We start from the raw sequence: 71,063 nt of genomic DNA, 5'->3' as shown, positions 1-71,063 counted from the left end.
AGTTGGCATACTTTTAAAATAATGATGGTATTACCGGTATTTGAAATGTCTTATTATGGTTGTTATTTTTTATCATTACAAGGCCATTATATACATATAGTTTTTGTTTGAAAGAATTGTGAATAAGCTTTATAGTCTACTGTATTTCTCCTGTCCTTGTCCTATGCAAACATCCTTTGTTTATCCTTGAATTCAATGAAAGCCTGTCTAGAGGCCTTTTGCCTATCACCAGGTGTGAAATGTTAATGTGGGTAGACACAGTGAGGGGCCAGGCGTCCGAGGAACTTCCCAGGAAAGGGGGTAGTTTTAATTAAAAGACAATAGAAGCTGAGACTTGATGTCCCCCCCCCCCCACACACCACACCTTTACGTTGCATATTCATTCTAGAGGTCACTCCTTCTCTTTGTGTGTAACTTTAAATATGTAGACTGTTTCTGTATAGTCAGAGAATACTGAGAATACTGGTGGAACCCATGATGGGGTGACACAAACATGTACCTCTCTCCCTTGAGGGCCACTGGCCCCTCATTGAAAAGAATAAAGCCTGGATCCTGATTTTCCTTCGTCCTGACTGAGTCTTAAGAGAAATATGGTAGTAAAAATATACTATCATGTTTTACTGTAAGCACAATTCTTGTAAAGGTAGTACATTGTTTACTACTATCTTGAATTGTTATTATGATGTTGTAAGTTGATTTGGACAAAAAGCGTATAATGCTACATTTTAAAACACATCAAATCACTGATGTTTAACAACTGTGCTTGAATCTACACTAGAAATGCTGCTCATCACCAGCAACCCCTATGACTATGCCTACATCTCCCAAGGAGAGACGACCGTAGCCTCCATCAATGATGCGGAGGAGCTAATGGCAACTGATGTAAGAAAACATAGGAAACTCTACAGGCCATATGAGCAGTTTACAGTAACAGTTTGTGACAAAAACAGCAATGGTCTGTTTCCTTACAGGAAGCTTTTGATGTCCTGGGCTTCACTGTGGAAGAGAAGAACAGCATTTACAAGCTGACTGGTGCCATAATGCACTATGGCAACATGAAGTTCAAGCAGAAGCAGCGTGAGGAGCAGGCAGAGGCCGATGGCACTGAGGGTGAGTTTGACTCACTGACTGGTACCTCATGAGTTTAAAGGTTCCAATCAGTTCCAAAGACGTTAAAGGTTCACGGTCTATAAAAGTTTCCTTTTCAAATCCACAGATTGCGACAAATCAGCATACCTGATGGGCCTGAACTCTGCTGACCTCATCAAGGGTTTGTGTCACCCGAGGGTCAAAGTAGGCAACGAGTGGGTCACTAAGGGCCAGAATGTCCAACAGGTGAGCAGAATGACCTTAAAGGCACCCTTAACACCATTTTCCCTCTATATTATATTGGAGTTATGTTCATACTTTGTTGCAAAAGATGCATATTTAGTTTGCTTATTATTGCGCTTCTCAACCAGAGGGGGACTCCAAGAGCAAACCTTGTTAAGGGTCTCTTTAAATGAATGATGAACATTGGTCTAAAGGGAAATTCCATGCCCCTCCCTTCTATGCAGGTGAACTACGGCATTGGTGCACTGGCTAAGTCAGTGTATGAAAAGATGTTCCTATGGATGGTGGTGAGAATCAATCAGTCCCTGGACACCAAACAACCTCGCCAGCATTTCATAGGAGTGCTGGACATAGCCGGTTTTGAGATCTTTGATGTGAGTGTGTACATAAGAATACCCACACTTTATCTTTAAAATGTGCTGTATACATCTTTCTGATTATTGTTAAATTGACCAAGCTATTTATTTTCCAGTTCAACACTTTTGAGCAACTATGCATCAACTTCACCAATGAGAAGCTGCAACAGTTTTTCAATCATCACATGTTTGTGCTGGAGCAAGAAGAGTATAAGAAAGAAGGAATTGAGTGGACATTTATAGATTTTGGAATGGACTTGCAAGCTTGCATTGACCTCATTGAAAAGGTTTGTGCCAACAATAGATCAACACATCAAAAAGTCAATTCTCACTGTAATAAGACCAACTTTGGGATCTGGTTATACTTAACTGTCAGGGACGTAAAGTTAACTTACTAATACTGTTTTCTTTTCAGCCTATGGGTATCATGTCCATCCTTGAAGAGGAGTGCATGTTCCCTAAGGCCAGTGATGCTACATTTAAAGCAAAGCTTTATGACAACCATCTGGGGAAATCCAACAACTTCCAGAAGCCACGAGTAGTGAAAGGAAAACCAGAGGCCCATTTCTCCCTGGTTCACTATGCTGGCACTGTGGACTACAACATCTGCAACTGGCTGGTGAAGAACAAGGACCCTCTGAATGAGACGGTTGTTGGACTTTACCAAAAGTCTACCGTGAAACTCCTGTCAATGCTCTTTGCAAACTATGCTGGAGCTGAGTCAGGTAATATTGAAAGTGTAATGGCCTTAGTCCAAACTTTACAACAGTATGTAGACTGGAACAGAGATAGTTAAAGCAAAGCTTTTTTTTTAGTAATCAAGGATCTTTGACTGTAATACAGGTTTTTGTTAATATTTTTCTCTGTATTACATTTCAGATTCTGGTGGAAAGGGCAAAAGTGGTGGAGGAGCAAAGAAGAAGGGCTCCTCTTTCCAAACGGTGTCTGCTTTGCACAGGGTACGAAAGCTATCCATAATCAAACAACATTTGCTGGCTTTCAAATGTGATAATCTTAGATTCAGTTTGACATGGAGTCTAATCTGTTACAGGAAAACCTGAACAAGTTGATGACGAACCTGAGGTCCACTCACCCCCACTTTGTGCGCTGCCTCATCCCCAATGAGACCAAGACTCCTGGGGCGATGGACAACCCCTTGGTGATGCACCAGCTGCGCTGTAACGGTGTGCTGGAAGGCATCAGGATCTGCAGGAAGGGCTTCCCCAACAGGATTCTGTACGGGGACTTCAAACAGAGGTGACAATATTAAGTCTATTATAAACCATAAATCTTTCCATAAAACTTACTTCCATACTCTCTTTTGGGGACATAATTGTGTTTACATAGTGCATGAAACTGTGCTTTATTAATAATGAAATAACTTGTCACCACATTCCTGTTTCGGGAATTTGTATAAGATGGAAATGTATAATTGTGTACACATTACAGATACCGGATTCTAAATCCATCTTCAATCCCAGAGGGGCAATTCATAGACAGCAAAAAGGCTGCAGAGAAACTACTGGGTTCTCTGGAAATTGACCATAACCAGTATAAATTAGGCCATACCAAGGTAAGATATCGTGATACAAATGGTTTATTATTTGGTTACTGAAACAGCTGACAAATTTGCTCATTTTGACATACAGGTGTTTTTTAAAGCTGGCTTGCTTGGTCAGCTTGAGGAGATGCGAGATGACAGGCTGGCTCTGATCATCACAGCAATACAGGCCAGATCCAGAGGTTTTCTGGCAAGAGCTGAATTCCAAAAGATCCTTGAGCGCAGGTTGGAGAAATCAAAAAGTTTAAGTTTTAAAATGTTCATGTTAAATATATCTTCAGTGTTAACTTTCATATGCTAATAACAGGGATTCTCTATTGGTGATTCAATGGAATGTCCGTGCCTTTATGGGTGTGAAGAACTGGCTTTGGATGAGGCTTTATTTCAAGATCAAGCCTCTCTTAAAATCAGCAGAAACTGAGAAGGAGATGGCAAACATGAAAGAAGAGTTTACAAAGCTCAAAGAGGCCTTTGCTAAATCTGAAGCTCGCAAAAAGGAGTTGGAGGAAAAAATGGTCTCACTTCTCCAAGAGAAGAATGACCTTCAGCTACACATTCAGGCTGTGAGTTTGTAATCACCTATCAAATGTGTTCAATCAATTATATAATCAATGTACTTAAAGGAGAATTCCGGCGATTTTTCACATAGATCTCTGTTTCCGAAGGTCACCAAGTACTGTCAGTTGGGAAAAAATTAAAACAATCAGTTCTACCCAGCTGGAGTTGCTGCAGCCAAATGGCTAGAGCTGCCAGATACAGTGCTACACTCTGGGGGCATGTTTATGAGCCTCCGTATTCATGCCCCGAGAGTGTAGCACTGTAGCTGCCTGGCAGCTCTAGCTTGAGAAACAGAGAGCTGTGTGAAAAATCACCGGAATTCCCCTTTAATAGAGTGGAGATAGCTGCCAAGATAAATTGTTTCTTTGACTCACTGACAGGAGCAAGACAATCTCTCAGATGCTGAGGAGAGGTGTGAGGGGCTGATCAAGAGCAAGATCCAGATTGAGGCCAAAATCAAAGAGCTGACTGAGAGGCTGGAGGACGAGGAGGAGATGAATGCTGAGCTGACTGCTAAGAAGAGGAAGCTGGAGGATGAGTCCTCTGAGCTCAAGAAGGACATTGATGACCTAGAACTCACCTTGGCTAAAGTGGAGAAAGAAAAGCATGCCACTGAGAACAAGGTTTGTTTGTCTGTTTGTGTGTGTTTTTGGTGGAAGGGTGTGTGGGCATAGCTGTTTTTTTTTAATCACAATGTCTGGTATCATTTTCTAATTTCTGGCACTAAATACGCTTTAACCTTCAGGTGAAAAATCTAACTGAAGAAATGGCAGGCCTCGATGAAATCGTTGCCAAGCTTACCAAGGAAAAGAAAGCTCTGCAAGAGGCACATCAGCAGACTTTAGATGATCTGCAAAGTGAGGAGGACAAAGTCAACACCCTCACCAAGGCCAAAACCAAGCTGGAGCAGCAAGTGGAGGATGTAAATACACCAATATAGTCATACATTTTGTTTTGTTTTTGTTGTGGGGGTGTAAGACATTGTTTTGATGTTTTGTTTTTCCCCAACAGCTTGAAGGCTCTCTAGAACAAGAAAAGAAGCTGAGGATGGACCTTGAAAGAGTCAAGAGGAAGTTGGAGGGTGACTTAAAGTTGACCCAGGAGAGTGTCATGGACTTGGAGAATGACAAACAACAACTGGAAGAGCGGCTGAGGAAGTAACCATAGAAATGGAATAACTATTCAGCTGATTTATTTAAAGATTGTTTTTGTTTTTACTGAGAAGTTGTCCTCACTGACACATGCACATTTGCTCTCCACAGAAAAGACTTTGAAATGAGTCAACTCAACAGCAAGATTGAGGATGAACAGACAATGGTCATTCAGATCCAGAAAAAAATGAAGGAGCTACAGGTAATATTTTCAATTTACAAACTTATAAGAATGATTCAAAGCCATTTAATCCAAACAAACTCTAGGTTCTGAGACCATCATATAATGTATCTCAAACATAGGCCCGTATAGAGGAGCTGGAGGAAGAGCTTGAGGCAGAGCGAGCTGCCAGGGCTAAAGTGGAGAAACAGAGAGCAGACCTGGCCAGAGAGCTGGAGGAGATCAGTGAGAGGCTGGAGGAGGCTGGAGGTGCCACTGCTGCCCAGATTGAGATGAACAAGAAGAGGGAGGCTGAGTTCCAGAAGCTCCGCAGAGACCTTGAAGAGGCCACTCTGCATCACGAAGCTACGGCCGCCACCCTGAGGAAGAAACAAGCCGACAGCGTAGCTGACCTGGGAGAGCAGATAGACAACCTACAGAGAGTCAAGCAGAAACTGGAGAAGGAGAAGAGTGAACTCAGGCTGGAGCTGGATGATGTGGTCTCCAACATGGAACAGGTTGTGAAGGCCAAGGTAAGTCTAAAACGAGTCTAAACATAACGTTTATAAAGTGCAGGAATGCATTAAATGCATGTGCAGAATATATTAAAAACACTGAACTAAATAAAACAAAGGCAAATCACTTCCACACCTCAGGCAAACCTAGAAAAGATGAGCAGAACCTTAGAGGACCAGATGAATGAATACCGAACCAAGGCAGAAGAAGGCCAGCGCAGCATCAGTGATTTTACAATGCAAAGAGCCAAGCTTCAGACTGAAAATGGTACTGTGTTATACATATTACTTCATGTCTTCTAAATTATCTGGATCATCCTGTGGTCGTCCTCTAAAAAATGTTTCTCTTTGATTTGACTTAGCTGAGTTTTCCAGGCGACTTGAGGAGAAAGACTCTTTAGTCTCTCAGCTGACCAGAGGCAAGCAGTCCTACACCCAACAAATTGAGGATCTAAAAAGACAGCTGGAGGAAGAAGTGAAGGTATGAAAAAGAGTTTGACACATCCGGGAATTAATGTTATAACAGTTTGTTATAGCTTATTTAGATACAGCAATAAATGTCTGGATAATAAACAACGCAGAAGCATAGGCTAAAGTAATAAAATAAAATTATACTTATAAAAATACGCTAACAATGTAAGCTTGGCTGCTGATTGTGTAAAGTTTTTTTTGTTTTTTTTTTATTTCAAGGCCAAGAATGCTCTTGCTCATGCAGTGCAGTCTGCTCGCCATGACTGTGACCTGCTCAGAGAGCAGTATGAGGAGGAGCAGGAGGCCAAGGCAGAGCTGCAGAGATCCATGTCCAAGGCCAACTCTGAAGTGGCTCAGTGGAGAACCAAGTACGAAACTGATGCCATCCAGAGAACTGAGGAACTGGAGGAGGCAAAGTAAGGATTTTAAGTTTTTCTTACACACATGCATCTGATAAGTAGCCTAAGTCAACAACCTTAGTGGCACACTTAATATTTAAATATTTACTTAATATTTGATGCTGACTGTAACACAGGAAGAAACTGGCTCAGCGCTTGCAAGATGCTGAGGAAGCTGTGGAGGCTATGAATGCTAAATGCTCTTCCCTGGAGAAGACCAAACACAGGCTCCAGAACGAGATTGAAGATCTCATGGTGGATGTTGAACGATCCAATGCTGCAGCTGCTGCCTTAGACAAAAAGCAAAGGAACTTTGACAAGGTACATAGGACACAGCCTTTTGTAAGCTGAACATGAACTTAAGGAGGGTAGACTATGGCAAGTATTACAAAGGGCTATTTCCAATTTAGGTCTTGTCAGAGTGGAAGCAGAAGTATGAGGAGTCCCAGACAGAGCTGGAGAGCTCCCAGAAGGAGGCCAGGGCTTTGAGCACGGAACTCTTCAAACTGAAAAACTCCTATGAAGAATCTCTGGATCACTTGGAGACAATGAAGAGAGAGAACAAGAACCTCCAAGGTAGGCTAGGCTAGGCCTACCAAGAATTGTTAGCCTAACAACAGGAACATCACGTGAATCATCCTAGCACAACCTAACATACTTCATGAACTTGGCATTTTTCTAATTCTGCAAACAAAATGTAACATGTTAATAGGCTATTTTAAATCTTTATCTTCGATTTTTAGTTAGCCTAGGGGTAGAGGGAATTCATGCTATGCATGATAATTAGCCTACTATAGTTTTTTAGTTCATTGTATTTTATTGTAGTCTACATACATTTCGGAATACCCCTGCTTGTTGAATCCACTCATCCACTCATAGTAGTGATCCGGCTCTCCGTAAACGGGCTCTGACTCAACTGCTATAACGAAAGTGCCGGTCGGGTCCTTCTAATGCATTTATTACAGACGGGAAACCCTTTTGAAATTAGAATAATTAACTCAGAGCCGTATAGAATAACGCCCCCCTGATGGCATGGCTGCCTGCACTGAACAACTCAACTGTCTGTCTGGCACCTTCCAACCGTCAACCGTTTCCACAGGCAGGTCCAAATGTATTGAAGCCCTGTCAAATCCAAAGGCCAAATCCCACCGGTAAAAGAAAGAAATAAAGAAGATAATAGGATATAGGCTATAGGCTATGTTTTTTTAAGGCATTTATAATGAAATTGAATTGGCGCAATAGAGAAAAACCTTTTTACATTTACTAAATTAAACCATGCACAGGCCAGGAGATGGCATAAACCTTATCTTATAATCTTCTGTTTGTTCACTCTATCCACAAAACATCTGAAGGAACAAATTCAGTGTAGAAATATTCATGTTGTGTAAAGCTTATTTGATAAACATCCTTATCCCTGATAATATTAGGCTGCTCAATGTGATCAAACTATTTCTAATTGATATTTCTTTCAGAGGAGATTTCTGATATCAGTGAACAACTTGGTGAGAGTGGCAAGAGCATCCATGAGTTGGAAAAGATTCGTAAACAGCTGGATCAAGAGAAATCTGAGATTCAAGGGGCTTTGGAAGAAGCAGAGGTACAGTATTTTATCCCCAGCAATATGATTGGAAGATGGTTGGATGGATGGATTGTTTGATTAATTGATTGATTGATTGATTGACTGATTGATTACCATCTTTGAAAAAATCTCACCAGGCTTCCTTGGAGCATGAGGAAGGTAAGATTCTAAGGGCCCAGCTTGAGTTCAACCAAGTGAAGGCTGAAATTGAGCGCAAACTTACTGAGAAAGAGGAAGAGATGGAGCAGGCCAGGAGAAATCAGCAGAGAGTCGTAGACACTCTGCAGAGTTCTCTGGAGTCTGAGACCCGCAGCAGGAACGAGGCCCTCAGGATTAAGAAGAAGATGGAGGGCGACCTCAATGAGATGGAGATCCAGCTGAGTCAGGCCAACAGACAGGCAGCAGAGGCCCAGAAGCAACTTCGAGGTCTCCACATGAGTCTGAAGGTAAACCCCTTCTGGATAGACACACCTGTTTACATTCAGGGTGACACAAAACACGACAATAAGGGCAAAAGACAACAGCAAACTCTTAACTTTTGTCTTTCAGGATGCCCAGCTGCAGTTGGATGAGTCTTTTCGTACCAATGATGATCTGAAGGAGAACATTGCTATCGTGGAGAGACGCAACAACCTCCAGCAGGTCGAGCTGGAGGAGCTGAGGGGTGTGGTGGAGCAGACTGAGAGAGGCCGCAAGCTGGCAGAGCAGGAGCTGATGGATGTCAGTGAGAGGGTGCAGCTGCTCCACTCACAGGTAAACCAAGCGCTCGAATTCCTGAACTTTAACAACATTATGTTATTTGTCAGTCTTTTCATCCAAATTCATCTTTTCAAAGAACACCAGTCTCCTGAACCAGAAGAAGAAGCTGGAGAATGATACAACCCAGCTTCAGACCGAGGTGGAAGAGGCTGTTCAGGAGTGCATGAATGCTGAGGAGAAAGCCAAGAAGGCCATCACTGATGCTGCCATGATGGCAGATGAGCTAAAGAAGGAGCAGGACACGAGTGCTCACCTGGAGCGCATGAAGAAGAACATGGAGCAGACCATTAAGGACCTGCAGCACCGCCTTGATGAGGCAGAACAAATCGCCATGAAGGGGGGCAAGAAGCAAGTGCAGAAGCTGGAGGCTAGGGTAAGTTTTGATGCAACAAAATCATTCAAACTATATTAGGTTTTGCTTCATAATTTAATGTGAACTTTTTTCTTGTCTGATATAGGTGAGAGAACTGGAGAATGAAGTTGAGTTGGAGCAAAGGAAGAGTAGCGATGCTGTAAAGGGTATTCGGAAATATGAACGCCGCATAAAAGAGCTTACTTACCAGGTATAAGGATTTTTGTTCTCCACTGAATAATTGAAAGTTCTTTCAAACCACCAAGCAATCTCCATTCAATTGTATACATTGAAGTGCATTTATCTTTACTTCTAGACTGAAGAGGACAAGAAGAATCTCACCCGGCTGCAAGACCTGGTGGACAAGCTGCAGTTGAAGGTCAAAGCCTACAAGAGAACAGCAGAGGAGGCTGTAAGTATCATCCCCATCCACTTTCAGACTCTCTCTGTGTGTACCAGAATACTGTCTTCAGGTCAGCAGTCAATGTTAATTCATTACTGATGTTATGTGGCACATCACAGGAGGAACAGGCCAACACCAACATGGGCAAGTTCCGGAAGCTGCAGCATGAGCTGGATGAGGCTGAGGAGAGAGCCGACATCGCTGAATCTCAGGTCAACAAGCTGCGTGCCAAGAGCCGAGATGTTGGTCCCAAGGTTAGGAGCGCCCGCATAGAATACCTATTTCATTTTTATTCTCTTACTTATATGTTGAAATATTTTTTTTTTCATTTACATTTTTCTGTTACAGATAGGACACGATGAAGAATGAAAACATGACGCATATTACTTTGTGTACACCGTCTATTTAACAAACTTTGTGTAAAGTCGGTTGACTTAACTCTTCATTATGGTGGGATAACAAAACATTTACCTCTCTAATGTTAATGTCTTCAACTCTTATCCAGTGTTACTCCTCCCTGCATGCATTTCAGTAGAATAAAAGACTGGAGAGAAATACAGTTTGATACCTTTCTTTGCATTTAGCTCTGTCCTCTGAAGTGTTGCATTTCAGTAGCTGCAGAGCTGCTCTGTTTTGGTTGTAAGTTGCTCATAATAAACAACCAGAGTTAGAGTCATAAAATGCAAATGTCAAGACTTTGCATAACGTTTTTGTTATAAGACACATATCACAAAGATCAGCATCAACATTGCGACTATTACCGACTAAGAAGAGAAACTGCCAAGATATCTCACAGGATAAGGCATCAGCCATGATATATTATCATATAAGTATTATACAGTATGTGGGGAGTTTCAGTCTGTTTAGCCTGTGCATATTGGCCAAATTAACTGAATGGAATGAAAGGGTAATACTATTAGTGACTGCAACAGCTAAAAATTGGCTCCCCTCACCATTACACTGCTATGGTTATTGTATGAGCCAGACACATGCAATTTCTAAAAATCTGTTGATGTTCAATTCATGCAAATAACCCCCTAATATTTTAGGTATCCTTTTAAAGTTAATGCACACCATCACTTGCAATACACCATTCGGCCACACAGAGGCAGCACATATCTGCACTGAAGCACAGCCCCTAGCAACTGCCCAAATGTGATGTAGGAAACACAAGAAAGAATATCTCTTTGAAATAGCACATTATGAAAGGTGCATACTGTATTTTGGAGGATGAGAAAACTCAGCACAAGCACAAATCTTGGCTACTCTCTCTCTCTCTCTGCCTCTCTGTTTAATTTACTGATTTGTTAATAAAATACAAATGTCTAACCTGTTATTTCAGATGTTTTAACTTTTAAGGTCAACTTCTCCACTAATAAACATTTGTCAGATTCTCAACTGCTATTATACTTTGCTGCATACATTTTCATTATCTTATCTTAAATAACACACCATGCATATCGCATCATCAAGGCTCATCCCAGGTTTTATCATGAAATATAATATCTTTATCATGTGGCAGTGGTCTGAGTGATAGAAATGTTCATTAGACTTTAGTGAAATTATGAGATCTAGTGAATACCAATAACCATTACAAAGACACGTAGCTACAGTAGCAGTTGTTGGCTTTCAGTTGTACATTAATATGTAATCATTTTGTGTTATTCTTGTGTTATTCAATGTAGACTTACTTAAACATTACTCACAGTGGTTAAATGAATAATTAAATCAACAATGGAAGGGGTTGAGTTCATTTTAGCATGATAAGATAAACAACCCTTACCTCTTGATATCCTGAAAAGCAAGCTGACTCTGTGGGAGCTGTGCCATGCAGCTCATTTCTGTCCCATCCCATCATCCCGTCTTCAGTGAGGTACAGGACTAGGAGTGCCCTCAGAAATGGGATGTCTATTACAGATAGCTGATGATGTAAATCCTTACAGCCTCTTGTATGTCATAGCCCCTTGGGATGTGTCTGGCTTCATTTCCGTCTTTCATTGACACTATACATATGTCGGGATGATGAGAATGTAGATTTAAATATGTATATACGCAGAGCTTGATGGTAGACCAGACAAGACTTTGCTCTGGCGTGTGGAGTCCATAGTCAGCCTCAGTCCCAAGTACAGTGGGGGTGTGTGCATCTTCTCTTGAAAACATAAGCTAAGGGCTGGGAATGAAGACTTCAAGAGATTCAGAATAGAACTTTTAACTATTGGAGGAAAAGTTCTCATGGCCTGTCACTCAGGTGACCCCCAGCCTATTCTAATCTGTTATAGATACTGATGTATGTACACTACAGAAAACAGGAATTGTATAGAGCTATGTCGTTTTGGCATGTGGGTTAAATGTCACAAAGAAAACAAAAACAATATTATAAAATTGTTTTAAAGTAATATTATTTTTTTTCTTTTGCCAACTAAAAAAATTAATGTTATGTTTGATATATAAAGTACAGTCTATGGATTTATGTATACACAACAGGTAAGTTATCAGTATGTATGTCCACCTTTGTCTCCTCCCACCTGTTGCTGTTACTCTTAAGAGTGTAGCAACCATTGCCCTTCCTACTGAATGAGAGACATCAGGAATTTCACAGGGTTATCTTTATCGTCAAGCATGAAAGGAAGGAGCTTGTGTTGCATCAGGGAGCTGTAATGGAGAGCACACATGGCACATAAGCATGACTTCCTTATAGTAGAGAACAGTGAATCAAGTAGCCCTCTTGGAAGCTTCACTCATCAGCTTTCCCCCAGCACCAGGGTGTTGCCCATAGTGGAAATGCTACATACATTTGTCCCTTGCTTTTCTCTTTGGTCTTCCTAACACAAATCTACATGCAATGAATTAACAGTGCTACACAGATTTTGTACTGTGATTTCTGTATGTATTTGACCAATCCACTGATTGCTCTATTTTATGTAATAACAATGAAACAAATACCATTTTTGTTTGATTTTTATTTTATGATTAATATTCACATCACTAGTTAACAATTAAACACAATGAACATCTCTCAGAAAGAAAAATACATCTCAAAATAAAAGGGGAGACAATGAATCCAGTCTACCTAGACTGATGTCTACAGTCCATTGTCCACTGCATGCTCTTATGGTGTGTTAAATAGCAAGTACACACTTATTGTGCCTTTCGAGTAGATGCACAACTAGAGGGGCTCCTTGCTGGTTTCCAGGAGCAGGCTACCTACTGTAACACATGCCACAAGACAACTATAATTAGTCTCATATAGAGGTGGGGAATGGACATCTCAGCATTCACATTCACTGACTGTGAGTGTCGGGTGCAGCAGGTGCGGAATCACTGTTCCAGGGGGTTACTGATGACCTTTAACCTCTCTCGTGCACTTCCTGAATGCTGTCTGTTCCGCACGTCCAGTTACAGGTGTTGTGACGTTTAAAAGCTCTCTCTACATACTGTAACACACAAAAGAGTCAGGAATGCTTGTGGTGTTTATACGGTTAAAAACGTTTGAACTTGAAGTAGAATTTGACTACACTTATGCGCAGTTGTTTGAGAAGTAGTTACTCTTCATGCAAATTTAATTTGAAACCCTAAGTAGGATGGGGTATATAAAAGAGCAATGTGCACAAGGCAGATTGTTAGCAAGGTGGTAACCCTGAAAGTCAGCACCTTTAAATCAGCTGTCCCTTAACTAAAGAAAAGGATACCTCTAGCTATCTAGTAATTTATTTAGTGAGTGACTCATTGTTATCTTAATAACAGACTGAAAAAAATCCTGTATACATATACTGTATATTCCTTGCATCTTACTTAATACATTGCATTTTTAAAAACATTCTTGTTCATCAGCCCTTTTTAACAAAAAAGGCAGACACGCTTAAGAATAAAACACTGTCCAGAGAAAGTTATGTAAGAATCCACAGCTTTTCTTTCATCACATAAGTTAACATCCAATCAAGATTAGATTTTTTACCCTCTTTCCCTGTCGTGATTACTGTAACACTGTGTGTGTTGTCTATTTAACAGTGGGGACCTGTTGGAAGGGTGCAAGCAGTGACTGAGCATCCGAAAGGTGAAACACCCGGCAGACACGGAGAGAGAGAGAGAAGAACTGACTGACCGTCTGCCTAACTGACCGACCGACTGACTGACTGACTAACTGACTGGCTGGCTGGCTGGCTGATGAGTGAGTGAGTGACTGAGTGATCAAAGCAGATAGAAGGTACTTTAAGCACAACAACCAAAGACAGATGCAAGCACTGCTAGGTGCACACTCACCACCAAAGGGACAAAAGACAGGTCAGCGGAGCACACTCACTCACTACTACACTCACAGGCAAACAACCTGGAGTTCTCACAGCTATCACACACACGCCACCTACGCACTACTCCATGGCTATACCGTTGCTGTGACTCCTTTCGATCATTTCACTTTTTTTTTGTAAAATCGATTCAAATCTAAAGAGAAGTCTGGGGTATTTTCTCTACCTCACTGAATACACGAATTATAATAAGGTGCTTTTCAAATGATTGCTTTACTCCTACTGAAGTGGTTACTGAAAGCTTTCTACTTGGCCAACATACAGTATGCTACATTTGTTTCACTGATAAATAAATTACCACAATGGAATTGACCAGAGGAAAGTTTCAAAGTACTTTCTGTTGAATAGTAATACTTTTTGAGGGGTATAATATACCTAATGCTGGAATGCTAGCGTACTTGACAAGCATTACTGGTACACGGTCAGCAGCACTGTTACAAGAGGGCTCCTCGTCATCCAACCCTCCAAAACTTGGATCACTAGAGGATTTTAAAGTGTACAAAGCGCTCACACTGTGCCATATAAATTTCCATACTCATCACAAATAAAACACAAGAAAAGCTCAATAAAATACTGTCCAGTACAATAGTAATTGCAAATATTTAAAGTCAAAATAAAAATTCACAATCTTATATCTTGACATTTTGGGATAGGAATTGGTCTTACATCCTGTGTAGACCATGGTTCCCAATATTACCCTTTAGCACTTGACAAAAAACTGGTTGTCACCAGTCAGGCAAATATTATCTAATTTCTCATTTTGGTGATGCTTGTCAACATGTCTCCACCAACGAACTTACAAGTTAAACAGTGATTTTTGAGAACACTAGCTCCCAAACCATGTCATTCCAGAGACAGGTAACATAGGTGGTTTATCTATTACACTGTGTGCCATTTTTAGAATATGCCTCCATCATTTGTGGTGTAAACAAAACCCCCTGCTCACTACCAGCAGGTTTGCTCTTCTTCCTCCTTACATCTTCCCCCTCTCTCCTCCTACCTCATCCTGCCTGTACACCCTAAGTGGGGATGCATGTGTTGATCTTGCTGTACCATGGTGTAGCTTTTTATGTACCTGTGCACTTGAGCTTTTTTTTTGTGCCCCATCAGCCAAGACCACAATATTGCTTCGAGAGAAACGGTACAATGAGAGAAAGAAGTAGGCTGATGATGAAACAACATATGATACAGCTCATTTGTTACAGTAAATTCTTACGCAAACACGATACAGAGAAGTAAATATCCTACTGTTCAAAGAGCCTACAAGTTTCTAATAGTTCAGAGTGCTGTTTAGAGGGCGACCACGGGGTTATAATCTAAGTGAAGAATCAAGACATGGGAAGAGGACAATGGGGAGAGACTGAGTGAATGTTGGCTGGTTAGTCCTATTTTATTAGGATTCAAAGACAGCCCCACATGCTCACGATAAAGGGTGCTTCACTAATTGCCATAGTATGATGTAAGAAGCTACATCTCAAGTGAATTCTGGGGTTTCATTGGGGGAAGGGGGGGGCGTGCTCAGATACGGCAGTAGCTGGTGTGTAGCATGTGCTTGGGTCAGTCAAAGGGAAAGCACTGGCTCACACCAGTCAAAAGGACAGCAGTGAGAAGACACTAAATGCCCACAGGAAATCAGGGATAAGTGGTCTTAAGAAAGCAGCATGGACACAGGAAGTTCTGTGCCAGGACTTGTAGGAGAAGGTAGGATAACTACACTCGTTTCACTGACTAACCTAGCGTGACCTCATCCAGAAGGGCTCGATCTCAAACTTTTACCAAACACCTTATCCCGTAGATTTGAGAAAAAAAGCCTGCACAATCCCAGAGGAGACCGAAACCCATGTGTTTGAAACCGTTGTCTTTTCAGAGCTCCAATCTGTGCTGAGCTTCAGCAAGACATCAGAGCTTATGGAGATAAGTCCTAGAGGACAGAGAGAATGACAGTGATGGTAGAGGATAAATAAAGCTGAGTAAAAGGTGTATGTGTGTGTGTTCTTTTCTGTAAATGCCTGGAGTGTGTGGTAAAAAAATAAACAGTTCCTGTCCTGCTAGTGTGTGTTTTCTGTGTGTGTCTGTGTGCGGTAGTGCCCGTCTGTCTCCGTGGAGAGAGGTGACGGGTCAGGCGGACTCGGGTGAGGGTGGGGGGAAGATGGCGGACCCCAGAGAGACACTGAGAGAGGTGCTGCAATGTGGGTAGGGGAGGGGGTCGGGGGTCGGGGCGGCTGCCACTCGGGAGGGGGAGGGCCAGGAGATGATGACGGCGCTGTGGTCCGTGCGAGCTCGTGCGCTCCCGCCAAAGCTCCGCTGGTAAGACTCAATCTGAGAGAGAAAGAGAGAGAAAAGAGAGGGATGAGCAGTGGAGAAAGAGAGAGAAAAGAGAGGGATGAGCAGTGGATAAAGGAAAGGCATGGATTGTTAAAGACCCCCTCCGGTGAAAATCAAGTTTTAACCTTGTTAACATGTCCGTTTGATGTCAGCTATTTTTACAAGATGTATGAGCGTAATAAGCAGTCAGTGTCATGGCTGAGGATTTCTGTTTTGGATGTACATTTCGACCAATCACAGCCAAGGTGGGCCAATTCAGGCATCAGTCCATGAGTGCGTCATAAGAATAGAACCAATCCTGAGTACCTGAGGGTGGGACAATTCTTCATGAAGACACAAACAAGCTAACTAATGTGTCAGCTGCAGCAGCCACTAGCAGGTGAACAGTGTAAAGCCATTTAAGGCCATGAGGGGATTTTTTCATGAAAACAACTTCTGAATATACACTTTGGAGGAATAGATGAGTGATTTAGGGGTGTAATGAACTGCTGGAGTATAATAAATGATGTACAGATGTCTACAGAAGTCTACACCCTGTTCTTTTTAGCAGTGATATCTGTAAGGTAGATTTAAATATATTCTCACACCACTGACAGCCACAGTTCTCAAAAGTGTGTGGGTAGAGACAGAGCTCATGCTGTAGCTGTGGGCCACCTACTTGTCCCAGTGATGTGCTTGTCCATCCCCTGTGGAGGGTCTCGGAGCCCCTCGCCCACAGATGGCACTGGCATGGGCATGGCGGCGCTGTCCTTCACCCCATTCTCCTTTGCCATGCTGGCTGACGCAGCTGTCTGGTTGGTACCAGGGGGGGATGGGCTCTCTCCTGCCTTCTCTTTAGCCCCTTCAGCCTGAGGACAGACGACATGCAGACGGATGAGCAGCTCAGTCAGTAGTAACCAGATAGAAACCAGGATGTGGAAATTTAGAGAGGGGCTCTGACTGGAAAATATGGGGACTATTTTCCTAACATTGTTTTATATGAATCACTCTGGTTAAAAAAAAAAACTGGATAATGTAGGTAAAACATGACGAAAATGCAAGAAAAGGTCTGAAATGTAATTTGGCAAATCACATCTATGACTGGCCTCTGACTCACACCTATACAAAGGCCCCAAGCACCTCTGTGTTCAGCTTGCAATTTTGCTGAATCACTGAGGCCTTGTGTATTTAAAACAAGAGATGTCTGCCCTCTTGTGGCCAAAAATATGGCAAATGTAGAACAGACAGCAGGGTCCTAGTAAGATCCTCTTCTGGCTTATGCAAAGCATGTTATAATATTGCATTTGTGGCAAAGAAGACTATAGCCTATTCCACAAGCAAAATTAGCGGAAATCTGAAAGAATACAGTAGGTCAGACCTTCATCTACAGTATGTCCCAACATGAAAGAAAGATTCTGTCACAGGCCTGCCATCATTTCATTTTATGTGTGTGCCATGGGTGCATCTTTGTGACAGCATCTTTGTGACAACATCTTTGTTTGCATCCACCAAATTTTCTCTTTTGTCAGAGGGATTTATTTGTACAGTTGAGATTCACCCTTTGAGGCTAATTTTATGAGGACTTATTTCAGAGTATACTGTCTGTATGCTGGTATGCTGGTATATTATGCGAGTGGGGAAAATTATGGTTTTTACCTTGCCATTGTCAACTCCTGATTCATGGCCAAGATTGTCCATGGATCCTATTTTAGACTTGGCCTTGATGTTCACCTTGTGGGATTCTATCTTCACATCACCACCTCCTGCCATGTGCAAAGCATTGCAGTTACAAGAGGAAAGTAATCTCCCATGCTATCCTCTAACCATACCATGCATCCATGCTTTCCCACCTGGTTTGTACTTAATATTGTCCTTGGAGCCACACTTGGCTGTCACTTTGCTTACATCCACCTTTTTAGTGAGAATCTGAACCTGTAGATAAAGATCACAAAAGGAAATGCTGATGACTTACAGTATATCATGTCTGTACTGGTGGCTCAGCCACTTCCTGAATGCCCACAGATATTACTGTAAAAGCTTGCCATGATTTTGCACATTTCAGCGTTCAATTTCAACAACAATTCTAGTACTGTATGTGTAAAAAAATACAAATTAGTTTAAGAAACATTAGTATACAGTGGTGTATAAAGCATGCACATGCTAGGGGTTAAAATAGTGTTTCTTTTGTTTCATGCAACACACACACACACACACACACACACACCCACATCCAGAACCCAAATGCAGTGCACACAGCTGCAATCTGTTGCTATGTATTTAAAAGGGGTATATGCTGTACCCGACATCTGGGTCTGGGCAGTGAGACACAGTGCACTTACATTCCCTCCACCAGGGACATGCTTGATATTGTCCTTGGAGCCACAGCGGGAGGTGACGTGGCTGAAGTCCAGCTTTTTGTGAACTATCTGAACCTAAACACAGTACAACACCACAGAGGACACAGGGTCATTGGGGGCAGCCCGGCAGGAGCAAGGACATGAGGAAGGTGGTCGTGGAGGTCAAGGGCTCTACATACATAAGCCATAGTCATCCTCACTACGGAGGGATTCACTCATAATCATCATGTAATGGAATCATCATGTCACTGTCAGGGGGAGACGCAAATGGACTGAGAAGTATGTTGATGGAGATGCACAGCCAGTGGGGAGGTCATTTAAGCAAGGCACTCTGAAGACTAAGATGTGCCTACAGTAGGTGTGCGCCACAGGGATGAATTTATACTCATGACTACCTGTGCATGTCGGCAGATAGGGTTGTCAATGTGCCACTGCTTTGAATTCTACAGGAATGTGTGACGATTACATGTTAATGGTTATAAAAGGATTCAATGATTCAAGGATTTTTTTATTTGTCACATACATAAAGATATAGTTGTAAAACATGTAGTGAACTTTAATGTGCAGAGGTGTCTATTTATAAGGGTAAAGAAAAAGATTTAGAAGAATTTAATAAATAGATTGAGAGAGAAGGGGGTAAAAGTGCAGTGTGTGTAAGTGCAGTATGGCAAGTCCATATACTAATGTAGCTTAAAGAGTTTTATGTGTTAAGTCCATATACTAATGTAGCTTAAAGAGTTTTATGTGTTAAAGTCCATATACTAATGTAGCTTAAAGAGTTTTATGTGTTAAGTCCATATACTAATGTAGCTTAAAGAGTTTTATGTGTTAAGTCCATATACTAGTCTAGCTTAAAGAGTTTTGTGTTAAGTCCATATACTAATGTAGCTTAAAGAGTTTTATGTGTTAAGGATGCAGAAGGTTTGAGGAAAGAGACTCCTCCTCAGTCTTTCTGCTTTAGCCCTATGGGAACATACTGTATGCCTGCCTGTTATTTTCCTTTAAAATATTCTGTATGGTTTGTAAACAGCATAATAATCCATCTTTGAGAAAATGATACTAATAGGGAGACTGAATGGTATGATTGTTTGTCTCAGGGAAGGGAGTCCGTTCAAAAATAAGCAGTTGCATTTTCTTCCCAACATGGCTAAACTCCTCTTGGACACTAGGTTTCACACCCTCAATGAAGGTGTGTGTTGTGTGCTCAATAGTCACAAGTGTCGTGTTTCAGATTACTAAGAGTCATCTTCTTGAAAGGTACCTCTTAAGAAAGATATTACTGTCTACTACAGCTGGTGCTCTCAGCACGGAGGTTAGAGAAACTCAGTGGAGTGAGCGCACAGGTCTTCAACACACAGTGTGTTTCACCATGAGCGTGAGAGCTGAACAGGGGCAAAAGGGCACCATCATGATGATTATCCCACCATGGCTACTCTGACAGTGGCGGAGCACTGCTAAAGTATCTCCGCAGGCTGAAGCAGTGGAGTTAGGTGTAGCACCACAGTGAGACGTGCATATATAAAACCCACAACATCAGAGCAATCAAAACATCCTGGGTCAACATGAGGAAGGGTTCCTATTGAGATATATAACCACATATACAGCCACACATGCACACAACACACACACACATATATACATCAAAACATATCTTAAAATATACAGTAAAAAGGATAATCTATAGTATAGTATTGTTAAGGCTGCGAGGCTGTATGTGTGATCCTGGGAATGTATGAACAGTGATTTCATTTTGATTTATTGGTTAAATCCAATCCAATTTCTATGTCAACAAATGTATTCTACAACAAGTTATTGATTGTGAATGGTAAAAATGTGAATCAGCTGATGTGAAATAAATCCATGTGAGATAACTATTCACCAGTTGTTCCCAGGGACAGTCACAGCCTCCTAACAGAGTGCAAGAGTTAAAGAGAGAAGACCAGCAGAGGAAATGTCTATAGAAATGAATTGATTATAAATCAAGCATTTTAAGTTAATCGCTTTAGATAAGGATAATTTCAAATTGAAAAGTCATCACAATTGAGCACAGCTGTGTCAAGGCACACAGCTTTCACTTACACATAAAAGGTATCACATCATCTACTTACTTTGTGTTTGTTGATGAACCACAGTGAGTATTTTGGTGTGTGTAAATCAATATATTTTTCAGTTTAAATTCTATATCCGGAAGATCACTGAAAGTGACACAATGTCTAGAATTTTGATAGCAAACGTGAAATAAATAGCATGAGAATCAAGCCATCACCCCTTGCTTAACCAGGCAGTGAGAGAAATTGCTTTCTTCATAGCACACTGCACTAAGTAATGATTGTCTGGTAAAATGCTCATATAACATTATTGGTAATGTTGTCTGTATATCTATGTAAGTGTGTGTAACATCAGGGAGACAAAGCAGGGAGGTAACGGACAGTGCAGGCTAAGTGAACAAGTTAGAGAATGTGTGTGAGAGTGAGTGAGTATATTGCGAGTGTTAGTGATTGGGCAAGTGAACAATAAGCCAATCCAGGGGTGAAAGTTAGTGAGAGGGTGAATAGATGTGTGAGACGGAGTGAGTGAGTGAGTGAGTGAGTGAGTGAGCAAGAGAGAATATGAGAGTGTATTTGTGAGAGAGTCAGTCAGTGATTGAGGGAAGAAAGTGAATGACAGATTGTCTGAGTGAGAGAGTGAAGAATTGAGTGAATGTGTACATCTATGAGTGAGAGAGTGAGTAAGTGAGAGAGAGAAAGAGAGAGAGAGAGAGGGAGTGAAAGGGCGAATGATAGAGTGAATGCAGAAGGGAGATGGCAATGGGCGGAACTCACTTTGCTCTGGCTGGTCTCTTTGGAGAGGGAGCCCTTTGCCAGAGCATCGCTCCTGCCCTGGGATGCGGACACCTGGGGAGACAACCACCCACGGGTCAGAAGGAAATGCCCAGCGGCCCCAGGATGGTGAACAGCAGGTGTGCATGGAGAAGAAGTGGGGAGGGCTGCCCCGTGCCAAGGCCGCTGGTAGAGCAAACTGCCAGCTTTCATTATTTATTCTTTTTTTTTGGCACGCGGACATCCGCCACCGTACAGGTCATCACACAGGACTCAGGTGTTTTTTGAGAGAACATGAGGAGCAGGTATGTCAGCTGTATGGAGCCCCTGAATTCCATGGAGGGCAAAGTCAGTGCGGCAAGGAAAGGGTCAAAAACACACAGACGACAGAGCAGCCATTTTGGAGAGGGCAGGACAAACATGGAGGAGGTGTAGCCTGAGCCGAGATGCCCTCCCTGGCTGTCACCAGAGATGGGCTCTCTCTCCGTCGGAGTGGTGGCACTGCCAGTGACCTTTCTTACTCGCGAAGCCTCATGAACTCTGAATGCTGCGCTAGCGCATCCGAGCACACTGCATGCAACACGGTCTTGTTGGCTTTGAGTGCAGATTTGTCGTCGGTCATTGAACAGCGAGGAGGAAAAGCGTGTGAGCTGAAATCCGCCCTGAGGGGTGAGACTGATTTACACATTAAAACTGCCACTGCTGTGCTTTGACAGTGATGGTGATTGATCAAGAAGAGAAAACAGCTTGTGGCAGGCTCTCTTATGGTGGCATAAACAACGCGGGTGAAATTTGGCATGATGCGCTCGAGTATAATAAACATGATCCTTACTGCTAATACAAACATGATATTCCTACAGAATAAGCTCATGGGCACGGGCTGTTATTGTATGTCAGACCAGCCGTAGAGACAGCTCACAGACAGACGAGTAAAAGCCCAAGCAATGTAAACATGATATTCCTACGTAATAAACTTATGGCCACAAGCTGTTATTGTACTGTATGTCAGATGAGCCGCTGAGGCAGCTCACAGCCAGACAGAAATAAAAGCCCAAGCAATGCAATTAATACAAGGTCATATTGAAAGTGGGATGAACCTTTATATACAACATGTGACAATTTTTGTATCGAAAACCAACTTTTGTCTTGGCGTACTCACCCTTCCACCACCAGGCTGGTATTTCATGTTGTCCGTCGAGCCGATTTTGGAGCGGACGTTCTTGAGGTCAGGCATGGGTGCGGAGAGGGGCTTCCTTGGGGCCCGTGGGACGGGCGGCTTCTTCTCGGGCACTGTCTGTTTGGGCACGGGGGGCTTGGTGATACGGGAGCGGCGAGGGGTGCCGTTGGTGGTTGCTGGTGTGGCAGAGTCAGGGGTCGGTGTCTGGCTCGTCTTGGGGCGAGCTGAGTTTAAGATGGAGAGAGAGAGGGGTAAGAAGAGGGGTAAGATAGAGAGGGAGTGAGAGAGAGAGAGAGAGAGTGAGCGAGTGAGAGAGAGAGAGGGAGAAAGGTGGATACAAACACAAAGAAATGAATGATGATATGTGTGCACAATCAATGATGAAAAATATAAAGCAGAAATAATCTGCCCAAATGCCTTATCTATATCTATTCCAGGGAAAAGAATAAATAATGAAAGTTGAGATGATTCCACCTGTTTCATTTAGTCATCAGCATCTAAACTGATGACTAACAAACAGCTCAGCAGCTAGCCCAGAGCTCCTGGCGGCTGGGTTCTATTTCCACTGCAGGGAGACATTCCCTTCTCCTCCTGACTCTTAACATCTGTCTCTGTCCTCGGCTTCTCTTAACCATGGACAATACTGCTACGCAGACTTCAAAATGCCTGAAGCTGGTACTGTGCTGAGGTCAACCTTCGAACGCAGGCCTGTCTCTGCGGTCTGGCTCTCAGACTAATGGTCTCTGAGGTTGCTAAGTGCTTTTTTTGGGTGATTCTGCTGTGGGCGCTGAGTCAGATGCGTGGCCATGCTTACCTGCTGTCGTCTTGGCTGTGCTGGGCTTCTTCGCCTCGCCTGGTTTACTCTCGGCCTTTGAGGCTGCAAGGCAGGGTACATTTGGATCACTTAGACTCAAATTCACCACCATCACATGCTAGTAAGGACTACAATGTGTGCGTGTGTGTGTGTGTGTGTGTGTGTGTGTGTGTGTGTGTGTGCAATTGTATATCACAAAGAATTCTATCATTGACCTCTGCAGATATTCCTGGCAGATAAATGGCCACAGCTATATTGGCACAAACTGTTAGGGCTTCAGAGAATGCGTTATACAGATCTGTTCAAATAGGATGTGACCTGTTTTTTTGTTGTAAAATGTCATGTCATCAAATTGCATACACATCTACAAACAGTTTGAATGTCTAGATTTCTTAAAGAATATATTTTGGGAAGTGTACAACAAATAGGCCATCTCAATGGCTAATTCTTATAGAGAAACCCTTTAGGCCAGTATCTTCTAGATCCGTGCTCTTGGAAGTATGGGAGCAGACTCATGACTACCTGAGGAGCGGCGGGCGGTGGGTGTGCCGGCTGGAGCCCCATTTTTGGGGGTGGTGGTGCGAGACGCAGGGGCACCATTGGCCTTGGACACTGAGGGTCGCTTCTGGGCAGTGCCATTTTCAGGTGTCTGATGAGATACACAGGCTATTACAGAGGGTCGAGGATATCCTTCAATCCTCATCACTCTTTCTCAACATCTTTCGACACTCACTCATTCACACACACACAAACTCATACACAATTATACAAGAATAAAACACTGGTTGAAAATGAGACAAAGAGGTATGTATGGCAGAAAGACACATTTCAACAGAGGAAAAAATAACAACAAAATCGACTGGCAATTAAGGACTGATCGACAAACTGGACAAAACTGTGCTGCAGTTCTGTGAAGGAAAAGATGGAGAAAACAGAGAACTGTGTAGAACCATTTCAGAGAGAGAGAGAGACTGCAAGAGAGAGAGAGAGAGAGAGAGAGAGTAGTATAGAAATAGTCAGGAGGCAGGTCAAGAGTGTCAATGGCCATTGCAGACCCTTGCTCCTGGACGCTGTCCCTGTAGATGAGACAGAGTCTGGCGTGGGACCACAAAGATGGAGTGGACCTGACTCACCTTCACCTTAGCCTCACTGGGAGTGGTTCGCTTCGGGCCACTAGACGGGGTGCTGGCCTTGGGGGCCGGGCTTTTTTTATCGGCAGCAGGCTTGGCCGCAGAGGACGTGCGATTTTGGGCGGCAGCGCTTTCTGCCGTAGACAGCGAGTTTGGTCTTGTTTTGGATGCACTTGTTTTGGTTGACCCTACAGTTATCTGTCAGTGTGACGTTTACACACGAGAGAAAGAAAACAAAAGAGTTGCAAAGATGGTGAAAATGAAATCATGGAAAGCAGAAAAGCCCCAGCATGAATCTAATCAAAGTAAACAATGATATTAACAAAAAAAAAACGCATAAATGATAAGCAGCCATTGTCAAAATCAACAGCGCTAAGTGAGATGAACTGGAGCAAGTGCATGACGTGTGCTCTGAGGTTTACCTTGGCCTTGTCTGGGCTGACCAGGTCTTTGCTGCCATTAGCGGTCGGAGACTTAGCGGTGCCCTTTCCAGCCTTTTCGTTCTTTTCTGCTTTGGCTGCCTTGTCTGTCTTCTCGGTGTTGGCCTTCTCCTCCTTCTCCTTGTTGGTCTTCTCAGGCTTGTCCACCTTCTCGCTCTTCTCGGCTTTGTTGTCGTGTTTCTCCATCTTGTCGTGTTTATCCTCGTCTTTGATGATCTTCTCACTCTTCTGAGTCTTGTCCACGTTTTCTATCTTTTTAGTTGCGTCCTCTTTCTCCTTCTTCTCAAAGGTATCCACCTTCTCTGGTTTGTCTGTCTTCTCGAACATGTTGAAATTGTCTCCCTTGCTAAAGGGATCTGCTTTCTCCTGCTTGAACATCTTCTCATCCTTTGCTGTAAAGGGACAGAGGAAACATCTTTCACTTCTTACAGCATATAAAATATCACTCTCTGAGCACCGCTGTCTTACAGGTCACATGAGAGGAGAGGATATATTCAGAGACAGCAGAATAACTCCTGGAAACATTTACATGCACTGTATTCACTTAGCTGACGCTGAATAACCACCTCATGCATTTCAGGACAGGTATAATGGACTGCTTGGTTGTTCAGCTATCCTCCCATAGCATCTTTGAAATGGTGCACACACCCCTACCTCTGAATAGTGTTTTACTGATTCCCATATGTTACTGACTTTACTGAAGTGGGAACTCTCAAACGTTTCATGACACTTCTGAAGCCCCTGGTTGGTTTTCGGTGCTGGGGCATCCGAGTGAGGTCACAGAGCGAGACTGAGAGGTTGGACTGACAGGAAACCAGAGTGTGGAGGAGCATAGAGTGCACAAAAAAGCACATTGTTGGCACGGGTGCCTTACATAACCTGGCACTGCTCACCCCACAGAGACAGAGAGAGAGTGAGGAAGAGAGGGAGAGATAGAGAAAGAGAAGAGGGGGAGAGAGGGAGAGAGAGATCAATGAGTGGCACAGACTAGAGGACAAAGTGGCACTAAGAGAGAAGAGAGGAAGAGAGCAGGATGAGAGATGACATGGAGTGTCTCTTGCATCTTGCATCGTGAATCCTGTGTTTGTCTTTGACATTTTAACAAATAGACAAGATGGCCTCAGCTATTTTATTTAAAACAACTATGCTGCAGATGTAGAATGAGACATGGAGGGGAATACACATTTGTCCCCATACTCTTTATTGAGCCTTTTAGGCAAATGGCAGTCAAATGAATCATTTCTGCTTTGATGACACATATGGTCTGCTTAGAGATGAAGCCAATCAAAATGAGAAAAATTAAAAAAAAAGACTGAGCATGATATTCCCATGGAAACACCATGAGACACTGATATGTTCTAATTGGAATTATTATTTTATTTTTTTTGATGGTATATTATTGAATGAAGTCCTTAAACACTGGGCGACAACTGGAGCTATCTCATTATTATCACCTCTAAACCATGATACAAACACAATGACAGGGACCAAATGACTTAAATTACCTTCTAAACCACAAAATATGACACACCCCCAGTCACACATAAAGATACAGTACAGTACACATAATCATCATCCCCAATCACACACACACTCACACATACACGCACACATTCACACCCACACACACGCCTGCACAAATATTAGGAAAGCCTTGGGGGTAGAGCCAGAGGTGTTGGCAGCTGCGCGACCCCATGCCTGCCCTGTCTCTCTGCTGGCTGAGCCGCAGCATCTGGGCACACAGCAGAGGGCACCTTGAGCACCATCTCGCCGCTTCACTTCACTCAAAGGGGCTGTCGTCCCCAGAGACGCTAGGTCTGCCCCAGCCATTTTACCACACAGATGCAAAAACAACACTCCATCTCTTCGTCACCCCTACACCACAATGCACACACACACACACACACACACACACACACACACACACACACACACACACACACACACACACAGCCTTCTACACACAACATCCAGCCAACCAGACAGTAAGCCACCTCGAGTCACCACCCGCTAGCCGCACACAGGTCAGGGCGCTTTCACAACAACAACAACAACAAAAATCCCCCCCTCCCCCTGACACCCTGGGTGGCGTCCGTTTGCTGAGTCATTCCCTGACCGGTACTGTGATTCATCGTAACAAGGTGGCTCTCGTTTCCTCTCTTCTCGTCTCATCTCATCTCCTGTCCAGTGGCCCCGGGTGCGTCACCTACCATTCATGGCTGCTTTGGCGTGATGGCTGCTGGTGGAGGCGTCGGGGGACGCAGCTGCCGCGGGCGCTGCCTGGCCTGGCTCAGGGGTGGCCGTGCTGCAGGTGGGCTGTGGCTGCGGAGAGCTGCAGGTGGTCCGGCCGGGGCTCAGCGACGGGGCAGCCGCGGGCAGGAAGGGCTTCTGCTCCACGGTGGGGGAGCGTTTGGGGGCAGACTGCTGCTGCTGCTGCTGCTCGTGCGTGGCGGCGGGTTTGCCGGGGTACTTGTCCGGCAGCTGGGGGCTGGTGGGCACGGCGAGGCGGGAGGAGTCCGAAGTGGTGCGTGTCACCGTGTGGCGCCGTTGTGGCACATCTCTCGCCGCGCCACCTGCTGGCCACGCCACGCTCCTATCGTCATCGTCGCCGCCATCGTCGCCGCTCACATCCACATGGCTGTCGGCCACCACATCAATAATGCAGTAGTTGGGGCCCAGAGGCGAAGGCACTAGAGAGGCAGCCGAGCCGCTCGTCACAGCCCCGGAGGACACGCCCCCGGGCTTGGGATGGCCGGAGGTTGGTGGGGTCAGGTGCAGGGCGGTCGGGTGGAGAGAGATGGAGGCTCCCGGGGCGAGGCCAGCGCTGCTGCTTCCGTTGCTCGGGTGCGGTCTCCCGGGTGACGCCGCCGGAGACAGCGAGGAGGACGACAGCGGGCTGGTGGGGCTCTCCCCCATGCTGCCCAGAGACGCCCTGTTTCCCTGACAACCCGACACCTTGATCTCCCCCTGCACTTTGCCATGGAGACCCTGTCCGTGCTGTTCCCCTGCCGGGGCGGTTGCCCGCGGGCTGCCAGCCTGCCCCTGGTGCCAATCCCAGCCCTGGGTAGAGGGCACTGGGCACAGCTCACTGTAGTCCGAGCGCTGAGAAGACATCCTCCCTCCTCTACGCACGTCTTCTGTCCTGATTTAGTTTTTTGGCTGCTGTCGTTACTGTTCCTAAAATCTATTTGTTTACCCTGTTTCTTAAGATGCAATTGTGAATGTGAGGTAAGCGTGTGTATGTGTGTGTGTGTGTGTGAATGTGTATGTGTATGTGTATGATATTTCCCTTTTCTGTACCTCCCTGCTCTGAACAACAGTGAGACTGGACTGCTCTCCTTGCGCTCTCACTCCCTCACACAAACACTCTCTCTCTCTCTCTCTCTCTCTCTCTCTCTCTCCCCTCTAATCTCTCTCGGCAGTCTCTCTCATTCTCTCTCTCATCCTGCTCTGACATCACGGCTCTGCCCGAGACTCATCACATGGCTGCCCTGATCTGGCTCTCATTGGCTGCCGAGGAGTTGCAAGCAATGCCAGCAGCCAGCAGCCCGCACACTCAGATACGCACACACACTCACTTACCACATCTTTCATTCAGGCATGGCTGATGATTTCTTCCAGAAGGATCTAAGCCCTCCAAACATATGCAAACACACACACACACATACACACACACTTACACACATAAAGTCATATTTGCAATGACACAGCAAAACAATCCTTCCTTCATATTCACAATTTCAGCCTTTGTTCATATGCAGTTGCATATTGAATGTGTAAGAAATTGCATGTACTGTATGTCTGTGTGTGAAAAGATTTGGAGTGTGTGTGTGTGTTTGTATGTTGTTTGTTTGTGTGTGTGTGTTTTTGTTGTTTTTTGTCTCAGAATTATTTTTTCAGTCTAATGTTGAGCTACAGTACCTTCAATACATAGCTTACAACCATACCAGAAACACATATCTCACACCCATGCTTTGATCTGTCACTGCCCTTATGATCTTTTCCCCTCCACCACATCTCTCCTCTGCCTCACCTTAATATCCTCAGTAGTCTCACCCTAATATCCTCAGTAGTCTCACCCTAATATCCTCAGTAGTCTCAGTAGTCTCACCCTAATATCCTCAGTAGTCTCACCCTAATATCCTCAGTAGTCTCAGTAGTCTCACCCTAATATCCTCAGTAGTCTCACCCTAATATCCTCAGTAGTCTCACCAAAACATGGCATTTTAAGCTGCAAAACCAAAATTATGACTATTTTCTGCTATATTTTTTGCTGCTTTTCACAAAAGGCACCTCTAAAAGGTATACTGAATTTGAATTGGAGCATGTTGTTATATGTCAAACATGTTAGATGAGAGTGAAAGTGACGACATCCGTGTGGACATCCATATCGCATGACTAGCAAGCTGGACTGTCAGACTGATTGACTGAACATAAACTATAAGGGCATTTGGAAAGAGCAGACCTTTGTCAATGCCTAATGCACTGTCTAACAATGCTTACAAAAGTGAACTACAAATTGTGGATCCATCCCATGATCCAGATCCACTCCAAAATGTAATGAACTCTTCCTGAGCCCACGCTACACCTTTCCGCCGAGTGCATTTTAAACAATCTTGATGACAGTTAGTTAGTCAGTCAGACGAACAAACCAACTGAACTGAAAACACCACCTCCTTGGCTGAGGAAAACTAACAGTTGTTCAACAAACTGGCTGACTTGGTAATTGATGTCTGTCACTGTCATTTACCATTGCCATCTTAATTCAACACAGAAATCCACTAGCACCAGTACAGAAACACAAACACACACACACACGCTGCAGTGCCACTCAGAAGCATCAGGGTCACATTACAGTAAGTAAAAAAGTAATTAACAGTGACATGATCGATAGATGCCAAGCTGAGTTATCTGCACACTGTTGAAGTTACAGTCAAAGCCACTAATGGATTTCTATTCTGCTTTAGCAATCAGTCATTAAATATAATCCTGCCATGATCCTTCCAAAATCTTCAAAACATGTCCTTGCACCAGTGCTCATCATTGCCAGTCATATTCCCACCTACACACGCGCACACACACACACACACACACACACACACACACACACACACACACACACACCAAACCAAGCAAAGCAAAGTATGACACAACTCTTTCATAGACCAAAGCCTATCCATCCAATTACCCCAACACACACATAACAGCTCTACCGCCGTCTCAGATGGATGCCTGCCTGCACTGGGGCTCCACCCTCTTCTACTGGTCCAACACTTCTACTGACCCTCCACCAGTCACAGCAACGCAATTACTGAGCGCATTCTCATCAAACATAAATGAGTGAGCATTATGTAATCTCTAAAATAGTCTGCCGTTTACAGTACAGGGGCTAAACAAAAGTGTGTGTGGGGGGGGGGGGGGGTGCATTATGCAAGTGGTACAAGTGGAGTGAAGCATTCTGGGATTCCACAGATTCTACGGCCCGCAGCTGACCTCCGGGATCTGGCAGGATCCCCTAGTTAGTTCTCATGCCGTCACAAATCATTTTTTTTCCCTTGGCCGAGCCAATAATTGCAATACGTAATGTGTCACTGCACTGACAAAACATCTCATTCAGTCACAATCAGCCACGGTCTTAGTCTCAGCCATTATAGGAACGTGAAGGCAAGCCATTTCCAACTGTTCCCAAGCAGCACTGCCTCAGAATCCAGTCAAGTTAACTAACGAGGCATTACATACAGTCTGCTGCCCATCTACAGTCACCCTCCAGGCAGAGTGTTTCTACATGAACCGCATGTGCAGCTGGTGTGAGGGGCAGACGCATGTGAGCACCATAATTGGGGTGCAACTCACATGTACTACAATGCATCTGCTACAAAGCAACCTCATTCCAGCTCGGTGACAGAGCTCCCCTCCCCCCAAAAAAGAGACTCTTCTGTCTGATTGTTTCATCACTATAATAGCTCTGACTCCTGTGAATGGACATTGTTACATAAGTTTGATGCCTGATGTATTCCTCTGTTTACATCCCCCAAAGACAGAACATTCCAGCGAGCCACATGGCCCAGGCCCTTCAGCTTCTCTCTTTTCTGTGTGCCGGATGGAGACTATGTGCATCATCCCATTTGGATAACATTTTCAGTCTCTCCTTTGATTATTGAGTTTCGCTCATTACAATGAAAATATCAGGATTTCGTCACTTTGCCGTCTTAAAGGTCAGTGGCATCATTCTCGGCTATGTGTCATTCGGGCAATAACGCACAAATGGATGCATAAGAGCCTTTGGATGAGGGATAAAAGGCTCAATAGTTTACAAACCGTTTAATGTTCCCAACCATGCATGCTATTAGCATTCTAAAGCCAAGCTCAAAACGATTTCGGAAAAGAATGGTTAAAAAAATACTTAAGCCGAGGGAATGTGTTAAGAGAATATGTTGGTGGTGAAGGAGGAGGTGGGGGAGGGGACTGGTGTCTGTCACTGAGTTTCTATTTCTGGACTCCATCCTCCAGTCACACCCCATTTCGTTCCTCAGCAGATCCTACCCACTGCATCTCCAAGGAAACCGCCTCCCATATCCATGGCAACAGGCTACCAGTCAAAGCAGTGTTAAAGATGGGGGGCTGTGTCATGACGGCAGTGCGGGAGAGGATGACATAGGAGGGGAGTGGGCATTAGGGAAGGGATGAAGGAGAACGCCAGGGAGTCGAGGTGACCCCCAGATGAGTAATTTATCATTACTATGTCGTCCCATGGATATCAAAAGATTCTGTCATTACCCGAGAGAAACAAAGCTAAAATAAAAAAGCAAAATCTCTTTTTCTCCAAAGTACTATTATGTTAGCTGATCATTTTAAGCTGTTTTGCTGCTATTATATACTGTACGTGGTATGTTTATATGCTAAGTGTTTATGTTTTTAGTTTGATTAGGAGCTGGCTTCAATTTGACATGTCCTTCTTAGTGGTGTGAGTTTAGCTGGAACAGGCCCAGGCATACGGAATTAAGCCCACTAAATCTCCCTGATGGCCTGATAAAGCTCCCCGTTTGGGTGATGGAGACTAGGCAAGGGGGAGAGTCAACCAATGTGTCAGATTTGATGAACTCACAGAGAGCCATATTTGGATACCAAAGGGTCCAGGGAACCATGAAAACCACACAGTCTTCTGCAGTGGGGGATTTAACCACCCAAAGAGACATAACATTTTCTTTGAAACAGCCAGAATTGGGATTGTGGTGAAACATTGAGGGATAAGTCTGAGTAGTAATCAATAAATTAAACTGACAAGTCTGATGTGAATAGGATGACATATCTCCTCCTCAAGGATTTGTGATATTACTGTCAGTCAGATGAGCATCCAAATGCATTTTTTTTCCTGACCGCCTGGAGCAGACATTCATCCATCAATAATTAAATCACATTTGCAAGTGCTGAACACCCACCCCCATCTTCCTACAGCAGCCATCCCCTGACAACACCATTCCACCAGCGGCATGTTGGGATGCATCCACTGACTTGCAGCCATGAAACACAGACACACACAGCTCTTCGACAGGCTCGAACAGTCTGGACACAGCCTGGCCAGAGGAACACGGAGCGCTGTGGGCCTGATCTGTGTCCGTCTTTGTTCTGGAAAGGTCACGAGGGGCTACTGAGGGGCTTTGTTGACCATACTGAGGAGGACCACAGTGCTGAGGGGGTTGTGGATACCAGGCACCAGGGCGGGTGGTCAGGTCACCACCCCCCTGCCAAGGCGCCACCCAGTGGGCATCTCGGCATGAGACGATGACGCCCCCGTCCAACACTTGGCGTGGCAACTAGCAGAGACTGCGGCAGCACACCCTCCGATCGGCTGCTATAAAAAGACTTGCGTGTCTTACGTAAGCGTGAAAAAGGCCCTGACATCAATATTGCATTAGGCACAGGAAGAGGGGAGCAGAGGAGCAAGATGATGGGGTGGAGAAACACGGAGAGTAGGGGGATGGAAACAGGCATCTACATTTCTCCATCTATACATCCCTGTCATTTCCCATATACACAATGCCTGTGCCATATACAGCAGCCCGCTATGCAATTATGATGTGTGATGTTGGGAGTAGGCGACAGACAGTGATGGATAAGGATCCTCCTCAGGCAAAGACAAACACTCGGCAATCCTCTGAAATGACCCTTACATTTCCTACGGCCAATTAACAAGAGTGGCTCTTCACTACAGAGAGTGTAAGAAACTACCGTATGTCATTAATTCCATACGAGTGAATGGAAGGGATGAATGAGAGACACAAAAGTCTCCTTCTTATTCAAAAGACTGCAAACAATATCTGGAGCAGTATTGTTATCATGCAGGCATTTACTTCAAGACCATTTTGCCATCATTTTACCACAACTATCATTTCTGCAAAGACCAACAAATATAGAATAGGATAAATGGCTTACCTACTCAATGTCCAGAGGTGCAGATTGTTGTGAACATTTGAGAGAAAACAGAAGAGAAAACAAAACAAACAAGAGATATTTAATGAGGACTGACATCTTTGGAAGTAATACACTGAATGCAAGAAATGAAATGGAATTTATGACAAATACTGCATACCATACTTTCATAAAAGATAACATACCATATCATAAAATAATTAAAGACATTCAGCATTAGGCCTAGTTTGTGCACACACACACACGCATCAGAAAGGGTTATGCAATGACAGTACAGAGCAAGGCCAGAGCTACAGCAGAGACAGAAGAAGATCATTTAGAATAGCAGGGGTTAAGGAAAATCACTCAGTACACCCATGATTAGTAAGCATTTTGCCCCACATAAACAGCTACTGTCAAAACTGGTGCATTCTGGGGGATTCTGCAACAGAGGGGTGAGTCTAGCAATATCCCAAAAGACAGTCAAGAGCGATCTTGAACTAACACACAGCCGGGCGAGTAAAACGCACAGAGATCAGTGTGTTGTGACAGCACTGACAGATTTGGCTATCACATCCTTGCTACAAACATGGCATGCAGGAATCAAAGGTCCAAGCTATTTAAGATGGAAACATGGTGAGAGAAAGAGAGGTAAAGAGACAGAGAGAGCGCAGCGGAGAATTTAGTGCATTATTACAAAGTAACTAGAGAGAGAGAGAGCGAGAGAGAGAGCTAGGCAGGATAGAGGGCCCACTCCATTGAGCCATGCACTACTTCAAGCATCCCACATACAATTACTGATTGTCCCCTCTTCTGTGTCACCAACCTTCCAGTAGGGGGGGCTCTGCCGGCAAGGGGTCCTGGTGCTCTGAGAAAGATGGGATGAAGGGTGGGGCCGCTGGGTTAAGGCTCGAGCTCACGGCGGGGCTGGGGGTGGCAGGCAGGGAGGGGTGACTAGGACCCGGGAGGACCTGGGACATGGAGCTGGAGCTGGAGCTGGAGCTGGGTGCTGGAGTGGCCTGGGAGCTAGTGCTAAACACCACGGTGGTGCGGGGGGAGGAGGGGCGAGCTGCTGTGAGCTCCAGTGTGGAGGTGCTGGAGGGGTAGGATGCTGTGAGCTCCAGTGTGGAGGTGCTGGAGGGGTCGGATGCTGTGAGCTCCAGTGTGGAGGTGCTGGAGGGGTAGGATGCTGTGAGCTCCAGTGTGGAGGTGCTGGAGGGGTAGGATGCTGTGGTGGTAGTGGTGCTGGTGCTGGTGGTCTGTAGAGAGGAGCTAGCAGCAGTGGAGGCCTGGGTGGTGGAGCTCAGCACGGCTGGGGCTTCGGGAGTGGAGCTACTGACCACAACGGTCTGCAGGGGGGCTATGCTGACGGGTGGTGTGGACATTGGGAAAGGGCTAACAGCTGAGGTGACCTGGGAAGGGGAGCTGAACTCCACAGTGACGTGGGAGGAGGTGCTTTGAGCTGCTGTGGACACTGCTGTGGCTGTGGGAGGGGGGGTCACTGCTGGGACAGATGGGAGTGTGGCGCTAACGCTTGAGGGGGTGGTGGTGAGGACAGCGCTAAGGGCCGGAGTCATCTGGGACGTGGGACATGTGACTGGGGTGGACTGGGAGGGGGTGCTGGTGTCGGAGGACGTCTGCAGGACAGAGTCCAGAAACATGACCGTCTGGGAAGTGGGGCTGAGGATTGGGCTGGCGTCTTGGTCAAACTGGGAAGGAGGAGGCTTTGAGGAGGAGGACAGAGGGCAAGGCTGCTCTTTGAACTCTTTAGCGGAGTCCACAGGCAATGCAGGGAATACTGTGAGGGCCGACGGGCGAAAACCGGGGAACATGGAGTCATGGATGTCTCGGTCAGTGTAAGGCTCACCCGTGGAGGGATCGGTGCCCTCATTACAGGGACCGGAGGTTTTAGACTTTAGGTCAGTGCTCAGGATGTCAGAGAAGGGAGAAGCCGACTCCGACTTGTAATCTACTGTCAAGGGGCACTGCAGGGGAGCACAGGCAGGGGACTCTTTGGAGAAGGGGGTCATGGGAACTACGCCTTCTGGGGGAGCCTCTCTACTACCACTGCTGTCGGGGAGGGCTTGTATGGGGGCAGTATGCTTGTCTTCTTTACCTGAGAAAGCATTTGTCCCGAGGAGACCAAAGGGTGCATGGTCCTTCTCCCCAGACCCCTCCTTCTTGCCAGCGGAGTCACCAGCGGAGAGGGCACTGGTGTCCTTCTGGTCAGAGAGTGCAGTGGTGTTTGCCTGACTGCCTGGCATGAGGGTGGATGTGGATGTGGATGGTGGTGGAGGTGGCACAGAGGCTGCTGCTGCTACAGAAGCAGGTTTGGGGCCGCTGTCCTGCTCTGCACCGAGGAAGCCCATGGCGGCCTGAGTCAGGGAGCCTGAGTCGGGGTCAGAGGGAGAGACGGCGCCCATGCCCTGCTTCACAGGTGCGCCCCACTCCTCGGGGAGCTTCTTCCTGCTTTTATTCCTCCTGGCCCTGATCCTGCCCCCGCCCCCCCCACCCCCACCCCCTCCCCTGCCCCGTATGTCACTCTCCCAGCTCTCCTCCTCCTCCACGCTGGGGGGCGAGGAGCAACCCTTCGGGGAGCCCTCGGCCGGGGCCTCCTCCGACTCGGGGGAACCCAGGCTCTCCAGGAGGTCATACACCTCCTCCCTATGCCTTCGCTTCTTCTTCTTCCTTTTCTGCTGTTTGCTGCCACTGCCCCCTTCGCTCCCCTTCTCCTCGCCAGAGGCGGGGTCTTGGGACAAAGACCCCTGGGGGGTGGAGGGCTCTGAGGGGCTCTGTTCCATCCTGTCGGCATGGTGACTGGTTCCCGTGGTGACGGAGGGGGCACTGGGCAGGGCCGTGTCATGCTTGTCCTCACCTGCCCAAGGGTTCCCCCAAACTTCTTGGTGTACAGAGAGGGAGAGGAAGTGTCACCACCAACATACACACACTATCTGTCAACAATCCCAGAGGACCTCCCACCATTAGAAAGGAAGACTATAAATCTGTCCAAACAACTGACCCCTGACAATTACCATACTAGCATAATTTAAGAATAAGCCTTTCAACTCCCCCCTCCCCTTTCATATCAACAATTCCATGAATGTAAAATCATCCAAAGAATGTCCTAGATAATCCCTTCTGATGTGCTTCTTCATAATGGATTATATCACAGCTCATTGCATCCAGTAAAAACATGCTGTTTGGTGGTATACAGATTGAGGCCCTTCAAATGTACTGACCAATCACACCATGACTAAAGGCAATTCAGCTTCATATATATTCTCAAAAAGGAAAAAAACAGGACTGTCCTGAGTCATGTAACACTGCAGAGAGCTGAGAGAAAATGTGCGGAGACAGAGATGTGTTGGCGGGAGGAGCTCTGCGAATGGGCAAATGAGCAAATGAACTCATGGAGACATAACAGGCAGACTGCAGTGCAGCAGCAGTGGCAGGCCGCGGAGGCGCACAGACACAAATGGAGGTAGAGGGAGCAGAGAGAGGGCTCATATGACATGGTCTGTCCCGCACCACTGATGCGGTAATGGCTGAGAGAAGGTTTAACACAGACTTGACACAAACAGCATCAAATATGAAGACCGACAATACAAAAACCACATTCAGTACAAATAGGACACACAGAAAATGGTATACACTAACTGCATTGAATGGGCACAGTAAATAACACAAATTTTACAAACAGTTGCTTTCCAATATTTTCGAAGCATGTAGCACAGCTGAGAACTCAGTTGGAGTCAAATGACTCAGAGCTATCATGGTCTTTGTGTTAATTCTGACTCTCCTTTCTCCAGTCCAGAGAGAGGGAGCACGGCCAAGATGTAACAAGGCAGAGCTGAGTGGCCCTGTGGCCCTCAATTGATTATGGGGCTATATATAGTCATAAGGGTAAGGACTGCACTGACGGTCATTTATATTTCAAATTATATGGCTGTTTAAGAGCTGAAGAGTTCCTTCTGATCCACATCCTGGATCACTGCCAGAAGGTGCATTACTTCCTCAACCTCAGCACTGGGCAAAGCAACGGCTGATGAATCATTGAAAAGGCTCTAAAAACACCTGCAGGGCTTCAACACAAACTGTGCAATGGGCCATAGCATAATTCTAGGAACAATTCAATAATTTCTTACTTTATTTCTTACTGATTGAACTGTCATAGGTGGTCATGAATAGTTAAGACCAAATTGTAAGTGGCTTCAGTAAAGCTGAAATAGTAATATCGAATTGCAATGCTTTCTTATCGTATCTGCTATCATATTGGTGGATATGACTAATCGTCAAAAAAACTCTAACCAGCATGAGGAAAGAAAGTCTATTCAATTAGTCTGCATTCTGCCTTTGGTTTTACCTACAGGCTTAGAGATGATGAAAGCACTAAGAAAGGTTCTGAGAGGGATCTGAAAGCAGTATAAAAGAGTAAGAGAGTTTTTGCTCTCCTCCAAAACAGCATAGATACAACTGTTTCATAACACCCTGCACTCCCTGGCTTCTAGCTGCCTGATGGCAGCATAGGCTACTGCAAGTGAATTGGGGTAGTGACCCTAGCACTGCAGAGAAGCCCTCTACTGCAAGACATCAGCCACTGCAACAACACAGCCCTTTATCTCGCTCCAAAACTCACCGCAGTATCTGAGGATTACTCAAATCCAAGCTGACTTTGCTTTAATGTAGCCTACGGTGGTTCTTATTCATGATAGCTAAAATAAACAGCAGTATAGGGCCTGTCGTTGATGCAGTAAGTACTTTAGTGTCACCTGCAGACCGAGCGACTGGTCTTACCTACAGAATTGTCCTGGATGTTGAAGGGGTTGGAGTCGTTGGGCTTGCCCAGCATCTGCGTTGACTTCGGGGGCTCTGTGCCAAACAGAGGCGAGGTCTTTGAAGGCTCGGCCATGCCAGAGGGCTTGCCTGACTGGACAGCAGTGACACCGAGGCCCGTACTCATACCCATGCCCATGCCTGTCTGAGGGAAACCTGAGAGGAGAAACAGGAAAATATTATGAATTGATTTTTAAATAAAAAATATTATTATTGACTGATTTCTGCACTAGTGAATACCTACAATATCAGTTCCATTATAGCATTACAAACCCATAAAGGAGTCCATGCTGTTGTCCTTCATTTTGGAGCCCATCTGCTGGCTTCCCCACTGGTCAGACATTCCCATCATCGAAACTGGACCTGGACAGGCAGCACCAAAATACACACAAAGTCAGACATATGTGAGTGGTATTTTTTCTGACACACATAAACTGACTTGGATATTTGTTATGCATTATTCGAAAACCTGCGTGACTTTCTTTCTTTTTTAATCTAACCTGGCAGTGCAGCTGTTCTTACCTGACAGGAAGTCAGCGCTGTAGTTCTGTTGTGCCGTGGAGCCAGGGCCCTTCTCTCCCTGGGGCTCGGGCCTCATCCCCCCCATGTGCACTCCAGACATGAAGCTGGACTCTGTCTCAGAGGAGAACAACAAAGCCATCAAACAACAAACAATAACACCCCACAACTCAGAATGGTACACTCACACACATGCATTCCCATTCAGGGGCATTGACCTTTACTTCTTAAAAAATACAGCAGTACCCATTACATCACATCCAATCAGTGGTAGATGGACACACAGTCCAAGTGAGTGCTGTGGCTGCAGTGACATCCCTTTGCAGTCCAACAGGCGTGCCACTGCCTCCAGTGTGCTGACAGCTCTCATGGAATCCTGTTGACACGTCTGATCTAACAAGTGCCTGGTCAATGCAGATGCAGGCGACAGCAGAGGCAGCCCCTAAACCCAGACCAGCCAACACGCCACCACACACACCCTCTCACCACCCCTGCAGACGTCATGTGAGGGTCGGTGCAGGGCTGGCCACAGACTGGTGATATTGAGACGAGGGGACAGGACGGGATGGACCATGGGCTTGTTTCTATGGTTACACAACCAGATGTGGCTGTTCGAGGTCCGCGAGGCAGCAGTCTCTCTCTCTCTGTCTCTCTCTCTCTGTCTGCATGCGGACTGACTGACATGAAAACCCTGCTCTCGATCAGATGTCAGCGAGCACAAGAATGGTGCCCGCTGCCTCCTGAAGGCCTGGCTGTACCAGCTCCTGTTAACTGTGTGCTGATTGGTATAGGCTACATATATCTGCTCAAATGTCAAATTACATCAGCTTCTGTCAGGCAGCATTTTGTGTGTGTGTGTGTGTTCAGCGATGACAGCACAGTAGAGCATCTTAACAAATGCAGGAGGGCAGTGTGGTTGCAAAGTGAGTGATTACCACAGGAGAACACAGTAATTTAGCAGTTACCAATGCAAACAGTCTGACTGCACACACCCACACATCGTCGCTCAGACACAGTGATGATGAATATTCATGGAAGACTGGAAGCACTGATGCTGGTGTTGCTGTCTGTGGTACAGAGGGTTGCCCAGGACAGCCATGGCCTAAAGGTGCTGTGTGTGTCTCACACGGCACACCCAGCATGTCCTGTCATTTGCATCTCCCTCTCTCTCCCTCTCTCTCTCCCTCTCTCTTTTCTTTCAGTCAGTACAGTTCTGTCAGTGCTACTTAAACATGAGAGCAGTGTCGCTGATGCCTATCTTGTCTAGCTAAAACACATCTCACACATCCACACACAGAGCCTGCAGCATAAACACCCTCGTTTAAACACGTTGCAGAGTAGACACAATAAAACAAGCTATTATTCACTAGGAATCCCATTAGTCAAAATAGTTTCAAAAAACCTGGACGGAAGGACACTTGTAAGCAGTGCCCTTTCATAACCCATGATGCAACATTCTGCAGAGCATCCTTAAGAGACGTCTCAAAGAGGAAGAACAACTACGGGCTATGAATCATCTCTTATGCTGACATAGGCAGCCAAGGGTGGTGGGGGTGAAAAATGACTTGCACAAAGACATGAGAGGATGTGGCAGGCTCTCTGGGCGCAGACATCTGTGTCAATTTTTAAGTTGTGCGATCCTTAAGGCCTTGCCTTCACTGTTATATAGAATTATAAAGAACATCTACTGAGTGAATTTTGTTTTGGACATGGTCAGTTTTTCGATATTACTGTAACATGCATTGCAATACATTTCATACTGTGGCATCGTGATACATATTGTATTGTGAGGTTGAAGGCATTACATCCCTTGTAGAGACAGACATGTGTTGGTAGAGAAGGCTTTAGTCCATTAGTATTATCTTGGTATTATGTTGCCATTTGTTGGTAGAGAGCTCATCATAAGTGTGGAGAGGGGTCTGGAACTCCACACAGCACTGTTGAGCCTTCTGGAAGTGTTGTGGACCTAATTCAATAAAACATTCATGAAGGAAGGTGCCTGCTTGATAACCCCAGTGAAATGCTCTTGAAGGCTGCTCTGTTAGCGATTTGCACGAAGAGATGAGAGGATGTGGCAGGCTCCCTGGGCGCAGACGTCTGTGTCACGTCAGGTAAGAAGGCCCTCTGGTCAGAGCCAGGGGTGTGACAATGCCCCCCCAGCCCGCTGAACATCAGACATTACATAATGCAATATTGACGAAAAGAGTTGCATCCCTGGTGGAGACACAGGGGGTATAAAACACAGGGTACTCTCTGAGGGCACATGTTTATGGCGTAGTTTAAGGTCAATATGAACATTTGTGGAAGAGGAAGATAAATGCGTCAGCAATGTCTGCAGCAGGAGACGGAGTAAGAGCTTCGTTTTAAACAAAATTGAGGTGGTGGATATTTAAAATGTCATATGCTTGTATAAACACAAGCATACACTATAGGAAACTTGCTGGTGAAAAATAATGCAGGGATGTGCAAAGCAGAAGGATGCCTTTGGAAAATGTTTATTTGAAAAATAATGACTATTGACAAATCCTGAACGTATTTTAGAAGATTTACAGTAAATTCGAGAGGGACTAAAGACAAAGATCGATAAGTGATATAGTCAGTTTATAAATAGCCAGACCAAACCAGGCCAACAAATATAACGCCAAGAATAGAAGCCACATTTATAACCACAGGCTCATTATAAATTATACATGCACAAAACATTACCAATTCAAGATGCTCCTGCATATGCTATAGGCCCTTCCACGCCCACGTCTAAAGTTGCTTAAGATGTTTTCAGGCAACAACATTAGTCTCAATTCTAGTGCTAGGTGTAGCATTAAGATTCTCTTTCTATGAAAAGATTCATCAGGGTAATGTCTGACTAGTGAAAAGTAGATAGGAGAATTTGATGAATAACAACATTCTGAAGATGTTAAGAAGTGAATCTGATCAAGACAAAATTTTCAAAAGCAAATTCAAAAGGCAGATTTTCAGGCACATAGCCCAGCCTCCAGCATGTCCTCAGTAAATCATAAGCCCATCATTAGCTCTGTATAACAATGCAAATGCATGAGGCTGCATCCAGGCCCCATCTGACCTTCCAATGAGCCAAATATTGCAGCTCCTGACATCTTCCCTGTGCAACAAAAACATCCATCATATTCACATGCTGACAGATGCCTTGGAGTCAGTTCACACAACCACACACACGCACACACACACACACACACACACACACACACACACACATACACACACACACACACACTCATACACCATTCATTGATTAATTCAATCAAGCAACATTATGAAGTGATTAAGGTTGTGCACAGAAAAAAGCTAAGAGCATAAGAAAGAGACAACAGACAATTTTACTTTTACTGTAAGATCTCTGTGGGCGACTTTTACAGTTTTTGCCCATTGCTTGAACACTATAGACACATGCTTAGACCAAAGTAACACAACTTGAAGCTTTTGTTACTACACCTAAAACACAGTGTAACCATACTTTAAACAAAAGCGCTGCTTTGCACTTTAGTTGCAATTCTGTAACACACTTGCTCCTTTCTGCAACACACTTGCTCCTGCACACTACACACTATTTCATACATAAGACACTTTGTTCATAAATGAAATCTCATGGGTAATATTGGGACAACACATCTATTCAAAATACAAAAAACATTGGGCAATTGACAACACTTAAACACACACCTGAAAATACTTACTTACAAAACTGAACACCAAGCAGCCAGCCACAAATAGGCCTCAGTTGAGCCATTTTGAGAACTTTGTAAGCATGGAAGCAGGGAGAGCAAGAGGTAGAGGAAGAGGAACACAAAGAGAGATAGGAGGTGGTCGAATGAAACAGTATGTATGAAATAGTGTGTAGTGTGAAGGAGCAAGTGTGTTGCAGAATTGCAACTAAAGTGCAAAGCAGTGCTTTTGTTTAAGGTATGGTTACACTGTGTTCAGAGGCTTTCTAATGAGAAGCACTCAAAAAATCCTCCATAGAAATGCATGGGGCTAGTTTGTAATGCCAATATGGCCGTTACTACACATATCACACCACTTCCTCGGCAAAACGTCGACATGTGAATACATTGAGCCAATCATGTGGTGTGATGTGAATACATTGAGCCAATCATATGGTGTGTTGTGAAGACATGGTGCCAATCATGTGTTGTGATCTCGCCGCTGGAGCAAGATTGGTGTTGTGAAGCCTTGAGCACGTGCATTTCTGCCAAAATGTATGCCCGACGAGTGCCCAAAAAGCGTTGCCATATGGCCGGCGAGTGGAGGGACTTGCCTAAAAGGACTTTGGTTTAAGGTATAGTAACAAAAGCTTCAAGTTTTGTTACTTTGGTCTAAGCATGTGTCTATAGTGTTCAAGCTATGGGCAAAAACTGTATATAGAATTATAAAAATCTGTTGAGTGAATTTTGTTTTGGACATGGTCAGTCCAACCAGTGTAACATGCATTGCAATACATATCATACTGTGGCATCGTGATACATATTGTATCGTGAGGTTGAAGGCATTACATCCCTTGTAGAGACAGACATGTGTTGGTAGAGAAGGCATTAGTCCATTAGTATTATCTTGGTATTATGTTGCCATTTGTTGGTAGAGAGCTCATCATAAGTGTGGTTAGGGGTCTGGAACTCCACACAGCACTGTTGAGCCTTCTGGAAGTGTTGTGGGCCTAATTCAATAAAACATTCATGAAGGAAGGTGCCTGCTTGATAACCCCAGTGAAATGCTCTTGAAGACTGCTCTGTTAGTGATATTTTTGCCCAGCAAGGTTGCTTTATTATGATTTTGTTTTTGTTGATAAATAGGCTTTGTTGTTGATTGGCTGTTGTGGGAAATCCCCTATCTACAGCAAAAGGAATTTAACATCTCTGACTGTTGTGTATACTGTATCTAAAAAAAAAGCAATATCTAGGTTAAAAAATAAATGATTCCCAATTCACAACTAGCCTGCAATTAGTCAAGTCACTCATGTGACCATACCATGGTCATTAGACTGTACTGCATGTGGCATGTAGTTAACACTTCTGAGATGTAAACACTGAAGTACATGTGATGAAAAATTAGCGACATATTTATGCAACGTGAGGGTGAAAAAGTTTGCTGTCAGCCCGATTCAGCATTTTTCTAGGGTATGTTAGGTTTGAAACGGCTAGGGCACACGACTGTTGACTGCTAGCATTGCCAATTTTTGCCACAAGTGGTTGATTCAACTGTGAAAATATGCCTCTGTGCACAATAAACAATTAATTTTGAGTGTAAACAAAACTGATGGCTATAGCTCAGGGACAAAAAGTGTGTTCATGTCCACAGTGTGAGGGCCCAGCTTTCATGACACATTAGGCCCCTCCATTGTAGACAAAGCTAAATAAAAGGCAGTTTGAAAGAGGCCAGAGGTTTTTTTTTTTAGGGAAAATCCTCTGATAAAGTCAGGGAAGTTGCCACCCAAGATCAAGTTCACATTCAGGAAAAGTCGCCCACAATAACAGCATGGTGGAATCACAATAACATTATTAACCAGTCATTCAGAAGAGACCAAGTCCTGAATCAAATATTTTTTTTCACACAAAGGAAAACACTTCTACAGTTGCCTCAAATCAACAGGGAAAAAAACCTCCAACCAGCACAGACAAAACAACTAGGAAGCGTTCAAATAACCGCAATGCATATAAATACATTATGGTGCTAAGTCCAGTGGGAAAGTGAGATTGTCAGCCCAGATAGCCCCGTGGTGAGGAAGGAAGACAGTAAATAACAGAAGTGAAATGGTGGGTGGGCCTGTTCCTGAACATTGTCCTGCTTGGCTTCTCCGTTCCTTCGGGACCACCCTTTTAATTATTTAGCCCTATGTGTGCATGGTGTGCTGCTCCCGGTATGATACATTTCACTGTAAACACAGCATGCTTACTCACTCGTGCACACACACACACATACACAAATGTAAACAAACATCTTTATAAGGTTTCACTGCAGGATATCCTGATGGTAGCTGCCAAAAACTAATGAGCATTTAGCAGCCTTCCTAAATGAATTAGTAGCTTTTTGTGGGTCTTAGGCTTCACTGACCTTTCCAAATGGACATTCTCCAAACCATTTTTAATAATTTATCTGGAGTTGTCAGGATGGGGACATAAAACTGATAGAAATCGGAGTCATTGCATTATTTAGATACAGCGTTAATGCCATTGGCCCGTTACAGCAAACAGTTTGGAGGCAAGAGAGACAGATATGAAGTGATGTCCAAAGCACACGCTGCCTCACCTTCCTTCTTCCCATCCATGCGGTCCATCAGAGGCCGATACTCGGCCTTGCCCACTTTCTCTCCTACTTTGTCGTCAAACGTTTCTGCTTCCAGTCCCGCCACAAAGTCCCTTTTCAGCAGAGACTCTGAGCCCATCTGAGGCTTCCCGTCAGTGAGAGCGTCACGCAAGCTCAAGTCCATACTCCTACGGGAGAGGGTGATGGTGTTAGAAGGGTTATGGATTACTACATACACACATACACTATTCACACATACTGCACAGAGACATCCCTGGTGTGTTCACAGCCTTCAGCTGTTAATGGGATCCTATAGCAGAAACTAAACTCTCTCTCTCTCACTTTGCAGTTGATTTCAAAATGCAGGTAGCTTGTGTTTTGTTGCGTGTCTGTCTGTGTTTGTGTGTGTCTTTGTCTGTGTGTATGAAAAATAGACATTTCTGTTATTCATGATATACAGGAAAAACAATGACGCACAACATTTAATGCCAATCCAGCATGCACTGTGCCCTGGCTGTTGTTCTTCATCATTCCACACTGTGTCTTCCAGCCATCCTCGCCATTAGAGATGTAACACCAAAGGCCTGGAACGTGCTGTCTGGAGGGAGCCGTGCCAGATGTTCCCACACTGTTAGCATGCAACGCACAGAGCACTGTGGTTTTCTGAACCAATGGCACAGGCTGAAAATAGTGAGTGCCCTCAAGTGAATTGGATCTGTAGGGGGCCCGAGCTGCCGACTATAGTTACTAGCACGCACGCACCTCCTCTCTGTCTTTACACACTTGGGTTCCTTCTCAAACAATGAACACATAGCTGGGTGCCATGTTAGCCCCTCACAGGAGCCCACACTATCCTACACACAGGCCTGCTGTTGTAGTAATGAGCTACAATCAAATACAGTGCATGTATTGCTCGAGGTGAGAGTAGAGAGTAGCTGGGAGGTAGCGGATCATGAAAGGGAGGGTGTGATTGTAGGGGAGTCGTAGGTATCACCCCACAGCCGCACACCAAAGTGGCAGATGCACACCTGTGTCTAATGAGGCTTTTAACCGGGGCTTCAGGTGCGGCAGCAGGTGTTACCCGCTCCTCATGTCGCCATGTAGCGCTTACCCAACTCACCACACAGCTGTGACCGCAGCCAACCATTTCAGATGGACGCATTAACTCACATCACCTCACAGAGAGAGAGAGAGAGAGAGAGAGAGAGAGAGAGAGAGAGAGAGAGAGAGAGAGAGAGAGAGAGAGAGAGATGGAAAGGGGGAAGTGCTCTACAGACTAGGAACTGCCACAGTGGCACCACAGCGATACTATTATTTGGGTCATGATGCAATATTATTGTGATTCACATTTTACAATACAGCAAGTAGAGCCATTCAATTCTGAGATACATTGTTAGTTATTTTCCCCCATACATTTTGCTTTCATACTGGGAGTCTCTGTTGCCATTTTGATATAGTAAATTTGTTCTTGACGGACATCCGTTTCCACTGTGACACAAGAACAAGGAAGCACAAGAACAATAAAATAATAAATTAAACCATACTAAACTAGATGTTCCGCAAAGTGGTACAAAGTATGACCGCCACTCAGTCCTGCACAGTCTCTCCGCAAAAATAAATCACGCTTGTGAATGAGTGTGTGCATGTGTGCGTTTGCTTTTGTGTATATGTGTGCTTCTCTGTGTGTGTGTTTTTTTGCTTGTGAGTGTGTGTGGAGGGAATCATAATGATCCTACAATTCAAATTCTGTGCAGTTTGGAACCTGTCAGCCAAAGATACCTGCTATTACAATGCCTTGGTTTTTGCTTTTTCATTTTTAACTACAGTAGGTGGCGCTATACATCAAATGAGTGGTTTTAGAATGGGTTGACATGGCCCCTTGAGACCAACATACAAAAATGTGGTCCTCCTAGGCCCTACGGTTCTCGAGATATTCACAGAAAACTGTGTCCGCCCTACCCTCCTTTCCGGGGGTCCAGTCCAGCGGGGGGGCTACAGATCAAAGCGAAAAAGCGATGGTTCTGTGTCATCCTTGTGGGCTACATGCCCAACAAGTTTCTTGCACCCCGTCTTTCAGTGTCCCGGGAATCATCGATACAAAATGAATGAAGGAAAAAAAAAAGAAAAGAAATTGCTGCTCGGCAGTCATAATAAATAAATATCATGATACTTTATGCCATGGATTAGTTATAAGCTTACCAAAAACATCTCGATTCTACCATGTGTCAACATCAATTGCTTTGTCCTTACTCTCATCCAGATACTGCACATGGCTGGACTCTGTCATCAGCTCAGCCAGCCAGCCGCTCACAGTGCAGCCTGGTTGGGCCATCTTCCAAGCGCTTAGCTGTAAATTGCTGCTGCATTTGTCCAAGCTGCTGACAGTCAGTTCAGTGAGCAGCAATCCAGTGTGGGGTTTCTGTGTTTCCCCTTTGTTTATGTGGAGTGCGTAATCGTGGGTATGGGCCACCCCGGATCCCATCCTCCCCCACAAAGACACATTCACAAACAAATAAACCTCTCTCTCTCTCTCTTTCTCTCTTTATCCCTATCCATCTCTCATCATCTCTTTCCCTTCACACACAAAACAATTGTTCATTGTACCAACTACACACACACACACACACTCACACACACACACACACACACACACACACACACACACACACACACACACACACACACACACACACACACACACACACACACACACATATTCAAACATCCCCATTTGCACATGCAAATTGCAAAAATATATTTACACACACACACACACACACACACACACACACACACACACAAACATATACACAGACGCACAAACAAACAAACAAACACACACACACACACACACACACACACACACACACACACACACACACACACACACAAACCTACACTCAGTAAGAGTATGCAGAGAGGGGCCATCTTCACCCAGGCACTGTCCACAGGGTCGGGAATGGAGTGCAGCGAGGTTGCTTCCCATGAAGGGAACTCTGTGTCTCATTGTTTGATCAGTGACCACACGACGTACAGTAGGACAGGGCCGAGCTTAACACACACTGGACGGCACACTGCATCGCTCCAAAAACAAACAAAAAACCAGTGAGACCCACACACAAACACGCAAACAGAAAAGCCCCCCATCAAAACACACCCGGCCATAACCTCACCAAACAAGCATGCATTTCGGCTGGTTTAGGGGGCTGCGGACCCAGCCTTAAATCACAAATAACTGGCCATCTTAGACCCCTCGAAGGGCTCCTGAGCACACTCCGAAAGATAGATAGAAGCAAAGAAGGGCAGAGAGAGGGGTAGAGAGAGAGAGATGAAGGGAGAGAGGGGCATTAATATGATTATGCAAGTCCATTCGGGAGAAAAAACACAGGATTAAAAACGCCTCTCAACCCATCCCCATCGACTGATGCCAATCCCTCCCCAGTTGATCTTGTATCCTCTCTCTCTCTCTCTCGCTCTCTCTCTCTCTCTCTCTCTCTCTCTCTCTCTCTGCCCTCTGCCTCTGTGCTCCAGTCCTGGCCCTGACGCTGTGCTGCCTCCGCTGCGCGCGCGTGGCAGCCAGTGGAGTAATGTGAGATGCTTTTTGATATGGTGCAATTCTGCTGATGCCCTGACTGACGGACCGTAAGGGGGCAGGGGCCCAGCTGGTGCAGGGCTGTCGGAGGGATTAGAGAAGAGGAGAGCTCCCTTCTCTTCCCTCGGCTCTCAACAGGCACTCAACACCCAGCCCCCCCCCCCCCCCCCAACCCTCCCTCCAGCATCACAGCCATCATCCCCCAAAACACACACACACACACACACACACACACACACACACATCGCTGCACTGTATTTTACTGTACTGTACATGCTGTATGCTGTTTGAGTGAGTGTGGCACAGGGAATCACTCAGCAACAGCTGTTTGGCCGTATGTATTGAGGTGTATCCAAGATTATTTGTCCAGAGTATCAAACTACTACAAACAATAGTGTCAAACTGCTGTAAACAATACTGTTGTTTTAGGAATGCCATCTGGTTTTACTCTCTGACAGCAGTCACCAAAACTATTGTATGTGTGACTCTAGGGGTGATCTGTAATCTTCAACCACAGTGCGGCAAAGTCCACCTGTATAAACCTATCAGGAAGCTTCTAGTGAGACCTCCAATGAGTCTGCACGTACACCATACTCTAGAGGGAGGGGGTGGACTCTTACAATGGATAAGTCGGGTAATGAGTTTGCATCAAATGCAAGACCCCTTATAGCAGCTTTACACTGATGCTGATTCAAAATTCAGTTAGATAACATCATAGAACCACCAACAGCTGGACATCTAGTCTTTGGACTCACTTTACCTTTAGGACTTTTTCTGTCGTTTCCGGTTTTCTGTCCTGTGAAAGGCATATTCCAGTGGTTAACACTATATGACAAATCGGTCATCTCTGTCACCAGGCAGGCTGCAAACCCCTTGGTGTCTTGGACGGACATAAAGGGTCAGCACTTTTCCACTTGAACGCATGACACAAGCAGTTCCTGTCTTAGGCTGACATCAGGTGTTATCTGGTCCTCTCCAGAGACACAAGAGGTGAATCTGGTTGCATCCAGTCTCAGTCCTACAGAGCTACAAACTGCTTTGGACTTCCTGTCTCCTGTGAGGTTGAGCTTGGATGTGCACATACAGCAAGCAGAGATCAATACAGAGACTATTGTTTCATGATGTAATATGATGCTGCAGATGTTTCAATAACATTACAAGCAGAGTATGGCACCCAAATCTACATTGATTAAAAAGCAAAGTGTGTAAACTCCCCAGCTGAACTGATCTGCATTTGTGCCCTCCCAAACTCTCTTGTCTAAAGTTGGCATGCGATGAGCAGAGAAGGCTGGTGCTTAGGTCAGTGGTAAGGGGAGGCCAATGTTTTGAAGTATTTGTGAACTTGAGGGGATCCCTTTGTCATTTGTGTCGCTACACAAACTCCCTGTTCTAACATTCCAGTATGAATTCACATAGGATGTGGGCTGGGAGAACTGAGCCAATGCATTCCATTGTGAATGAAAAGCTATTGAGCATGCGTTACTGACTGTCACTCATTGTAGTGGGCTTTAAGTCTCTGTGTCCCACTCTCTTTCAGCTATTCTGAGTAAGCAGGAGGCCCCCCAAACACATCACCAGCTTCAGTACTAGCAGATGATTAGATGAAGGCTTTCTTTTAGTGATTAAATCAACGGTCGTCCAACCTCCTAGTCAAAGGAAATGCTCCAATGGTTCATGAATGTCACTGTTACTGTCATCAGGCACATGGTCCTCCATAGGCTAAGACATTCTCTCCATCTAGTCATTTGTTTTCACCATGTTAATGAACAGCCTCTTGTGAGGTTTTCACACTTTTCCAACGATAAAATAATCCCATGAGCGAGCATCCATTGATGAACACCATAGACCTGGGTCGCTGCAAAAAGGAAAGGGGCAAACGTCGACTAGGATTATATTCAGACGTCGTCGCTTTGTAAAAGGGAAATCGTCCATGACAGTACGCCGAGCATCACAACAGCACGGCATGCCCCGACCTGACACGCCGACAGAGCACTGGCCAGCCTGATGCACACCGCCGTTTCTATTGCAACAAACATATGATGTCACTGTGGATTTTGCTCAACTCGTAATGAGAGAGTAGAGTTAGGTCAAAATAAAGTCTTTCATTCCAAATAAACGGTTTGTTTTGTTTGGAGCCAATGCCTGGCAGGATGCAAACTTGGGTTTTGTTTTCACTTCAGACTCACAATCGGCAAGAATGGCCAATTTGTGCCACTAACTTAAAGTCGTCTTGCCTGCCCACCATATATATTTAAAACTATTTGTATCAGCAAATATTTACGTTTTAGAGGCCACGGCTATAGGCCTATGCCTTGAGCACAGAACCAACCCATAAATCCAGATGCCAATACGCAGTAGGCTACACTACATCAACTGAGTTTCATGGCAGACCTTAAAGACAAGGAGGAAATCATTACAGCATGGCATAACTCCACATTATCGTTCGATCCAAACACGTCTCCATAAGTTATGATTTGACGCAAAGTTGATCAGTTTTACCCAAAGGCTACCCAAAGGCTTTAGGCCAAGAGTCTGAAACACACCGATGAGGGTACAAAATGTGACAGCACAACATCCTTGCTTATCACAGGAGTGTCTATCACATACTGCCTAAAGAAAACAATGCAGTCAAATTGTTCATCTATAGGCTACGTAAATACATAGTTTACCAAAATAAAGAAACACCCAAAGCTATCAGCAGTCTAGATCAATGGGACGGGTGCACGTCTAAACCCATTTATTAGGCTTTTGTTAAGCTATCATATCCACATTTAAGCATATTACCCTCTATTGACATTCGGTGGCCATAGGTACAAGTTTTAGTGAATTGACACGTTAGTCTACACTGGTTATGTAACAATAACAATATCAGATGAGCTCGCATGCTCTCGGAGTGCTGCTGTGGACACCTGTCCTCAGCCATAGCATCTCCGCTGAACTGCGGCACCGCGGCAACAAAGGAAAATAGCTGCATTGCATAATCGCCAGAGTAGATTAAATTAAACGCAAATATATTTCCTCTAAGCCACCCTGGAGCAATGCTACAGCAAAGAAAGAGCAGGCTCGACAACAAATAACTGCGACTGTCACCAAGATTGCGACTGCACCCTGCATCGACGGACTGTGCCTCTAACAAACCCTCCCTCATCAATAATTTAATTTAATCACTGGATATGTCATCCAGTAAGAAGACATATATCTAGCATTTGTCGATTCAAATTGAAGACAGCTGATAATTACAGAGTTTAGTTTTAAAGGCGCACTCACCCGTTGCTGTTTTACAAATCAGTTATCTGTCGTGGATGTCGTTGTAAAGAATCAGAACCGCCCTCTCGTACAGTGCGCCTGAATGACTGCAAAGCAACACCCCACCTCTTTGCAGAAGCAACCAATCTGAATTTAAGGAATCTGCTGACTTGTGTGTGATCCAATCACGATGGACTATTGTGATCGCTAAGGAAGGCAGCCTAGGATTAAAATTGTAGCGTTGCTACCAAATGGATGGGGCTCTCCTAGATATGGAAGGACAGATCACTTGCTCAATGAGCGTTGTTTCCTGAAGCTGAAAGACAATGACTACACCCAATCGACCCTAAAGAACAGTTTGTTCTGCTAAACTCAAATAAAGAATGACATAACATCCACCAGAAACCAGCATCAAACATCCCACAAGTTAGTGGGGAAGAATATAGAACCTGCAGGGGCGTGGTACCTGGCATCAAGTTACCTACTGTATGCATCCGTTTTGTAGGCCAATTTAATAGCTACAGTAGCACAACAGTCACTTAATTGCAAAATATAAAAATTACCATGACATTTGACCCTAATCCTAGCACATTGGAACAAACTTTGCTTGGGTATATTGATGGATAATCTGTTAAAAATAAAGTCTGCAGATTCAATATGAGGCAAATCATAGCTTTCAGCAAATGAACAACCATTCATTATTTCCTTATTCAAGGCTGCATGGTTTCTCTTTCTCTCTCACACACACACACGCACACACCACACACACACACACACACACACACACACACACACACACTTTGGACTTATAGTCTCAGTCAAAACAGTTATTATCAACATAGTAAATGTGTAACAGGGCAATCAGCATGTTTATTACTGGTCAAGTATTATGTTATAACCGGACATGCTTCTTTTTTTACTATGTGAATTTATGTGTCGTTTTCCAATATTAACAGAATAATGTCAGAACTGTTCTGTGCTCAGCACAATGGTCATTGCTACAGTATTATAAAGGCAATGACAAAGCAGGGGTTTATTTTCACCTCGTAAGGGTGAGCCACAGTCTAAACTCTCTCAGGACCTTGATGGGATTGCCTTTCCTTAATCAAGCAGTCACATGACCAGTGGTGTCAGCATACATGCACTCCAGACAGTTCAGATGAGCACATCACAAGTTATACACTTCATAGAGAGTCACTTTAGAAAACTGATTGTATCAGCATAACCTTCTCAGCCTACTCATGCTACCACGTTTTAGAAATAACCTGTCGAGCCAGACCAGTTTCCATATATTGTGTCTGAAAAATTGATGTTTTTGTTGATCCACTGTTGGTCTTGGGAGTTGTAGTCTTTTAGGGACAACATGACTTTGGACCTAAGGATTATGGTGTAATGCTGATTTAACCTTGGGCATAGTGCCTAATCCTCAATAACATGAAAGAAAAAAAAAACACTTTAGCTCGCTGTAAAGTCATGAGCATCTACATGTGCTTCAAGTATGACAGGGTGGGTCACTTCTATTAGTGAAAGATGAGCCTGTGGAGACATGCTATTCTTCAGGGTGAGATTCTGGCGCTATGTTGTGGCTTATACACGATTAGAGGATTACCGGTCTCATTTGATTCGCTACATATTATTTCTGGCAGATCAACCTAGTAGGGACACACTACTGGGAAACTCTAAGTGGCTGGAAGTCTTGGGTTTCTCCATATGTCTTCTTATTTGTTAATAGCTCAAATTATGCTGTATCCTGTTTATGTAAGGTTAATTGTATGTGACTTATCTGTCAGTAGTTTAATTATGTGTTTATATAATTCTAATAGACATGTGAATTAAACATGTGTACATCCATTACATAATTTGGCTATACTTGAGCTATGGTAATCCCTGTGGTCAAAAGTAAACCCTGACTTATTAGATTAATGGCAACAACAGGACTTTATTATTATCCCATCAATAAACAAACAAACTATCTAAAAAAGTGCAAGCAGATTATACACATAAATCAAAACCAATGATATTGCTAAACATATCACCAAATAATGATGTAATAACAAATAAAGAATAGGTAAATTAGGAAGGGAGGCTTTGATACAAAATTATTTGCCCAAATCACAATATCTGACAGTAACAAGATATTTATTTTGGAATCAGGATAATTTATAAAATCATACATATTACAAGAAAATCATGTTCATAAACTCATTTATTTCAAGGATGCAAATAAGTTATTTTCAGGTATTTAAATTTGTTATCTACATTTTATTTAATAAATAAATACTCTACTTATACTGTATATTGCATAACATTCTATGACACATGTACAACTTTATCATAACAGTAATTATTCTCAAGAAACTTTAATGCTTGCAATGTTAGAGTGTGTCCTCTGAACATGCTATAGCTGACTATATATTTAGCTTTGGTCAAATGTACAATTCAATTATTCTAATTGTGGCCTTTCAGTCAGAATGCATATTTACATATTATTTTTGATTTCTGTAGGCAACTTATTTGTCAACAAGTGAATCATAAGAGAATTATAAGAGAGTTTGCTGTCTAAATCAGACACATGTTAAGTAATTTCCACTTTACTCACATTTCTCATTTTAAACTGATGGAAAATGCAGTGTGAATGTACCCTCTGATACTTTGAAGGGCAAATGATAGAACTTTCTGTGCGGCATACCGGTAAAAGTTCACATTAGTTTTCAGAGAGAATGGAAGAGTTCACAAGGCGCTGGCCTTGTGGCTTGTTGCATTGATCCATTCACAGGACAACATGTGATGGGATATGTTCTTCATACAGCATCAAAACACCCAACTAAATAATGACAATTAAAACATAGCTATCATGAGATTAAATTACATCACAGAGCACAACACAGTGATTGTGTTAGACCTGCTAACACCTACATCTGACACCACAAGACTAGCTCCACTCACACAGGGCCATTAGTGTCAACAGCGACTCTGTCCTGATTTCATTACAACTTATGGCTAACGTACATTGTGATCAGTGAACGCTCTTGTTGATGGCTTTAGTTTCCACAGATATGCCCAAAATAGTGAGTTGCCCAGCAGATCCACGTCCTAACTCCCTGGGTCCGAGGCATGCCTCTGAGGGGCACTGGGGTCATCCAGGACAGACTGCTGACCTGGCAAAGAGAGCCGCCTTCGATATCCGGACAGGCTTGAGCAGGCTGACCTTGTCTCTGACCCCAATTCTGCCTGGGGGCCAAAAGGGTAGCAGTCCATGGGTATATGCTGCGAGTCATTAGCTAGGCTTTGGGCTTGACTCTTCATAGGGTCGTATACATTTATTGATATACTCTCTGAATTGATGTCCGGTGTTACATCCAGGCGGTTCAAGTTAATATCACTTTCTTGGTGGATTCCAAAGATACTGTGGTTCAGGGCCTGATTCTTTGGTAGATCTTTAGGAGGAAGTACAGACGTCTGTAGTTGCATAGCCGCACCAACATCAGAAGGATTAGAAGACCCCCCATGGAGTTCTTGCTGTGCTAAAACCTAAAGTGGAGATACGCAAGGCATGAATTACCAAAAGAAACATTTAGAAAGGCAAATGTTTATCCGGAGCAGGAAGAAATCAGAGTGAAAAGGAATCAGTCACATGGTTCATAGACACCCATACAGACAGTAACTAATGAAAACATATTTGATATTTCACAAACAAATGCTGATACAGCTATCCCTTAAGCAGTTCCAAAAGCAGGGTACCGTACGCACATCCAAAAAAGACTTTACCAGGTGTCAGGTCTGAAGTGTCAGCAGTGAAAGGAGGATAGAGGCCTGCACACTGTTTTAAAAGCTCCCAGACAACTTTATTTTAGCAACGTTTCGACCCATGAGGGTATTCTTCACGTTGCTAAAATAAAGTTGATAAAGTTGTCTGGGAGCTTTTAAAACAGTGTGCAGGCCTCTATCCTCCTTTCTATACAGCTACCCCTAACCATGTGCCCTAACCAATCCTGACACTATTAAACATTTTTAGGTATAATTGGTGCGTTGGAAAAAACATGCTAAAAATACATTTGGCAAAAGCAGCATAGGATTCCCCTTATTACCTGTCTCTCTGTGTCCCGCACAGGGACAAAATGCATCATACTCTGGTCCAGTGTGGGAGGGGTGGCCAGGATCTGAGATGGTGATGACACTGAGCTGTATGAGGGGGGAACTACAGCCATCTGTCTCTGCAGCAGCTGCATGATGGCCCCAATGTCTGTTGACATGCGCGTTTCCAGCCTGGAACAGACACATACACGCACACACACACAACACACACAACACACGCACCCACGCACGCACGCACGCGCGCACACACACACACACACACACACACGCACACACAACACACGCTCCCACGCACGCACGCACGCGCGCACACACACACACACACACACGCACACACAACACACGCACCCACGCACGCACGCACGCACGCGCACACACACACACACACACACACACACAACACACGCACCCACGCACGCACGCACGCACGCGCACACACACACACACACACACACACACACACAAACAGCATGTTAACAGGAGCAGTCAAAGTCCCACATTAGCACTTCTATCAGGGGTTCCAGGAGCTTGGCAAGGTAGTGGCAGAGATGTACACGTTTGTTTTAAAGGAAGTGAATGTTCCGCTATGTATGGTTTGTGCCATGAATTTGCATACCAAAAGTGGCGCAACAACACACAGATGAAATCTGACCCATAATAAAACCTCTGGCAAGAGACTGGGATTGGGGTTACTGTTAATTAAACATTGAAGGGAAGAGAAAAGTTGGTTGAGGGCTGGAACTGTTGCTCTGCTTTGTGTTTGTGGTCAGATGCCTTCTCTTCCCCACTAGGGGGCAGTGAGCCCATGCTGAGCCCGTGCTGCTGAGCCGTGTTGATAAACAGCGAGGTCCTGCACCAGTCTGGCTCAAAGTCATGCACGTGCGGCCCTGTGATCAGCTGGACAGCCGTGTCACTAACCTGTTGAGCTGACTCTGCAGCAGCTCCAGCCGGTCCTCTACTTGGCTGCGCTGGCGGCGCGTGTAGCCGTGCAGGAGGGCGCTGGACGGAGGGGCAGGGGGCGCGGTCAGGCTGCGGCTGGGAACCTCCTGGTACTGAGGGCTGCGGTTCTCTCCCCAGAAGCTGAAGATGTTGGACACCCCTGAGAAAGCCCCTACAGTGCGGTAGTGGCACCACGTTAATGCAATTTGGACATGACAGAAAAAAAACTTCACATCATCACAGAGATGTTTTAGGAATATATATGAATACATATTGTGCATTCTAATCCTCAAGACCGTAATCTGAAACATATTACAATGAGTAGATGGTGAATAAAACAAAAACATTGTGAATACAAACAAAACCATCATTATGACAAAATATTAACCAGGAAGTTATCATATATGAAGTACTAAGTAGACTACTACGTTTTGATATAATGATTAGCAATGATAAGCTTAACAAAGATGGAAAAAATATGCAGTGTTCCTGTCCTTATTGACCTAGTCCTCCTCACCTGACAGGGCGTTACAGCTGTTGCTGCTATTCTCCTTCTCCAGCTCCGCAGGATCACTCATGGTCAGCGGAGTTGACTGGCTCTGGGAGGGGAACGTCAACACAGACTCCTCTTCCTCCTCGTCATCGCTACTGGAGCCATGAGGAAAAGAGCTGGGCCCACCGTGCCCTTTGACCTGGGACTTGGGCTGGTCTCCGGGGCACTGGGTGCTTTGACGGGCCGCGTGGCGAGCGTTTCTCTGGGACTGTGGAGAAGCCCCCGGGCTGCTTGGATCTGATGCTGAAGGCATGAATAACATCCCCTATTATTAAGAGGCTTGCAGTTTTGATGGAATTACAGGAAATTATTTGCATCAATTTGAGATTGTTTGCATAAATAGGTAAGACTTTCAGAAGTAATCTCTCTGAAGCTCTGATATTTGACAGATGGCTGGTGCACAGGTTCATAAATACTCTACATGTAAAACTGAGGTAGACCTTACCTTTGCGATTCTTGCAATATAAGGAATACTTATTCCTGCTATAGTTGTGAGTGGGACTATTGCTGTCTGAGTCATCACTGCTTCCTGAACTCACAACCATGTTTGTCTGAAACATGAGGACACATGATCAATTTCCTGGGAGCTGAAATTGCATCCGTTTACTCAACACTCGTCAGATGAATTCAGTGGTGCAGTGAGGGACTCACATCACGCAAGTTAAAAGTGATTTCCAGGTTGCTCCAGAAACAGTCTGAGAACTCTGGGTACATGTTCAGGACATCCTGGACATCCTCCCTCTGGATCTTGTGCAGGTCGCAGTAGGTCAGCGCTCGGACATCTGCAGTGGACTTCCCCGGTCTGGTGTACAAGTTTATGGGCTCCCCAAAGATGTCATTCTTCCCTAAAAAGTAAAAAGCTTTTTCAAACCATACTGAGCATTTCACCACTAGATGTATATGTTAAGGCCAGTAGAGGGTGCTAAGAGCATTACAAATATGGTTACACTCTTATCATTAGCAATGATACGGTTACACTCTTATCATTAGCAATGATACGGTTGCACTCTTATTATTAGCAATGATACGGTTACACTCTTATTATTAGCAATGATACGGTTACACTCTTATCATTAGCAATGATACGGTTGCACTCTTATTATTAGCAATGATACGGTTACACTCTTATTATTAGCAATGATACGGTTACACTCTTATCATTAGCAATGATACGGTTACACTCTTATCATTAGCAATGATATGGTTACACTGGTGGATGTCAACAAGGGCAACTGGTTTCCAAATTCTGCTATAAAGGAAAGCTCTTCTCTGCTACTTTAATCTAAGCAATCTGCATAAGCACAGGTAAACATACATTTGGTATGCAATATTTACAGCCATGTAAGAGGTTTCCATACATGTACTGTAGCACCATGATGAACCACCAAAAGCCTCAGCAGCAAAAAGCCACTGCACATTTTTCTGATGTCAACCTATGGTTGCTGAGTGACATTCAAATGAGTTGACGGTCATATTCAAATTTTGCAGTGGTCTCTTTATTTTGAGTATGACCGTCAACTCATTCAAATGTCACTCAGCAAACGTAGGATGACATCAGCAAAATGTGCAGTGATCTCTTTTTCCAGAACTGTATATGTGCCCCAGCAGAATTATATACCAGCAGAAAAACCTTCATCTGACCCCCACACAGATGTCTCACCCAGAATGGCCACCACCACGTCGTCACGGAGGATTTCGATGGAGCCGCGCGAGATGAAGTAGAGCGCGGAGATGACGTCGCCGGCGTGGACCAGCGTGTCCCCTGGAGGAGCGTGGGTGGTCTTGAACCTCATGGCCAGAGCACGCAGGCAGCCCTGGGTGGAGCCCTTGAAAGCCTTGCAGCTCTGCAGCAGGGTGCGGTTCAGGTGCAGGCAGATGTCGGCCTGGAGGCATTCAGGGAAGCCCTTCAGCACCTGTCAATGCAAAAGAGAGCCGTCCAGGTTTCCAAATATGTTTAGTGATATATGTGATCCTCAATGTTTTTTTTTGTTTGTTTTTTTTTATTTATTTTATCTAGTTTTAATTTACTTATGCATTTTATTGATGTTTTTATCCAATGTGACTTACAGATACCAATTGCAGAAGGGGGATTCGATGTGCATTTTAAAGGTGTGCTGTGTTAATGCTTAGCAGTACTTTCATCTTCAGTGTGTGAAATGTTGATACTCACTGCATTCATGTCTATGCCGTTAGTGTAGGACCAGGCGTGCTGGAAGTACTCCTCCAGTCTCTGGCGCAGTGGGTTGGGGATCTGGTGGAAGCGGATGAACTCTCGCACCCTCATCATCTGGGCGTGGTACCGCGCGGTTCCAGAGTAAAGCCGCTGGATGATGGCTGAAACGTTCCCGAAGATGCTGGCATACATCAACGCTGATGGGACACAAACAGAAACAGCTTTAGCTCTTTTTGTTCTTACAGTGCACAGTAATAAGCTTTATTTGTATAGCACCTTTCATACACAGAATGCAGCTCAAAGTGCTTTACATTTGGAGCATGTAACACAATAATAGAGTCAGTCAGTCATTATCAATCACTTTCACTTTTCTTCATTGCTGTGGCCGTTTATGATCCAATCAGCAACATATCAGAAATATAGAAAATAACATGTAACACAGTTACACAGTAACACAGACAGTGCAGCAGAGGGCTGTGCCACTATTGATGAGGTGTTGTTGACCATCTTAACTGGACATGAATAAGCTGACAGGAACCCTGATGAATGCTGTAATGTACTAGGCCTTGTTCCATTTCTGAATGAATATTAATAGGTAAAACACGTCATGATCCTCACAGCCAATGAGCATGACACAGATGGAGAAGATCTTCTCGGAGTTGGTGTTGGGCGAGACGTTGCCGAAGCCCACACTGGTCAGGCTGCTGAAGGTGAAGTAGAGCGCTGTCACATACTTGTCCTTGATGGACGGGCCTGAGCCGGGAATACTGTGGTTGTAGGGCTTCCCCAGCGAATCGCCCAGCGTGTCCAACCAGCCAATGCGGGCGGCGCCATTACGCTCCACGTTGCCAATGGCGTACCAGATGCATGCCAGCCAGTGGGCGATCAGCGCGAAGGTGCACATGAGCAGGAAAAGGACGGCCGCGCCATACTCGGAGTAACGGTCCAGCTTACGGGCCACTCGCACCAGCCGCAGCAACCGGGCAGTTTTCAGTAGCCCGATAAGGGTTGTTGTCTGGAGGACATGATAAGGTGCATGAGTATTTGCGATTTATTAACATGTATGCTTTTACAACTTCTTCTCGAGTCGCCTTATCAACAAAAACTATATCCGTATAACATGGAAGAAAAGTCAACACATGCAATCTTGGTCTTGACTGTTTCTACTGTCTAGTGTTTAAAGTGCCTGTATAGGTGCATGCACAAGCCCCATCCCTTACCTCTTCCCCTGACCGGTAGATGAGCAGGTCGAAGGGGATGGCTGCCACCAGGTCGATAAGGAACCAGCCCTTGAAGTAGTGCACAGCAATGCGAACCGGGTGGCTCACCACCTCATCGTTGCTGTTGACATACGTTGTGCGGAAGTTGATGATGATGTCCAGGATGAAGAGAATGTCCACGATGAGGTCCACCACGTTAAGCGGGCTGCAGGAGTAGCCACAGTGCTGCATGGCGGCCTCCTCCGCATCGCTCAGGAGGAAGGCCGCCGAGTAGGGCGTGAAGATGGCCGTGTAGATGACCAGCAGCAGGATCACCCAGTCCCACACCGCCTTGAAGGGGCTGTAGTGCAGGATGGTCCATTTGTGGATCCGTGGGGCCTGGAGCTTGTATTCAGGTAGCACGTCAGCACCCAGGGAGAGGACCTGGGAAGACAGTTTAAAGATCATTGGATATCTGTGATTAATGAGATACACATTGAATGAATATGTTTAAATTGTCACAAGTTGAATGAATGTGTTTCAAGTGCCTGTGAAATAAATATAAATATTAATAAATAAAATAAAATAAATATAAATATTAATAAATAAAATAAAAATAATTTTAAAGGTTACATGGTATGAAAATGTGACCCTTTCAGTGCTTTTACGCATGGATATCTGGGATGGCTACCAATGCTAAAACTCAGCAAACCCAGTCATTCCTTTATGGGCTGCCTAGGTCTGAAAGTGTGTGAGTTTAATCAGTGAGATTAAAATGAGCATTTCCTTTCATGATGTCAAGAAGCAAAGTTCATTAAATACAACCACCTCAATTTTACCTTTCTGGACCAAGTCTCTACTCCAACTGAAGAACAAAAGTGCAAAAGTTTGATTTTATTCCTTAAGCTTGGACCTGGACCTGTTACTAAAATGTCAAAGCAAAGCTATCGTGTAAAAATGCTTGTGCTTGTCAAGAAACAGGCACACAAATGGGGCACTCTGAACAAGGTTCTTCAGACAGGGATCAACAGCGCTGAAAATACCAAAAGGAAGAAGCACCTCAATGAAATTGGACACAGATGTTTTATTAAGACCTCAAGAAACTATTTAAAATTGTGGAAAAATGGGTAAAATGTGTTTAAACTTTTTACATACATACATTTACATACATAGGGCGATATATAAGCAATGCCCTTTTTCACTGCAAGCTCAAATGATATATGGCAGTATTGGCAGTGTAGTGCTGCGTTCACTGCCAGGCTCTCTGGCGACAGTGTTGTGGATTTCCATTACCACACAATCTGTGTCACACGCAAGCCCACAGGCTAAACAGTCTGTCCACAGTGTCACACACGCCATCCTTACATGGTGGCACAAAACTTACCTCTGATCAGCATCCTCTGACACACATACAACACAAATGCACGTGCACACAAATACACCACTGACTGTTAAAAAACAGCACTCACTGATGCACTTATTGTACTCTACCTTTTTTAAATTGTCCTAGAAATGTTGAGAGAATTGCTTTAAAAAGCTTTAAGCTTAAACTGTTTACCATGTTGTTAGTCGCTTTGGCTAAAAATGTGTCGGCCAAATGTAATGTAAATTTAAAATGTAATGTAAATAGTAATGTAAATATACTGAATATGAAAATACTCAGATCATTCTTCAATACATTTAAAGGGGTCATGCCACATTTTTTCTAGCTGGCTTTGAAATAAGACTAAGATAAGATGTCGATTTGACTAGGGGGAATACTGGGCTGTTTAAAGTGGATTGTTCTTTTCCCTGCCTGTAATAGCCATAGAAATTCTCCACCACAGCAGCGGCCTACTAACCCTTGACAAGACTGATTCGCTGCGTCACGGTGGCACGTCATGGCTCATTGAGAGACATACTTACACCAAAGCCAATATAAAGTTTTTCGAGCATGAATTACTAAGGTAAGAGTACACTCATAGCTGCAGTCCCAAGTGACTGAGTTTTACTGTAATTACTACAAGGCCATCCACTAATGCCTGTGCACAAAGCCTAATTTTTCACCAGCCCTCTAAAACGTCAAAATCTGGTATACTTACACATGTACAGTACACACATGGTTAGCTGTTCTGCCTACTCCAATCCAAACTACTTTTAAAGTCACAAGATGATGTATAATGAGGTCATTTTTACTACACAGAGAAGGTATAGCTTGTTTCAACGCATGCGTCAGAGTGAGACCCAATGCAATCATGTGCCCCAAGCGAGGCTGTTCCTGCATCATGTGTCAGCTATATGAATTCCCTCCATTCATTTGATGCACTGACACATGTTCATAATTCATTCACACTAATCTAATGTTTCTCTTGCTCATTACCCCCATTAGAGCAGTGAAACACATCCGCAACAGGCCCCTAGGAGCAGAAGTCCCCTTAATCTATTTACACAGGGACAGCTTTCTATTCCCAGACATTCTGCATTCAAAAACCAATTATATTTTGGGGAAAAATACCCTCTCATTCTATCACCCACTTTCATTGGCCATGAGATGCTTATGAAACCCGCATCCTAGTTAGTGAGTAGATTTAGAATATTTAATTGATGCTTCTATTTCTGTATCTGGGTTAGAGTTAACAGGCCGCTGTGTATAATCTATTCACATGCCAAAGTTTATTTGACTGTATGAAGAGACAATATAGTCAGATGTCACAAATATTGACATGTCTTTGAATATAGGTTATTAGTGTGACACTTGTCATGTTATAACTGCAATAGGAATAGCTAGTCGAAAAGACCTATTGATCAAGTTGTGTAGCAACGTCACAATATTCCCCCAAAATGAAATGACTGCATGTGCCGAGGTCTGCCTTGGTATCAAATTCACTGTCTGTCTCTTGTTTAGTGATATCACCTCACACTGGTAATACTAAGCTTCCCCAGTGTCTACAATGTCCCTGCCAAGACAACTCAATAAAGATTAGACAACAGCAACAATCAAGTTGGTCAATAGTCAAGCGACTATATTTACAACAAAACAAGCATGCGTGATAATCATGCTATACAATACACATGTATCATCTAAGTTCTTTGGCTTGAGGAGCCCTTTCACCTTCACAGTTATACCTTCACTTTCACAGGGAATCCTTCATGCTAGAGCACTTCTCACTTCCTTACTGGTTCTGCTGTGCCCCCTTACCTTTCCATCCTCTGGGGACAGGTGTGGGCTCGTCGTTCCCCAACACCTCAGCTTGAGAGAGCAGGGCACGTCACAGGGCATGGGGGCAGAGGAGTGCGCAGGATGAGCCAGGAGAGAGGGAGAACCGGAGCGAAGGAGAGCGTTCAACAGCTTCAGGGCCAGGGTCAAAATCATGGTCCCCGGCAGCAACAGCGCGCAGAGGAGCAACCCACCAAGATGAATACCAGGCTGCGGCACCCGGGTACCTCTGCCTCGGCCCCGAGCCAAAGCACCATCCCAGTGGCACGAGCGAAAAGGCCTGTCCTGTTCCCCGCGCTTGACACCTGTCAAACACCACCTGAGGTGTCACAACTCTGCTGTCTGGTGCGTGCAAGAGTCCACACAGCACAATCCTCGGACGTCGAGTTATAAGACTCCACTCCCTGTCTTGCGACTACACTGGTGGTCTGGACCTCTAATTACATCACTTCCTCCCTTGGCTTATCTGTTTACTTAGACTTGCTCCGTCCTCAGGCAAGAGGACATCTAAATGCTGTCTATACAAATAAAACTGAGCAAACAGCACGAGAGAATGTTTTAAAGGAAGAATTCATCTGAACACCAGAATTCAGCTGTGGTTGTGTTCTAGGATGCACAACCTAATTTTGATGCAAAATAGTACTCAAGGAGAGAGAGAGAGAGAAAGAGAGAGAAAGGGAGAGAGAGAGAAAGAGAGAGAGCACGAAAGTGGATGAAGGAGGGGCAACTGAGGAATGAGAGTAACTTTACCATCCCATTGGGATTACTTATTATGACCACCGCGCAGCGAAGCGGCGGTCATATAGGTTTAGTCTTTTTTTTTTTTTTTTTTTTTCGCATGCCCAAATTTCCGTCAATGAGTCCCAGGACACTGAAAGACCGGGGTACACGAAACTTGGTGGGCATGTAACCCCACATGGATAGCATGGAACCATCGTTTTTCGTTTTGATCTGTAGCCCCCCCGCTGGACTGGACCCCCCGAAAGGAGGGTAGGGCAGACACAGTTCTCTGTGAATATCTTGAGAACTGTAGGGCCTAGGATGACCATTTTTTTCCGTATGTTTGCCTCCAGGGGTCATGTTAACCCATTTCATGTGCACACATGTGCACAAACAGATACACACACACACACAAATACATTCACAGTAATCATACGTATGACACATACTCACACAGTAGACATATGTACGCTTGCATGCACAGGCACATACGCAGGCACACACACAAGCACGCACACTCACACACACACACCCCCACACACACACACACACTCACACACACACACACCCACACACATAACATAAACATAACACAAACAATCAAGAATTTCTCAGAATTATGAACAGGCAAGATGGAGGTGGGGTTGTATAAAATTAATTTTACATGTGAAATCTATGAACTAATCATGTTTTGGTACTTGTTGTCTAGCAGATACCAGTGAGAATTGAGTGTGGATAATGCAAATTAGTGAGACAGTTAGAATTATATAGGCCTTTCAGCGTGATTTCTTTTTGTGGAAAAAATGTGCTGGACTGGGCGGCGGTCATATTTTGTACCGCTCTGCGGTACATCTAGTTGAAATATGTATTGTGTGGATTCTTGAGGCTATGGTATAATGATGACATCTTTCCTTCAACAATTCATCCTGTCTTTTTTAGTATACTTTCAATGAATACATAGCATTTCTTAATGTAGTTTAATGATCACTGTCAGAAAGCAAGGGACCCTGTATATTGTAAAGGAATCACTGCTAAGCTGACTGACATTATCCACACTATCCATCACATGTCCATTTTTCATATCAGTAGCCACCGTTTTTTAAAACAGACACTACTGATACAAACACCACTGTGCTCACACCGGGAGTTAGCAAAGGCCACACTGATAACAATAAGATATCGTGCTTATGTACTAGTACATACTGCAGGGTATCAAGGTCTGGGAATTCTCACGCTCAAATGGGTGAATCACTGGGTCATAGACGATTAGACTTCCTGTGGCGACAAATAATGTGTGCTTCATCTAGGTTCTTATAGTCACAGCACACCTCATGCTTTAGTGTATGAATCAGCTTGTATTAATAGCATGTGTATTTATGTCTATGTCAGTATATTATAACAGGCTTCTTTCATACTTGAAACAAGCAGCAGATTTGCTTTAATTGCGAATATCCCACTGTGCATACCCCTTCACCACCTCTGTGTCTGACCCCCCCAGCCCCACAACACCAGAGTAACCCCCTATCTGCCTCTCATACTCTGCTCAGCTCTGCTGGTTTTATAAGGCCAACATTATAACCACAGATTTTTTAATGAGGAGACACAACACTCAAAAAATCCTCCATAGAAATGCATGGGGTTAGTTTGTAACAACAATATGGCAATTGTCCGCATATTCCGCCCCTTCCGCGGCAAAAAAATTGAAATGTGAATACATTGTGCCAATCATGTGGTGTGTTGTGAATACATCATGCCAATCATGTGTTTTGATCTCGCCGCTAGAGCAAGGTTGGTGTTGTGAAGCCTTGCGCACACTCATTTCTGCCTGAATAGATGCCCGATAAGTGCCCAAAAAGCGCTGCAATATGGCCGCCAAGTAGAGGGACTTGCCTAAAAGGACTTTGGTATAACCTTCAGCAGAAGTTTGGGATTGCACCTGACCACACACACACACACACACACCGTAAGGTTTGGTCCTTCAACTGTCCCTGTCAAGTGGCCTGCAGCTCTCCCCTGCACAGCTGGTGTGTGGTCAGCAGAGAAAGAGTGAGGGAGACAGAGAGAGACAGAGAGTCAGGAAAAGAGAGGTTGGTAACCCCTCTCCAACTATGACTGTGTTTAAGTCCCCCAAGTGCTCTCAGGTGCTAGAAGGCTGCACAGCATTTGCAAACAGCCTGTTCTTTCTCTGAGGGGTCATGTCACCTTCCAAGCAAGAGGACTGACCCAACTGGGCTGCATGGTGGAAGTAGGCTCCTCTGTTAATATCGACCATCATTATTGCATACGGGCAGCAAGCTATGTAAAGTAGCTAACGTATTAAAAACATGTACATATACTGTATGTAGCATTCATTTGGCAATGGTTCTGTGACATTGCTTTAGATAGTGAATACACATCATTACAGAACCCAATTCCTGAACTTGGATTGCTATAAGCTTACAGCACCTTGACATATGGATCTAGGACTGGAGAAATGGTTACTCTGTCCTTGAAGTGTTCATCAGGGTACAGCCATACTAAACACTCAAAGGGACAAACAGACACAAGTGACAGATTTACTGCACTCATGTGATCGATGGAGAGGTGGAGAAATTACACTGGCCTCGAGACGTCTGAGTTTTCAGTAATTGCTGTCAATAGATGACAGCCTGGCTGTGCAACTGAACTCACAAGCAGCAAGCTTAACAATGCAGTGAACTCAGGTAAGCAGAAGCTAATACTGTCAATAGATGCCTATATTAAAATACAGTATATGTTGCCTAATGAAGTCATGTAATATGGAAAAGTTAAACATTATGGAAACATCTCAAACTCACCCACTTGAACATGGGACCAATTCTAACATTTGTCCAGAGGGAGGCAATGCTTGCCTGGTAATACCCACTCACGGTTTCCATGATAACATATAAACAATCATATACAACAGGAAAATGAAACTCTCATACAATCGCACAAGTAGCACTACAGTAAAGTGAGTTATCCCTGTTGTATAACATGAGGTAATGTCCCAGTTGCATAATGTGGCAGAATCACTGAGTTGCCTTTCAGTGTGGAATGGAACTCCACAGAAGGAAAGACCATGGCAGTGGTGTATGAATGACTGCAGCAGAGAGATGTTTCTTTCCATTTCTCAATTCATTCTTGCTGGATAAAATAACATAGAAATCATGCCTACACAAGTATCTAAACTGATCAGTTCATCACTCAATAAATTCAATATCCTCAGGGTGAAAAGTCAACATCTTACTGTAAAGCACCACCAAGACAAAGGTAGCTAAAGAAAACATTTTGCTGCATGGGTACCAGTTCCCAGGCGTGATTCTTGGCTATAGCCATGCCTGTGAGATTAAGTGAATCACATGGGTTCACACACAGGAACTGTAGGGTACAGAGCAACACAAGATGGACTCCGAGCCTCAAGGCAGGGGAGCCGCACCATTCAAGGTCAGCGTTTCACAGAGATGGATGTTGGAAGCCTGACCTGTGGACCACGACTGCTGTGAACACGGGGTTCGAAAGCGACGTGAGCATAAGGGCCGTGAAGGAGAGAATCTACTTTAGGCACCGGTCACTTACTCATTGTTTCAAAGGCAGCAGAAAAAACAGCTACAAGCTATAGCTACAGCTACTGAGGCAGAGTGAGGAGAACCTTATGCATCATATTAAGAACCCCGAAGCATTTAAGTCTCAGAAGAAGCTTGGAAGCTTGGAAAACATTTTTTATCTGCAGAATGTGTGCTGTAAACACAGGAACTTCATGGACAAACAGCAGGAGTATACAGAGCAAAACTACGATACTATCAAAGGGGGGGGGGGGGGGGGGGGGGCTTGGATTAAATTCTGCTATCATCGATTCTTAACTCAAAATATCACAAAACCCTGTTCTCAACATGATCCTCATTAACAGGAACATGCTCTCCCCCCTTAAGCATGTTTACTATCTATCTAACTAACTATTACAAACTGTCCTGAATTGATGAGATGCCAAGAATACAAAACTGGTATCATCTCTCTAGGGTGACGCAGTACATAGTTTCTGCTGCCTGGACTAACCCTTTTGGACCATCTGTGGGTGCCTTTCACAACTGGTCCTCCCTCATTAAATATAGAGCTCATTCTTCATTAAACAGACTGATTGTCATCCATTAAACGCGATTCATTCACATTAGTCTGACTAGGCTCCACAAACAGATGGTGCAAGTCCCAGTTTAGAGGCAGCCTACAGCAACAACAACACTCAAGTTTTCTTATTTCACTTTATTACCATATTTCATATCCTAAGGTTGGAAAGCAGTTTTCATGTCCTCAAACTGTCCAAGATGTTCATAATAATTAGATGTAGCCTACATACTCCTAATGGAAATGTGTGTCGTGACAACACAAAAAATGTTCAGACATCACTTTCAGAGCATTTTTTTAATCAAAATGTTTTGTCTGTTTCTTCTATTCCTACTTGAACATATAATAACAAACCTAGTGCCTATTTCTGTCACTTGTGGCCATATAAAACCACTGCATCTCTAAAGCTTCATATTGCCTAATTCTCTATACAACTTCTTGGAAGTACAGCACATTCACCTGCAAAACCAATTTATATCTACAGTATATACTCAGTGTTGCGTGACAAATCTTGACTAATTACTTTTCTTTTACCTTTCTGTCCTCACACCCAAGTGATGTTCCTAAGATGAAAACACTTATCCATATTTGCCATTGTTCCAGTGTTGCCTCCTAAAATATTTTTTTTTTTGTCTCACGCATTTGTGAGCTGACTAAATTATCTCAGTACAGACATGGTCACTGGGTATATTGCAGGTGTATGAGTGAGGTGGTGTATATGAACTTCAAATAACATTTAACACAGTTTGCTCAAATTATATTGCTATATAAAATACTCTTACTAACAATAGAGAAAAGAGTGCCATAGGACATTGTACAAATATCTATAAAATAATACTGGAGTTCTGGTGATTATTCAGACCCTGACAGTGACAGCCCACCTGCGTTTCCTGCTGCTCACCCCTGTACGTCCTGTACGTCCTGTACGCTCACCTAATCGAGGGGCACTCACCCCTGTACGTCCTGTACGGTCACCTAATGGAGGGGCACTCACCTCCTGGGCGACTATGCTGGAGATGCGGACGGCCCTCTTGACGCGCGTGTTCCTGCGCTCAGCGCTCGCCAGCGTCCCCTCCTGGGGAAGGCTCCCTCTCTCGCTGAGCGACATCTCTCTCCACTCTCGTCTTCACCTCCGCCACACACCTCCACTCATGCCAGAGTTGGGGGTGGGGGGCACACGCTGTGCCACGGAGAACTACCCGCTGTGGGTGCAGTATGTATCGAGCAGAGTAAAGCGACTGCAGGGCTCCCCAGGTCTCATGTGATCCTCTCGCTCGTCTGGGAATCCCCCTCCCACCTGGTGTGGGCTTGTGCGTGTGCCTACGCCTTCGGAGTCAAGTCACAATCAGAGTGGAGTTTGTCACATTCCGTTTCTTCAGCCTCGGTTCTTGTGGGTTATTTTATCACTGTGAGAGTCCTGCCTGGAGCTCCGCACTTGAAGTTATCTTGAGTTCTTCGTGGGTAAGCGTCATCTCCCTTGGTGTCTCTGTGAGTCAGATATCATGATCTCGGCTTACTCGTTTCCAGTTGACGAAGAATGGTCTACATTTTGATACAGGGTGTTGAATAAGCATTGAATATTTGCTGTTTAGGTTCACAGTATAACTTCCTCTTTGTGTGATATAGTTTCACAAGTAAATCTTCACTTCACTCAATCTTCACATCCAAAAATGCATGCTGCAGTAATGTCTCACTCATGTCTTCACTTTTCTGCCTTTTCGCCCACTGGTGAGAGAGGAGCAGAGACATCTGTGATCTCTGGATCTCCCCGCTGTGAACCTGCTTGGGCAGCTGTGCCACTTTTCATGAGCTTTTCAAACAGAGTAAACTGCCTCTACGGTACACTCTCTCCAGCACTCTCGCTCTCTTCCTCTCTCTCTCTCTCACTCCCTCTGCTCTTCAGTGTTCCCTCCTTCCTCTCTGCCGCTTCAGTGGCAGTCCCACTCTGAAAGAGCAGTAATTACAGTTGGCTGCTGGATCCTCCTCCTTCCTTCCAACACCAGTCCAACGGTGGAGGCAGATTGATGAGCCTCTTTCCCCTCAGTAAACACAAACAGGCTTACATTGAGCATCCTCTGACAGTGCTCTCTCTCTCTTCCTTCATGCTTACTTATTCATTAGGTAAGTAGTTAACACTACACAGGACACTGTTTTTGTTTTGCTAACTGTGTAACTGTGCTATTGCTCTCTCCCAGAGTATAAAGTTGTATTGATCAAAACAATTGACTGATAGCGTGGATGGATGCACTCACTCCCA

The 71,063-nt window shown here is 44.5% G+C and overlaps 3 protein-coding genes across 4 annotated transcripts in view; 1 reads left to right on the top strand and 2 right to left on the bottom strand.

Moving 5' to 3' along the window:
• Positions 1–10,022, top strand: part of LOC143133675 (myosin-7-like) — a 12,073-nt gene extending 2,051 nt beyond the window's left edge. Inside the window, exons 9-37 of the mRNA XM_076293472.1 lie at positions 779–882; positions 972–1,110; positions 1,217–1,335; positions 1,557–1,706; positions 1,805–1,975; positions 2,104–2,427; positions 2,582–2,647; positions 2,740–2,945; positions 3,138–3,261; positions 3,338–3,474; positions 3,557–3,812; positions 4,188–4,430; positions 4,553–4,729; positions 4,819–4,964; positions 5,070–5,160; positions 5,262–5,651; positions 5,775–5,901; positions 5,996–6,114; positions 6,324–6,520; positions 6,640–6,823; positions 6,913–7,078; positions 7,975–8,099; positions 8,219–8,527; positions 8,631–8,834; positions 8,917–9,213; positions 9,299–9,403; positions 9,509–9,604; positions 9,715–9,849; positions 9,944–10,022. Of these exons, the coding sequence (XP_076149587.1) occupies positions 779–882; positions 972–1,110; positions 1,217–1,335; positions 1,557–1,706; positions 1,805–1,975; positions 2,104–2,427; positions 2,582–2,647; positions 2,740–2,945; positions 3,138–3,261; positions 3,338–3,474; positions 3,557–3,812; positions 4,188–4,430; positions 4,553–4,729; positions 4,819–4,964; positions 5,070–5,160; positions 5,262–5,651; positions 5,775–5,901; positions 5,996–6,114; positions 6,324–6,520; positions 6,640–6,823; positions 6,913–7,078; positions 7,975–8,099; positions 8,219–8,527; positions 8,631–8,834; positions 8,917–9,213; positions 9,299–9,403; positions 9,509–9,604; positions 9,715–9,849; positions 9,944–9,964 (4,928 nt within the window). The 3' untranslated portion in view covers positions 9,965–10,022. The remainder of the gene's footprint in view (positions 1–778; positions 883–971; positions 1,111–1,216; positions 1,336–1,556; positions 1,707–1,804; positions 1,976–2,103; positions 2,428–2,581; positions 2,648–2,739; positions 2,946–3,137; positions 3,262–3,337; positions 3,475–3,556; positions 3,813–4,187; positions 4,431–4,552; positions 4,730–4,818; positions 4,965–5,069; positions 5,161–5,261; positions 5,652–5,774; positions 5,902–5,995; positions 6,115–6,323; positions 6,521–6,639; positions 6,824–6,912; positions 7,079–7,974; positions 8,100–8,218; positions 8,528–8,630; positions 8,835–8,916; positions 9,214–9,298; positions 9,404–9,508; positions 9,605–9,714; positions 9,850–9,943) is intronic.
• Positions 10,023–12,651: 2,629 nt separating this feature from the next.
• map4l (microtubule associated protein 4 like) lies at positions 12,652–45,158 on the bottom strand. Its single transcript, XM_076296026.1, has 18 exons — positions 44,978–45,158; positions 38,705–38,815; positions 38,456–38,545; positions 38,144–38,338; positions 34,176–36,224; positions 32,380–32,741; positions 27,151–28,000; positions 24,923–25,332; positions 24,504–24,698; positions 23,893–24,019; positions 23,371–23,433; positions 22,539–22,780; positions 21,383–21,454; positions 18,543–18,635; positions 18,054–18,135; positions 17,860–17,966; positions 16,883–17,072; positions 12,652–16,218 (listed from the first exon to the last, which is right to left on the bottom strand). Exons 1-18 carry the CDS (start codon positions 45,156–45,158, stop codon positions 16,214–16,216), a joined length of 5,424 nt encoding a protein of 1,807 aa, XP_076152141.1. The 3' UTR covers positions 12,652–16,213.
• An 8,847-nt stretch (positions 45,159–54,005) lies between these two features.
• On the bottom strand, positions 54,006–70,703 carry LOC143133672 (voltage-gated inwardly rectifying potassium channel KCNH2-like). Of its 2 annotated transcripts, none has more exons than XM_076293470.1 (11): positions 69,801–70,703; positions 60,793–61,215; positions 60,191–60,587; positions 59,570–59,769; positions 59,060–59,312; positions 58,051–58,244; positions 57,845–57,950; positions 57,364–57,642; positions 56,826–57,018; positions 55,901–56,078; positions 54,006–55,343 (listed from the first exon to the last, which is right to left on the bottom strand). In XM_076293470.1, the coding sequence occupies exons 1-11, from the start codon at positions 69,912–69,914 to the stop codon at positions 54,906–54,908; spliced, it is 2,775 nt and encodes a 924-aa protein (XP_076149585.1). In that variant the 5' UTR covers positions 69,915–70,703; the 3' UTR covers positions 54,006–54,905. The 2 variants fall into 2 exon arrangements, with proteins under 2 accessions (XP_076149585.1, XP_076149584.1); XM_076293469.1 differs by lacking the exon at positions 69,801–70,703 and adding an exon at positions 63,950–64,302.
• Positions 70,704–71,063: the final 360 nt, after the last annotated feature.

Source organism: Alosa pseudoharengus, unplaced genomic scaffold, assembly GCF_046254945.1.
Source record: "Alosa pseudoharengus isolate Yale_2024_CS ecotype anadromous, Long Island Sound unplaced genomic scaffold, YU_APseudo_1.1 YU_APseudo_1.1_scf_2, whole genome shotgun sequence".
NCBI classification, from domain to species: domain Eukaryota; kingdom Metazoa; phylum Chordata; class Actinopteri; order Clupeiformes; family Clupeidae; genus Alosa; species Alosa pseudoharengus.
This window is presented reverse-complemented; position numbering and strand designations above follow the sequence as displayed.

Coding starts and splice junctions, on each gene's coding strand:
- LOC143133672 (XM_076293469.1), bottom strand. CDS start 64,123: ATGATTTTGACCCTGGCCCTGAAGCTGTTGAACGCTCTCCTTCGCTCC. Junction 61,216..63,949: donor TGTCCCCAGAGGATGGAAAG/GTAAGGGGGCAC, acceptor CTGTCTTCCCAG/GTCCTCTCCCTGGGTGCTGA. Junction 58,245..59,059: donor CGTGGTGGTGGCCATTCTGG/GTGAGACATCTG, acceptor TTTACTTTTTAG/GGAAGAATGACATCTTTGGG.
- map4l (XM_076296026.1), bottom strand. CDS start 45,158: ATGGACTTGAGCTTGCGTGACGCTCTCACTGACGGGAAGCCTCAGATG. Junction 23,434..23,892: donor CACCGCCCGCCGCTCCTCAG/GTAGTCATGAGT, acceptor CCTGCCTTGCAG/CCTCAAAGGCCGAGAGTAAA. Junction 18,136..18,542: donor ATGTCCCTGGTGGAGGGAAT/GTAAGTGCACTG, acceptor CTTTATCTACAG/GTTCAGATTCTCACTAAAAA.